This window comes from Perna viridis, chromosome 8 (assembly GCF_037379345.1).
Source record: "Perna viridis isolate PV_CMFRI_1.1 ecotype Kerala chromosome 8, ASM3737934v1, whole genome shotgun sequence".
NCBI lineage: Eukaryota > Metazoa > Mollusca > Bivalvia > Mytilida > Mytilidae > Perna > Perna viridis.
The window spans coordinates 26,468,941-26,541,029 of NC_142452.1; the positions used below are offsets into that span (position 1 = coordinate 26,468,941).

Below are 72,089 nucleotides of genomic sequence, written 5' to 3' on the forward strand. Positions count from 1 at the left end.
GAATGTTCAATGACGTGTACAAAGTAAGAACTATTCTGTTTTGTTATTTGATTTTGCATTTTTTTTTAATATGTTTTGTTACACTATTTTCTTTTTAGAGTCGTTTCATTTACAGTTGCTACTTTCCTATAAATACGACATATACACGTTTGTTAGTCTAAATTCCCAACTGCCTACACTACATGTTTGTCCGAAAATAATTCAAAACAGAAATCTTGTTTTCAAACCGCATACGAGTAACTAAATAAAAAATGCGCTTTTTAGCACGCTAATCTCCTTTTGAATACTAGTAATAATAACGTTATGAATATCATATCTGAATATATTAAAGATTCTAAACACATAACGTGTTAGGTAATGCATTCCGGCGCGGATCAAAAGACAGTCGTACCGGGCGAAGGCACATTCCCCAAAAATTGGGAAGAATAATTTTATTGGCATAAAATCTTGATTTTCTTGAATTCTATATCCAAATTTATGCAGCTAATTATGACACTTTCGTTCTGTTGATTTATTTATTTTTGTTCGTTGTTGGTTATGTAGTTTACGCTCATCACAGCCGAAGATTGTACTTTTTGTTCCTTTTTTAATGTTATTGTTATTTTTAAAGGTTTCCGGTAACTATAAGATCTTAAGTTATTTACCGTGGGTGACACCAATAAAGAAGATAGAGAGAAAGAAAATATAATTTTCGGCAATACATCCTGACAAATTCTTGAGAATTTGTCCGAACATGAACTTGATAATATTCAGTATACATGAAACATAATACCTATTGATTGCAGTTAAAAGGTGGTATACATGCACTAGATCACCATACTCAAACTTTGTCTCAAGTCATATTCTTCCTTTGTGAAATAATTCAGTACCAAATAAGTCATTCGCCGAGTCTACTCTACAAAGGTATGCATATCTACAAAACTTCACAAAATATCCGTGTCAAAAACACTAGTTTTAAACGCTTTTACATTGCGCAATGCATCCTGAAAGGGAATGACTGTAACATGCTCAAATCCATGAATTTATAGACAGGTAACATTAATCGAGATATGAACTATATGTCAACGTCATAAATTCAGATAAGCTATAGCCAATGGCTGTCGGACATCAGTAACTGTAATAACTCGGACAGGGCTGCTATGTTGACGCTCTGGCCTATAATGCCAGTCCACTCACGTGGATTAAGGATGGTTTCTTATTCAAAAGTACAGTGAATGAAGACCTAAAAAGCATTATTTGTTCGGTGGGTTTTTCTACACTATGAATCACCTCTTCATTAGGCAGTGTCTAAATTTTATGTGGACTTAAATATATAGTGTCAAAGTCAGTAGGTAGTACCACCTATGCATTTTTTTCTAGTATATATTTTTTATTTCTATTTTAAATAGTCACTTTTTGACACAAGTAGAGTCTTTACATGAAAGTCACTTACCATTGCACTATTTTTCATACAAATAACATTAAACTTAAAATTCCCATACAAGTAATATATAATGAAAGACAGATCGGTTGTAGTAAATGAAACATACTAAATATAAAAATACCAATCATATCAATATTCCAAATTTCGATGTGGTCTGCGCGTGGAGTAACACCTCATCAGCATCATTAGAATCAAATACAAAGGAAGGATTGAATAAAAAAAAATAAAGTACTCAAACCCAACACTTATCGGAAAAAGAATCCTTATCCATCACCAAGAGGTTCAATCATGTGGGATATAAAGAATGTATCCTCAGTGTTTTAAGTGTTTTGAAATTTGTTATACTGCAAATTTTGATAAATAAAGTATAATATGATTCGGTGTCATACAAATCTGACTACTGGGTTAGTGAATAACTTTCACCTAGTATCAATGTCACCCATTCGGGCTACTTTACTAAGTTAAATTTTGCTTCTATTATGCTTTCATCTATGAAACTGGCATCTTTCAGAATTTACTATTGTTTTTTTTAAACAAATTACGTATGTTATCATCATTATCCTCATCTAGACTATGCAACAATGTGCTAATAACATTTTTAATGTTCAAATGAAATGTTCGATTGGAGTTCTTCCGTGTAGTGCTTCATTATTATGTATCATATTGAGCATGAATTCCACTTCAGCGCAAACAAGAACATTCAGGGAAGCCTTTTTGCAATTGAAATGTACTGATACATCGATCTTTCATCAAACATTTCTCTTGATGAAACAATTCCATAAGACTGTTGCCTTCTTCTTCCTGGAAGTTATCAAGCCATTCAAAATTCGAATTACTGTGAGTAACTTCAGCATTCAAAGCGACAAGAAGGTATGATACACATGTGTTTGTTTTTCTTTGTAACTCTTAGTCAAGGTCGTATTATCTGTTGTATCACGTTCTTTCTTCATTTTTTGTCTGGCACACCTCCAAATTGTATTTGTATATATCGTACATACATATTTCTACAATTGAATTTTTAAATTGTTTTTTTTTAGCACAATGTTTGAATTTGCCGCGAATCCTTTGGGGTTTTTCGCTGGGCCTCCACACGATCCCGCATTCTCGTTTTGATGAGCCACGCTGCTAGTGCAAAAATTTGATAATGGTGACAGGCTGTTTTTGTCAGCTTTGAAAGTTAAATGACGACTGGAGTCGATACTCCGGGTAAACTCAAGGACCTGATAGAAGGGTTAAGACGAGGAAAGGGCAGAAGACCCGATTAGACGACGGTGCAAATGCGGCTGACGAATCAGCCGAGGAAAATGATGTCGACGTACAACCCGGAAGCCCCAAATCAGACGGTGCACACGATGCTGATGAAGAACTGCAGGATCTAGAAAAACAGTTGAGGGATCTCAGACTTGAAAGGAAAGGAAGAAAGCACATTTACCACAGCAAATTGAACAACAAAAAGACAGTTTGCGGACTTTGCAAGTCTCGGCGCTGAATTCCGGAATGCATTCGCTGAAGACTGGACCAACGATGTCACCTTCACAGTTTCCTTCAAATACAGATGAGCCTATTAGCTTAGTAGATACTTCCAAAGAACAAAAAGTGCTTCAGATTTTGTCATTCATCCGTTGAGCAATTTCAAACGTTTGCTTTGGACGGTGAAGTTGAGTTTCGCATAGACAAAAAGAAAACTTTGGATAAGGTTACAATAGAGGAGTGGGGCTACGCGAACATTAAAATCATGCAGGAATTGGTGAAACAAAAGCGGCTAACGGACATTAATGGTTACCTCAACTATACCGCCGATATCTATCGCTTAGCCGCCCGGAATGTATGGTATTCAGTTTTGCTGTACGACAAAGAATATCGTCAAAAGCAGGCCGATGAGTTATTCGAATGGGGAACATATAGACAAGAATTGCGTGACTTTCAGTAAGTGTCAAAACGGGATAACCCAACATCTAGAGCATTCGCAGAAGCTTCCAAAGTCGCCATTAAGAGTAGAAATCCGAACCAGATTACTGATGATCGGTGGAAAGGTCCGTTTCTGCTCAATGGACGCGAGAATCTGCCAAAGCTTCAATTACAATTCATGTTATCGTGTAGATTGCAAAATGGTACATAATTGTGCAGTTTGTTTTTCTAGAGCTCACTCTGCGTTAAATGGTCACAATCAACTAATGAAAGCCAGGAAGTCCCTCAGATCGGGACTAGTTGTGGAGCCGAAGGCGACATCCGCGATTAACACACATCATTTCGAGGCTTGGTGTCGCCTATTACCAATGGAAACAGAGGACCGAGAATTTATTTTAGATGGAGTAAAAAATGCTTTCGTTTATGTACAAAATTTGGCCTGCATTATCCAACCAATCGTGAAAATTATGCATCAGCATTCAAAGTGCGCGAAAAAGTAGAAATTCAGCTACGAAATGAGCTTGCTTTAGGAAATTATGTGATTACTAAAAAGATTCCAACAATTGTGAGCTCACTCGGGGCTGTCCCAAAACGAAATGGTGAAATACGTTTAATTCATGACGCTAGTCTAGCCGTAGGAATTTCCCTCAATTCTTATACAAGTGATACAAATTGTTCATATATGGATATGCGACACGCTATTAAACCAAATAGTTTTCTTGCAAAAGTTGACCTTAAAAGTGCGTATAGATCCGTTAAATGTCACAAGTTAGATCTTCACAGGTGTTGATGTTCCTACTTACATGTATGATTCTAAACTTCCATTTGGCCATTCGCGAAGCCAAAATATTTTTCAAATGTTGAGTGGGTCAGTTTGTAAAATTATGAAATGTGTATACAATGTAACATGTATCGCTTATCTAGACGATTTTTTTAATTATTTCAAAAACAATGTATGATTGTAGTAGGGATTTGCTTTTATTGGTTCGCACATTGAGACAATTAGGTTTTAACATACACTATTCGAAGGTAGAAGGTCCAGCACAGCAAATAACTTTTTTAGGCATAATAATCGATACCCGTGATTTGACACTTACCATGCCAGAGCAGAAGCAACCTGAATTTTATAGCCTTCTGTTGTCCTTTGAAAAACGCAAACGTGCAAGTGTTAAACAACTTCAGTCACTTCGCGGCAAGTTAAACTGGGCTTGTCAAATGGTGAAAGGTGGTAGAACGTTCTTCAGACGTTTAATTGACGCTATTTCTAATGTAGAAAACCGCAGTGACAAAGTGTTATTATCTGCCGATTTTCATGCTGACATTTCTTTGTGGATTAAATTTATGAAGGTTTTCAATGGCGCAGTAAAATTTATGGACTCGAACAAAATCACTTCATTACAAACTGACGCGTCTTCATTAGGAGGCGCTGGCTATTACAACGGAGATTTCTTTTATGTTAATTGGTCTGTTGACTTGCCAGTTATTCAAAATGAACATATCAATATTAAAGAAACTGCTGCTGTCATCTTATCTGTACTTCGCTGGGCACATTTATGGACAAATAAAACTGTTATAAAGTTTACGGACAATATGACGACCAAATGTATTTTGAATAAGGGGCCGTCAAAGAACAAGTGGCTGATGAGTTTACTGAGAACTTTGTTTTGATTGTCCGGTATGTATAATTTTGACATTCCTGCAAAATTTTTGAGAGGGCGTTACAACGTTATTGCCGATGCCGCCTCACGTCTTCAGGAAGAAGGTCAATTTTCGAGACTTTATGATATATTGACTAGTTACAGTTGCATTCCATTTACGGTACATGAACTATTAAGACATGTTTTGTTTGCCTTTTATCTTTTTAGATGGTGCAAATATGATAGCGGACTTGGAGATCGCCGTTGGACGATTGACAGGAAAGGGGTGGGCTGAATCAACAGCTGGAACGTACGCCACGCACTTGAAGACGTATCTTCAGTTTGGCGATGAGTACAAACTGCAGCCGGTACCATGTGACCAGAAGACTATTGAGATTTATATCGCATATTTAGTGAACAAGAAACATTTCGCATGTAGTCCTATTCGCTCCTACTTGAACATTATTTCTGTTTTACATACGAAAGCACGATATACAGGATCCTATTTCTAACTCTTGGAATATACAGCACTTACTAACGGGTGTGAAAAGAGAATTAGGAACAAGTCAATTCTGCAAAGCGCAAGTTACGCCGGAACTGTTATTGAATTTAAGGAACATTCCTGATTTGTCAAACCACAACAATATTGTTTTTGGGCAGCTTGTTTGACAGGGTTCTTTGGCTTTTTAAGACCAAATAATTTCCTTGTAAAGGGAACGTTTAATCCCTACCTTCATCTTCGCAGGGTTGGTGTATTACCATGTAGCTGGGGTATGCTTTTACGTCTAAAAGTAGTTAAAACGCTTCAATTTCGTTCAAAACCAATAGAAATGGTATTGCCTTGTTTAAGTAATCATCCGTTATGTCCAGCTACAGCCATGTCTCATATATTAGCTTGAGCCGGAGATCCTCTGGACCCACCTTTTCTCTGGTCAGATAAGTCATGTTTAACATGAACTGTTTTTTTAAAAATGCCTTCCGTTTTGCTTTGCAAAATTTAAATGTAGATACGCAAGCTATGGTGGTCATTCCTTTCGCCGTGGTGCCGCTACCTGGGGCTTAAAGGCAGGTCTCTCTGACAACGAGATTAAGTTACTAGGATATTGGTCAAGTGATTGCTTCACAAGATATATAGATAGTGATGTTGATAAACGTTTATAAGCTATTTCCTCCTTCTGTACCCTCTTACCCCGTTAAAATCGTTCTTTGGGTTTGGACTTTTTTTTATTGTATCTGTTTATCAATGCAGGGGCATGTTTGTAATTGGGGGGTTTGTTTGCTTGGGGGTACCAAGGTATTAAATTTGCCATACTTATTGCTGTGTATGTATATATATGCCTATCATAGTAGTAATCATACAAAGGTAAATGTATAAAATCGTCAGGTTTTCCTTGAAAACATTAATTGTTTTATGATTTTTGTTTGAGAATAAGTATTCCTAGTCCGTCGTACTGTAATCTGACAGTTAAAGTTAAACAGTATTAACAGAAATTGATCAAACGTTAAAGATTAGGAAATTTCATAAATATTCCAATCCTTGCGATATCCTTTGCATATTTCTGTTTCGTTTTCTTCGCTTCTTCCATTATCTTCATATAAGATTTATATTCCTCTTCAGAGATGTATTAATCATTGTAAGCGACGATAACACTTGTGTATACTGTAAACGTACTAATTTTCGTGGTGTACTAATTTTTTGCTATTTCCGCGGTGGACAGAAAACCGCGAAAAATAGTACACGCGAAATTGATTTTTAATACAATACAATGCGAATCATTTGTTTTGAAACCGCGAAAATTGATACCCGCGAATATGTTCACTTGACAGAATCCGCGAAATTTAGCAACCACGAAAATTAATACGTTTACAGTACTTTGTGAAGCTTGTTATTGCATTTGTTTAATTTCTATAACCAAGACATTGCCTGGTTTGTAGGATCTCTGAAAGTGCTAAACTAATAACTGGAAAGTTAATTGACATAATTAAATTGTGGTAACACGAAATAAGATAAAGCTAACTAACTTCCATAGAAGAAAGAGCAATCAAGGAACCAAGATTCTAGCGGAAATCAAAAGAATGTAGTCCAAGTACAAAGACCAGATATGGAAAACTGACATTCATAACTAAGAACGTAAAATAACCAAAATAATACATACAAGGTGATAAAAGTAAATGAGCAACTCGGACTCCACTAAAACGTGGAGCATGGACCAACTGCACTGGTAAGGAAAACGTCTTCTGCTTTTCTAGAAACACCAGCAGAGTTGGTAAAAAGTGAAGTAAAAAAAACACAACAAAACAAAAACATCTTCTATTCATCACAGAAACCACAATATTACGAATTGATCTACGTAATGCTGATGGTAAATCATTGGTTGGTAATTAAACAAATGTAAAGGCGACAGTAAAACACAACAAATGTGTCAATATTTAATTTGTAGTCATAACTAGACCAAAGGTAGTCGCCATTGGCTTTACAGAAATAATTCGTTAATCTTTTAACGTTAGATATTCAATTATGTATTGGGTTTTGTCATAATAAAGAAATAAAGGAAACACTTTCAGTTTAAGTTTACATTGGGTTTTTGTATTACATAACACTGTGACACGCATTACAAAAGTACATATACGTCATTAAATACCAATTATGTTGTTACATAAAGGATATATATATATATATATGTAATAACATATTAAATGGGTTGTTAAACCGTAAATGTCCCATTGATTAAGTTCATACCAGATCAAAAGATTATCATGAGGGAAATTCCAATAATAATTTTTATATTTCTTTAATTCAGCCAAATTGACATGTCTGGCGTGATTGATAGTGTATTCTGCAGTAATTTGACAAAGTGCTAGATCCATTTTGAGTGGACATAAAACAGAAATAAAAAAAACCATGTAGACTTGCAATGATTTTTTCTTTACAAAACAGTTGGCTCTTTTCACAAAATCTCGCTATTGTAAAATTAGTCGAACTTGTACGTCTGTCGTCACAATACAATTTCTGTGAAGTCGATTGCTCATGTTTTAACAATACTAGATGTTTATCTGTTACCTAGCTAATTTTATAAGCAACAAAATAGGGGTTTAATGGAACCATGGTAACTGACACACATGGATTTGTATTCATATTTCTGAGGAAATTTAGATCATTATACTCCTGCACATTTGGGGATAAACAGGTATCATTTTGTCTTTTTCAGTCTGTCTCTTCGTTTTTTTGTCTGTCTTCATGCTATGGGATTCGATAGAGTATCATAGAAAGGTTTAGTATCATTTCCAGCTGAAGAAGTCGTGTCAGAGGATTTCTACTGGATATATAAATTGAGTATTCTGTTCTGTTCTAAGGGTACTATATGCAAAATATGCAAAAATAATTTAAATATTTTCGGATAGTCCTAAAGCATTATACTTCAACTTAAGAACGGATCTATGTTTTTGTTTAAGCTGAAATAACAACAACTAATTGCATCTATCATTTTCTTATATAAAAACTTGGAGTTCAGCACGTAACTGGCATAAAACAAAGGTTATAAATCAACGTCATGGTTTAGGACTTAATATTTCAATAAACAAAAAGGTATTACTGAATGACATGAAGATAGCATTCTACCACTGTCTTCATTAGGGACTAGAAATACGATGAAAATGAATCTTTTACGCCCACATTTTTTTGTAAACAACAAAATCATGCATTGATCACAAGTAACGTTATTTTGAAAGGTTCCGTTTAACACTATGTTGTTTTTTTAACACCTCAAGACATCCCCATTCAAAGCATCTTAATTCCTTTCGTCATTATACTAATTTAATTGATAAAAATTGAATACGAGAACGTCAATGATCACAACAGTAAGCCTTGGACCAATGAATAGACCAATACGGAAATTTTGATGTACTAATATCATATTATTACCTAAACAATTTGATTAATTTTAATTTCTGTAAGGTATATTTGTTTCTCATGGACAGCTATTTTTGTCATATTTTCGAACTCCTCTGCTTTATCTATTTCATACATTACTATTGTTTGCCCTGTGAGCCCAACTTTCTTTTCATAATTCATTAGACACTTATTGTTATTTGAGAAGGATTATTTTTATATTCTTGTCATTTCTTCGGATATCAATAAGTAATATCTATTAACACAAAACTTTTGGAGCATCAAGAGAAATTCCCGCCCAAATTTAAAATGCTTATATCTCATAATATATATATATTAAGAGATATAAGCATATATATAAGTGTTTGATATCTAGACATTTACTTGATTATTCAACCAACGATGGTTTTCACAAATAAAACTTCTTGCAGGGAACTATTTTATTCAGAATCTATGTAGAATTTGTATCGCAAATACACTTACTGAGGCTTAACTCTTATGTTATGGTAAACATAGCTAAGTTCAGATGGTCCAATATAAAGTTTCCTATAGAAACGGGGAAATGGAACGCGATTTCAGAGGAGGTGAGAATTTATAATCTCTATGGGGTAGGGTTAGGAGATGACATCCATTGTCTGCTTATATTTCAAAAGGAAGAAGTGAACACTTTTCGTAAAAAATCATACCTTAATATTATATTTTAAATCCGACAGAATACAAATTGAAAGAAATTCTAATGTTCTGTCATGTAAAATTATAAAGAAACTTGTCAAAGTTTCTAAAAACTATGATCCGGTTTTTATAATATGCAAGATCTTGTATATGTATGTGTAATGTATGTATGCATATCTGTTGTGTCCTCTTGTACATCTGTTTGTCGGGGGTTTATAAATAAAATCTTGTCTTGTCTTCATAAAGAAGCACACTAACCCATCATTTTTTACTTTGGACATATTGTTTTGTCTGAAACATTTTCAAAGATATTAAAACTCTTCGAAATCATTGTTATTCTTAATTAGAGCAGCAAACGTCCTTAATATTTGAATTATTTATAGTTAATTGAAATAAGCTACGAAAGAGTAATCAAGATTATATCGGTAACAAACAGAATGTAATCCAGGGACAAAGACCAGACATGGAAAACAGACATGCATAACAAAGAACACAAAGTAACGAAAGCAAATGAGCAACTCGGACTCCTCTACAAACTGGGAGTATGGACCCGGTGCACCGGTAGGGTAAGCGTCCTCTGCTTTTCTAGAAATACCCGCCGAGTTGCTCATAAAAAGTCAAGCCCAGGGTAGACGGAAGAGGAATGGAAAACTATGAATATATACGAAATCCCCAGAGAAGCACTACATGACATACCGTTTGTTCTGTTTTCAAATTAAAAAAAGTAATCGTTCGAGATTTAATTGTGAAGCATTTGGAACTGACTCAGATTAAATCACGTTTATAGTCTATACGAGACCATGTAAAATCTTGTTTAATTTAACTGCCAATAGATACAAACAGTGCTCGTTTTTTTCTACTTTAATTGGTCACGTTTTGGCTTAAATTCAATTCTTAAATGAAGTCACCTACTATTGCTCTACTTTCAATACAGTTTATTTTAATGGAAAATTTCCATTAAAATATGACAATATTCTATTTAAAGATTGTTTAGTAAACAATACTCCTCATAAATCTAGTACTAATTACAAACTTTTTACCTCCCCAAAAAATACTAATTAGATACATCTAAAAGAATGAAGTGAAGGTAAAAATTAAAGTTGAAGCAAAGAGACGATGAAGCAGTGTTGGTCGTACTATAATAATTTAAGTAAAATCAACTTTTGAACCCTTTCACCATCGTATAAGTATTGAAATACTAAGACACCATCGAAAAAGTTTATAAACACCCTTATACATGTACCATCGCGTAAAAAAGGAACAATACATTGACACTATTGAGTAAAGGTGTAAATATAAAATATTATATATACTGGACGTTCTAAAAGATAAGTTCTTAGCGTTAGATTAGTTAATTTTCATATAATTTATTAATGTGAAAATACGTAGTTCAAGATCTAAAGTTAAGCGATTAAAGGTTAAATTATCAAATGAATGAGTATTCACAAAGATTAAATCTTGAGCATGTGATTTGTACATTTTAAATGATATTAACAATTTCAGGATTATGTACGGCGTGAAACATTTGTTATATTGACTTAAATCACATAGTTGGCACGCGCATTTAGACGTTTTCTGTTGCTTTTGTTGGGATCTAATTGTGCCTCGTTTTAGGTTGTACTGTACAGTTAGTTAAATTATGAAAATTCGGTCTCAATATGATGAAATAAAGCTGATTTGGGGCAATCAAAATAGAACCTTCAAAATTTTTTTTTTATTTTATATAAAAGGTACATAAATTTCTAAATCTCCGGGTAAAGTAATTTATATGAGCATTTGTGAATATTGTCATAAAAACAAGTAGCCATAGTACCATATAGCAAAAACACATTACTGAGTTTTGGAACAAATCATGGATGCATTTCAAAAACTTACAGCCAAGTGCCTATGTTTAATAAAATATCAAGCACGTTTAATGTATGGAGCTACGTAAGAGTATCTGGACTCTTACAGAATTTTACTCAAATGTAATGTGGTGGGTGCCATTGACGAAACTGGATATTATCACAGTGGAGCACCGGCATTGTCACTGCTGTCACTCCAATATTTTGTTGGAGATCATATTACAAATGCATGCGCTTTTTGTGTCTTGTTTTTTATCAGTAATTATTTGTAATTTTCTCTGTGATTCGGTCGTTTTGTCCACTTCTTGGACGGCTATATATTTTTTCAATTTCACAGCACAGAACCAAGTGATACAAACAAGTGACAAAAAATATCTTAAATGTGATTGGTTGTTCCATGATTGTGTTGAATTGCCTATAAAGTCAGATTAGGTTGCTATAAAGTCTGATTGGCTGAAAACAACGTGTGACGTTATGTTTGTTTTTCTCACGTACCAACTGGGGACGGCATAAATGGATGATGGACAGGATTCCCGAACATGACAGATATTCCAATGGAATTATAGAGAAAAAGTTTAAAGAAATCAAGGCACCATTATATGAAAAGATGAAACAAAAACGACCTACATACGCAGTGCAGCTAACAGAATAAAAAAAACCCATATAGTTTTGATACTGAGTGGAATTCAAACGTTTCAAAAAAACAATTCACTCAATTTTATTTCAACATCCGAACAAAATCGCCGAGGCCAAACTTGATATTTTCGATACTCAAATACTCAAAACTCATTATGAAAACTAAAAGTATTTTACTCTGCATCGTGTATGTAGGTTGCCACGAATCTGGATCTCTGTATTGTCCTTCAACTGTGATGCTATGATTTCATTTGTCCATATTTAAGACTTTTCCATCAAAAGATTATCTAAGAAAAGAAACATGAAGTTACGTTTTAAGCCGGTATGGCGAATCCTTCAACTACGAAATTTTCTTAACATACTAATATTTATGTTGCATAATTTAATTGTTTACACCCGAATAAACATTTTTACCATGCATTACAAATATCGAAATATGCGTCACATCGTGAAATTAAATAAAGATATTTTAAAGAATTTACAGGAATAACAGTAAATTTCAATCAATCGTATTTTTGTGAAATTACTTTTTTTTCGTATTTAAGGAGTTCTCCTTCAAAAACTAATTTTGTCAATTTAAGATCATTGTAACGATATCTTAGCAAGTGATTACAAATTTTCTCTTAAATATGTAGCCTAATACTGAATCATACATATCTGATTTTAAGATTTTACATTCTTCATAATTTCAGATTCAAGATTTACAATGATGAATAAAAAAAATAAAATAAAATGAAAAAATAAAGAAAATAATCAGCAAATTTTATTCACATACATAAAGACAATCGCTTCACATGAACTGCTGGACTCAAAATTGCACAAGCTTACAAGAAACTACAGTCCTTTGAATTGGCTACCCTTAAATATATACTGTAGTTAATTGTCAAATCCAAAAACATTAAAATAATGACAGTACATCAATTATAAGTGGGATTAAAGCCCTACATTTATAAACAAATACCTCAGTGACTAACTCAAGACAACATTGAAAAGTTGTTTTGCAAACATGAATCCTCAATGTACGCTTTTTTTGCAAAGTTTCATCTTCACTCCATGTTAGGATTGTGTGATTTTCTTTGTTCTGTCTTTCTTTTTTGCATTGCAGACCTCGCAAATATGTACGCAAAGTATTTGTTTCTCCAAAACAGTTATTTCGTCACATGCAATGCCCTTCTCAACATAAACTATGGCACAATCAAACGTTTCCTCAAGTTCTTCTATTCTTGCTTTTGCTGCATAAAAGAACATCTTTCTCCTAGCCTCCATGTCACCCATTCGTGTTATTTCTGCTAAGATCATTTTTGCCTCTGTAATATATCCGTCTGTGACATTAAAACCCCTCAGAATTTCAATATTGTTCTTCAAGCCAAGCAACAAAAAGACATATCGAAGCATGATCATACGTCTCCAGAAATTACGTACATTATCATCATTTTCCTCATCTAGACTATGTAGCGACTTGTTAACTACCTTTTTAAAAAGTTCACATGAAATGTTGGACTGAATTTTTTCCATTTGAAACATCATTACCATGACGAACATATAAAGCATGAATTCAAGTTCAGCACATACAGGGATATTTACAGAAGCCGTATATGCCTTGGAGATATATTGGTCAGCTTTTGTTAGTTGCTTTGACATTGCATAAGCAATTGCTACCCTAGGATATAGCCCTGTTGCTACTACTTCCGCATTTGAAACATCATTCGTCAAACATTTAACTTGATGAAACAATTCGGAGAGAATGTTGCCCTTTTCTGGTCGGGATTCCTCGTTCCATTCAAAATGCGATTTCCAGCGGGTAATTTCGGCATCTAACGTAGCAAAAATGCATGATACGCATTTATTTGCCATTTCCTGTAATTCCAATTGAAGATCATATCTTCTGTTGGCATTTACTTCTCTTTCCAAAGTTTGTCTGCATACTTCTAACTTTTGTTTGTATATGTCGAACATATCTTGCAGTGAACTCACCGGGCTTCCCTTGAAAACATTGTTTTGTGTATATTGCTTAAGGTTAAGATATAATTGTTGAGCCTTCGAAAATCCAGGATAAGTGTTTCCAGTCCTTCCTACTACAATTTGACAGTCCAAAGCTTCAGTGTGATATGTAAGGTGAAATACTACCGAGAGAAATTGGTCAAAAGTTAAAAGATTTGGGAATGTCCTAAATATTTCAATCCTAGCATTCTCCTCTGCATCTTTTTGTTCCGCTTTCTCTGCTTTTTGCAATAGCATCATGAAATTTTTATATTCATTTTCAGATATGTATTTGTGACTGTATAGACTAATGACAATATCTCCTGTGTCGATATTTTGAAATTTGCCGTAGCATTTTTTCAATTTCTTTAGCCAAGGCGTGACTAATTGTGAAGGCATTATGAAACTTCTATAAAGTTAAATGAAAAAGAGCTTGATTAAATAAAGCATGAAATAAAAAGAAGTTATAATATAATTATTACGTATGGACACTATGATTTTGCCCAGAACACATCATGTAATATATCCTTTAATCTACACTAAAACAAATATACGAAATAATAGCAAAAATATCATGACAAGAAATTAAAAAGTGTAAGTTCTCTGCTCGTATAATTGTTACTTCTCTTTCAAAGAAAACACCATTTGTACTTACTTTCATGGGAAAAAATGTCTCTAACATAAGAATTGATCATTTTTAAATATTAGTCCATAGTTTGGTTATTTATACCAGAGCGTAAAAAAATCAAAACAAAACAAAACAAAACGTCAGACACGTGAGTTAAAAAAAAGACAAAGTAATGTGCTCAAGGTTGCCATTCTTAATCATATACAAGTAGTCGACATTGTCATTTAAGTTATATTTTTGTCATATTCAAAGCAGTTAGAACATTCAATTAGTTAATTTGTATTTGGTTCAATTGATCGTGTCATCATCAAATTATCGGGTCAGAAATCGTCTTTCACAACTAAACAGATGTCTATTGATTATTAAAATTATAGTACAATGAGAATATTTTATTACTATGCATGTTTCGATGACACTTGTGTTAATTCACTGCAAATGAGTTTTTGTGATAAGTATAAGAAAAACAAGTATCGCTAGGTTTAAGATTTGTATGAACATTTTCTCAATATGTCTGTTTTCCATGTCTGGTCTTTGTCCCTGGATTGCATTCTTTTGATTACCGTTATAACCTTGGTTCCCTTGATTACTCTCTCAATAATAATACGTCTTCAGTAGCTGTATTTGTAAGAATAATGCAAAACCGGAAAAATATGATACACCCCCCAAAAAGGCAACATATTTTTATTTCTGTAATTAAGTTGTTATATGGGTTTATATTATGGAATGTGTAATTATTCATTCAAATCTGCCTGCTCTTAGGAAATAATCAACATTGAAAATCCAATAGATTTTATAGTATTTGAACGTCATTTACAGAGTTATCTCCCTTAATTTTGAAATCTACTGTGCATTCTATATAATTTTAATCTCCTAAGGACACGGGTTACTTAATTAATTTATTATGTATACTTAAACAAAACAAGGACAATTCTAATTTAATTTAATTAATGTAATACATAAAGGGTTGCTTGCGAAATATAAGCTCACTTGAATCTACAATGAGAACCGCAAAAAACGAGCTCTGTTTCCAGCCATTTAATTTAAAAAATTAAAACCTTTTTTGCGATAGTGTTAAAATTAAATATTTGAAAGAGAAATAAAGGGAACCAAAATTCTAACGAAAATTAAAAGACTGCAATCCAATGATAAAGACTAGACAGGGTGAACAGAAACAAACAACAAAACATACAAAACCAACATAATAAGTACAGAGAAACGCGAGTAAATGAGCAATTCGGGCTCTACGTAAAACTGGGAGAATGGACCAGGTGCACTGGTGGCGTAAACGTCCTCTGCTTTTATACAAACACCCGCCGAATTTCTCATAAAAAGTCAAGTACAGGATAGACGAAAGGGTAAAAAAAACTATATGACGCGTTGAACAAATCTGATGCAGATGGACACAACTTAACGATCTGCAGTAGTGATGTCGTCAATCTCGTAGCAACATAACGTTGTTCCAGAAGCCTAATTGGAAGAAATCTAGCGCGGTACAAAACTATATTCTTCTACATGACCACATTTATTCATTGCACGAGATCAATATATATATATATTGGCCGAGTGGTCTAGGGCGCTGGACTTAGCGCAGGCGGTGTTGCCACATATGCCACAGCGGTACGAGTTCGAGTCCTGCGGATGGAACGACAAAAATTTGCTATGCAAATCTAACATCGTTGGGAATTTTTCAGACCCTTCTATACTTATATTATCTTCCCTGTATCACATAGAGTCGTCACATTCTGAGACGTTGTATATATATATATATATATATATATATATATATATATATATCGTCTAACAATGTGACGTCTCTATTCGCTACACTGCTCTATCGGATCAATGTGATACAGGGAAGATAACTTATAGAAGGGTCTGAAAAATTCCCAACGATGTTAGAACTGTCAAATTTGCGATGCAAATTTTTGGTCGTTCCCTCCGCGGGACTCGAACTCGTACCGCTGTGACATCTATGGCAAAACCGCCTGCACTAAATCCAGCGCCCTAGACCACTCGGCCAGCTATAAAAATATAGCTTTCGCTGGCCGGGTCATTCCTTCTCGTAGGATTAATCCAGGGCTGTAACTTAGTACACGATGTATGGTAGTGAGGGACAGTTCATCTAGGTGTTATTATGTAGGATAGAGGATCAAATTAATGATGCATGTCCTACGCGTATTTTAAATAACGATTTATGAAAACAGTCAGATTTAGCATGGCATAGTCGTCCAAAAAATAGCAATTTCATTTTGTCTATATATTCATTTATTGACCAAAGTCCCAAATTACTAACACAGGAATCGGAGGGACTTCTTTTATAAAACCTGAATCTTGAGAAGTATATCTGTGCTGTTTCAAGAATATTAATATCTCGGTTTGTAAGTGGTCCCCACGTTTCACAAGTAAAAAATCCAGTAGGAGGGATTACCCGTTTCCATAGAATACTACTTGTAAGATAATTCATACCGCGTGGATTTAAACCAACAAGTTAGTGAAGTTTTTGCTTGAGTTTGTTGGTATGTTTTCAGTTCTTTGAAGTGTGTTATTTTCCATATCAATTACTGTCCCTGCATAAGTTATTTGTTTCTCCTATTCAATTACAGAATCACCCAGGTTTTATGATAATTGTTGTTTGAATTACGGTTATTTTTTGGTAGGAAACGTAAAGCACTACTTTTTGATGCATTATATTTAAGGTTTTCTTTGTATTCCGTGTACAGTCTATTCGATATTCCCTTTGGTCTCCCAGCGTCGACCCACTAACAAAGGGTCTCTCGTTGTTTGTAATGGTAATTACCTAAATCGTGTTGCTTCCAGTAAGATTTCAAAAAGGAACGAAAATGTCCATACGGAATACTCGAGTCTGCTGCTATGTGTAGAACATTTGTTATGATAGACGCATACTGCAATATCTTGTTTGTATTACGGCACGAAATATCAGGACTATGAAAGTATAAAAGTTTATTGATTTCAGTTTGAAACATTTTAAGTTCAAAATTATCTGCTTTTAACCAAACCAGCTTATGAACATAAGGTCGGCATGATATGTCACACAGCAAATAAGTATCTACTGACATATGTGGAAAATGATCAGAGTATTCACAATGACAATCATCATGAACCTTAACTAGCGGTACACAATTTGCTAAAAACTCTGGTATACATATATAATCTATCAGTGTTCTCTGTGATCGATTTTTATTTCTATATGCATAGCAAGGACCAATTCCTTTATGTAGCAAAACAGCAACCTTCATATTCCTTGTTTCAAACAAATACCTTAAAGAACTACTCTTGGTAAAGTACAAAGTATTATTCATATCAACATTACAATATCTCCCAATGATTGTGACATAATCTTCACTCAAAATATCATAGTAACATGTTAGTATATCAAGATGTTTCATGTACTCTGATTGTGGAAGATTAGTTGATGGCAAAAAAAAACTACAAATTACACAGATATCTTTGAAATTTTCAGAACTTAATACAGCTCCACATAATCTATCAGTATCAAAATCTAGCGGTTTGGTTGTTGTACCTGGCAGTTTACGTATGAATAAAGCAGTACCACTTGAACCTCTATTTGAATCACTACAATTTTTACTTATACTATAGACAACAAGAAAATCTTTATCAAAGTCTTGGAAAAAAGATCCATTGTTGTCATTTAACCAATGCTCAGTGAAAAAACAAATATCTGAACATCGCAATAAAGTTTCTTAGTAACTTGTGCCACACAAGGAACCCCTCATATTCCAACATAAAAAGTTAATCATGATAGAAAATGAAAAAAACTACTTATGAAATACGTGTATCTTAACCCCAAATTTGATTTGAATTGTTGTTGTTGTATGGTATGTATTCCCGCGAATAGAATCCTACAGGCCAAAATGACTCATCATTCACAACTTTTTCAGTCATTTTCATCAATGTTCACACGCATTGTATACGTGGATCTTCAACGCAAATCATGCTGCTTTAAAAGTTTCGTGTAAGTTACTTTAACACCATTTTTCTCAGCATAGGTAACAACAGCCTTGATCACCATATCATACGGGTTGTCACCCTTCACATTATAAAGGACAATTCGTTTTGTTTTTTTTTCTCACAACACCGATGAATATGTCTGTGTCAGTTTCTTTTGAATAATACTATTTTTCTAAACATGACCATGAGTTTTCTGTACCATCACCGATAAGCGAGATGCCATGACAATTAAATTAGAGTTTCTACACGATTGATTGTTTACAACGCGGGCATGTACTCCGGTATTGTCCCTTCATCTGAAAATCTAGTTTCTATATTAGAGAGTGTTGTGGTATATTCTAGTGAATTCTGTTTATCAACTGGCATGTGTTTATTTGGAATGGGTAGAACAGTAGAATTATCAGGGTTAACTTCCCTACTTTCTCTTACTTTTACTATATCAGAATACTGTTTCTTTTTGCAACAAACAAATTCCTTACAGAAATTACTACAGAAGATTAATTTGTAGACAATATGAAAATCCATAATTTATATTATGTTTGTAAGAAACAGAATATATTTCGATAAAATATGAATATCGGAAACAACACTTTTTGGGCTGCGTATGAAAGGAATTGTCTTAGAACCTTGGTACAAATACCTGTCTCTAAGGCAACGGTGGCGTCTTTAGATGTCTGATTTGTCGCTTCTAGACCAGACATAAATGTTAGATTAAATTTCATTATTATTTTTTTTCATTTCATCTGCCACTGTTATTTTACATTCAATTTTATTCAATTACGAACTATTTTGGCATAAATTAATCGACGCTGAATGTAAAAAGTGAAAAAAAAACAAAACAAAACAAAACTGGTCTGTCGTGTACTAGGATTTCTTTGGTGCCTCTCCCCTCGTCCGTTTCGTTGCAGGCCGTTAGGTAAACGGGAGATAGTTTATACATAAATATTTGGAATTTTTGTAATAGTGGTATAAACGGGATATTGCAACTACCATTCAAAACCTATTAGCTATGAAATATGCAACGCAAACCCCAACTGTATAAAAGTGTTCCCCTCTTGTCACCGCATTTTACACACTATCGTTAAATGTTTCTCTTTTAGTTTATGGCGAAAAGAAACACATAATAGCATATACTCCATTTACTAATTGCCTTTAGAAAGAGGCAGTTCTGAGTTACACGCGTTTTAAATAAATCTATTTTTTTTTTCGTTTGTTTATAAATTCCAAGGCTCGGTTGTGCTTTTTGTTATTTTTTGGTGTACAAATCGAAATAATATTTCTGCTGATAAACGCGTTATGGTGATGAAAGATCTAGTTTATTTTATATATCTATTGAATAATCGTCATTTTGATAAAAAAGATGTGTCATTTTAATAATTAAAAAAGACTTTTTTTACAACTAAAAAACGCCAAAAGTCTATCACAAAATCTCCTTAACGTCGACAATATCTAATTAAAAGTTATTTAAGTGAGAAAGTAATATACAACAGATCAGTATAATTATCATTTATAATGTACAATAATAGTATACACTGAAATTCTTCTTCATTAAATGTTTTAAATTTTAAATATGGACTTAAAATGTGCAGTAATATACCAGCTTCCCGCGCATGTGGTGCAGTTGTTAAAGTATACCAGAGCTAGTTGCCACAATTCTGACTTCCTAATGCGCAATTGTTTTATAAGAGACATGTATTTAGACCAAGAAAAAAAACCAAATATGTCTGATATGCTGTCTGAAGTTTTGTTTCCGGTACCCAGAAGTATTCTGTTTCAATATATCATCTGTATTGTCTGGACTACAGATTTTACCAATTCGTCTGATGGCAAATGTATCCTGTCTGTTTGTAATTCATTAAACCGTTATGGAATACTTTCCGGTTTTCCGCCTAGATATTGCCATTCAATATACCGACTTTCCTTCTTTTGACTATAATCCGTTAGAGTTTGCTTATCAGTTTAATAATTTCGTTAATATAAATTTTTCATAGTTCTTATGTGAAAGGGGAAAGGGAGACAACATCAATCAATTAATTTGATGGTACGCATGTTTAGAAATCTTTCGCCAGAAAACAATATTCTTTGTCAGCAAATACACCAAATTTGAGTCATTTACATGCAGTAGACCTGGGGTACCCCCAAAATATTCCCAGAATTCATTTTTATAAAAATTAGTACATGATATACACTAACTGTGGCGCATCAATCGTCAAATTTTAAAGAAAAATCATTGTACAGATTTTGAACAATGAAGACTAAAATATTGCTGTTTTTAGAAACCAATCATTGGCCAAACTGAACCTTATCTGGTATTGTAGGGTCATTTTGACAAAATATTTAAATAAATAACTGAATATTAAGTCAAATTCACTTTAAAAGGATTAATAAATCAGATTAAGTATGAAATTTTATTCTATCGATTTTATAGAGGAGATACTAGGCTTTAAATTTACCAAAATAACAAAAAGGGGGGCAATTGTCAGGTATTTGCTCATATAGAAACCTCTATTTTGCCCCCAAAAAAATCATAATTCAATTTTCATACAAAACGGATATTATATGGAGAATTAATATGCAAATCAATCAACAAAAATTTCTGAAAACTTCACCGTGTAGTTTATTTTAATGTTTTAATGATTGTATGGTAAGACATTAGAATATTTTTTAACAATTTATCATTATGGCTAAAATCATTTTAATATTCGATAAGGTTACCAAATATCAAATTATGATGACTTTAATCGATGAAAGAGCATTGCCGGGCACAGCTTGAGCCAACGACTGTTGCAAATTAATGTCACACAAATATTCATACTTCTACACCAAGGGACAAACTTTAATACTAAACATAGTTCAATGCTGGGTAGGGTCATATGCTGAACAACAAAATGAAAACAGAAAGCTTGAAGTCTTATAAGGAATTATAATTAAAAAGTATAGTTTTTTTTACCCTAACAGGTTAAGGAGTTATAAAACTGGCTATGTTATTGGTTAGCCATACTGTCTCATGATGAGATTATTTTCATATTTCAATTTTAATATTTTATCTAAAGGAATTTTTGACTTGCAGTAGAAGGCATCATTTCAAACGTTTTCCCATCTTATAAAAATATATTCCTCAATGTACCCATTTGAAACATTTAATCAACACTTCAAAAGAGCAAAGTTACTGGTTCTAGAAGTTGAATCCTTTCTTTGAGTTATTTCCCTTTAATATCAGTATCATTTTGAAGCTTACATATAAGGGGTCATTCAAATGCTCTGGTGACTAAAATCCTTTCAATTTGGATAACCTCCCTTACCCCAGGTCTACTACCTCAAAATAGAGATAATTGAAAATAATAATACATAATTTGGCTGTTATTTTTCTTGAACTTAACAATTTAAATCCCTTAATTAAGAAATCCGCAATCTTGAGTTTTACCACTTATTTCTTTCAATCTTTTAAAAACAATTTTGCATTTAACTGTGGAAACTGCCCCAATAAACACACACACACTTAAGAAACACATTGACAAATGGATAAATATCACAACACTTAACCTGCATGAAGGTTGCAATTATTCAAACCATTTTTGGATGAGTTACAAAAATAAATAAACTACTTCGCGACTAAAAAAGCATACAATTCCGTAAAGTTACTTTATTGAATGACTTGATCAAGAATTGAAAAAAAACCTATAATTACTAACTGTCCATCTACTTATGCGAATACAAAAAATGTGATGATCATTATGTCGAATAAAACATGTATACAGTTGGGTTAAAGTTACTTTGTAATTTCTGTCCAAGGGCAATTTATTTTGAAAGGTTCTCCGAAACAGGGATCTGTTGCTACAAGATCGAAGTCATCACTACAGAATTTTATGGTCGTCATCATGAACTCGTGGTAGAGTAATCAAGGGAACCAAAGTTATGGTGTATCCATCTGCACCACGAAAACTTATTTATTAAACGTGTCATAGTTTTCATTTCCTCTTTCGTCTACCTCGGACTTTACTTTTATGAGAAACTCGGCGGGTGTTTCTAGAAAAGCAGAGGACCCTTACCCTACTGGTGCACCTGGTCCACGCTCCCAGTTTTTAGTGGGGTCCCAGTTGCCCATTTGCTTTTTTTACTTTGAATGTATTATTTTGGTTACTTTATGTTCTTTATTGTGTTTGTTTGTCTTGCATGTCTGATCTTAACCCCTGGATTACATTCTTTTGATTTCCGCTAGAATCTTGGTTTTCTTGATTACCCTTTCCCGACTTTACCCCTGGACTTAACTTTTATGAGCAACTCAGCGGGTGTTTCTAGAAAAGCAGAGGGCGCTTGCCCTACCGGTGGTTGCTCATTTGCTTTTGGTACTTTGTATGTATGATTTTAGTTACTTTATGTTCTTTGTTGTGTTTGTCTGTTTTCCATGTCTGGTCTTTGTCCCTGGATTACATTCTTTTGATTATTGCTATAACCTTGGTTCCCCTGATTACTCTTCCAAACAATTGTTTGCATGTCTTATCTTACAGAAGATTCACAAATAGTCACAGATTTAAAGATGACTGGTATACAATATTGTTCAACAATTGTTTTTTTTAACTTTTTACAACCATACTTCTCCCGGAAATATTTGTTAACAATTTGTTAAACAAACTGCAGATTACTAGTACTTTGCTTGAAATCAGTATGTTCAATGTAGTACAATATTAAAGGTAAAATTTATGCAAACGTGCCATGATTTAGACCAATTGCATGTGCGTGAACGTAATGCACCTTATTAAAGTTGCACGTTCAATATATCACACCATGCCTGGATTTCAAAACTAGTGTTTAAAATCAATATTTTAAAGTTTAGCTGACAGAAATCAACACGAAAGATACGCCATAATTCGAACAGTAATACATGTATCAGGACCGATCAAGGGCCAATGAGGAAGTGTAAAACGTCTCAACTATGCTGAATCAAATAAGACTGAGAATGAAGAAAACCTTCAAAACACTTTATGTGTTATTTCTGTAATGTAACTAAAGATACGCAAGTGTTTACATATTTATTAGAAAGATAAAATCTCTTTCTTTAGAATATGAGATCTAAATGTATTCATGGTGTGGAATGGTAACGGACTGTTCGGGATTTTTTAAATGTTTACGTTTATTCGTGATGATATATAGCATATCAAATGAAAATGAAGTGGTTTAGATGTCCCACAACATGGAATGAGTCATATTTGTTTCTTTAATAAGCTTCAAATACCATTCATAAATACCCTTAGACAATCCAGTAATACTGCAAAAATAATTGAGTCGAGTTTACTTAAAGTCCTTGCCTTCAAAAGTCCACAAAAGGTTTTAATGGGGCACATTTGGCATATAATTCCCGTAGTTTAAAGAAATGACGGGCTTACTTTCATGCATTATAAAAAAGTTTTCATTCTAGAACGACTCTTTCTTGTTGTCAAACGTCAACATTGCTAAAATTCTTTCGGAAAATAACCATTAAGTTATCAGTATTTGGCCAATCGAGAAACAGAATTGCGATCAGGTGACTTGCGTTTCCACGAAAGAGCGTCTTTAAGGTCAAAGGGTAAAAAGCGAAACTATACCGACTGAGTCGCAAACAGAGATTATAAATGATGAAGTCGAACTACGGACCGCGCCAGTATTGTTTTTCGGTTTCTGAATGTGTACAATAGTTCCAAACGATGACGTACGTGAAAACCGTTGCATACAAGTGTAGTTCAATATACTCTCTAACGTGAGACATACGCGCCACGTGATACTTTAATATAGTAGCACGGTAAACACATAAAACGTTTTGATTGTAAAACCCTTCTTTAATACGTGTCATAATGTAATAAAAAAGTGGTACTGAATGATAGCGTATGGCAAGCCGTTATGGAATTTATTACCTATTTATTAATATCAATGAATTAATTATTGATATCAATAAATTGTCATTTATTGACATCAAGAAATTTAACATGTTTTTTCACATGTTAACGAATAAATATTAATATCAATAAATTGTACGATTTATCAACACGTTAATCATATTTATTAACATGTTATTAAATCATTTATTGATATCAATACACAGATGAATCATTAACGTGCTGATAAAGTGAGTGCCACTACAGTGGTTTAATTGTTTGAAATTGGTTATTGTATTGCATGGATACTGCCCGGCATGCATAATCCGGATTAAAATTTAATGACAAATTAATTAATACTTATTAATAAATGATTTATCAACATGTTACTAATTCATCTATTTCTTGATATCAATAAATCATTTATGCACATGTTAGATTAGATTAGATTAGATTTTATTTAGGCAATATCAGTACATTAAAAAATCTTACAATACAAATAAAACCATGACAATAGATACAGAATCATATAAATCCCTGTAGTATATTTTAAACACATGACTTGATAGCCTGGGGTAACCCATAAAGTTTTAAATAGCTTATTTCCAATGGGGTCCCAAGTTCAAAAATACAAAAAAAGGACTCATATATTTAGTAAATATATGTTATATAATAAATAGACAACAAAACATGGAATACATATAGAGTAACTAATACATAACAATTCATTATGCTCTCGATTTCTCTTGTAAATATTTTTTGACAAATGATTTAAAAGCATATTTGTTGATTATAGTTTTGATATTAGCAGGTAACCTGTTCCAATCTTGAATCGCCGAATAACAAAAAGTGTTGGTTGGAGTGTTTGGAATAAAATAATTAAAATTTGAGGAACTTCTTGTACTATTGGTATTTAAATTAAAAATTGCACATAAATATTCAGGAGCCTTTCCATGAAATATATTAAAAACATGATTTATTCCTAACTGAGACACTCTATCTGCCACAAACAACATATTCACCTTTTCTAATAATTCACAATTTACTCTTCTTCTTGGTCGAGAATGAACCTCACCACCTTATTTTGTAAAACATGTAACCTTTTAACAACCCCTTTCCTAAACTACTATGCCACGACAAACATGAGTAATCAAAATAGCATTGTATTAATGCCGTGGTGAGGGTCAATTTCGATCTCGTGTCCAAGCACTTGCTGTTTCCATATAAAAATCTCAGTCCAACATTGACTTGGTTTATAATATTAGATACAATCTGTTCACAATTTAAGTATTTATCTATATATACACCAAGACATTTGACATAATATGTAGAATCAATAACATGATTGTAACATTTCAGTCTGAAATTTGAAAAATTATTAACCTTTCTAGGAGGACCAAAAAGCATACATTCATAGATGTAAAGAAAGTTTTATCCGAAATAACATCAGAGTTTTTGTGCGTAAATAATATGGCACTACCGTCTGCATATAAAATCAATTTACAGTCATCATCTATGCTTGTAGACATATCATTAATAATGTTAAAAACAATAAAGGTCCCAATATACTGCTTTAGGACACTCCATATGTAACACCCTTTGGATCTGACATAACATTATTTATAGAAACAAATTGTACACGTTCAGTAAGATATGATCTAAACCAATCAATAGATTGTACACCAATAATTTTCGATTTAGAACATAGGATATTGTGGTCAACCGTATCAAAGACTTTTTGAAGATCTAACATAATCAAGCCTATAAAATTACCATTTTCATTGTGGCCTCTTATATAATCAACTAAATGAATAAGACAAGTATCTGTTGAATATTTACCTCTATAACCTGATTGATAGTTCAAACAAAATATTGTTTTCTTATAAAAAATTTGACAGTAGATTATTTTTTACAAGAAAACAACATTTTGTTTGAATTTCAATCATGTTTTAGAGGTAAATAAAGAGACAAATATAGAGAGAAATATTTTATAACATTTTATTAAATATTTATTAATATCAATGAAAAGGGGAATAAATTCCAAAACGGCTTGCCATAATAGTGTGGCTTGTGACTAGATAGTGATTTGAAAGAAATACCATGAGCTATAGATAATCAGAACATTTAGGCAAATTTACTGCTGTCTGTCCATCTGTCAACATCTTTTGTGTGCTCAATATCTCTTTAAAACTATACATGATTTTCAACTTGGAGACACATGTATGCTAATTAAATGTGTGCATATATAAGGTTTTATCATATATTCAGATTAAAATATAACTTTTTTGTATGTGCATTGTAAGTGTTTTTTTTTACCCTTTATCGTCAACCCTATATGGCATACCCAATATCACACCTCTAGACCTATATCGCATACTCTGTATCACACCCCTAGACCTATATCGCATGTCTTATATCACACCCCTTCACAGACAATACTTGAAGTATGGTTAAAATATATGATATATGAATATGACATGTTAAAATCTGTATGACATGCTTTATCAACCTTCGACCTATATCATCCCGCGGGCCGGTGGCCCTTTGGTGATATCTCCTATATCACAGGTTGATACAGCATGTGATACAGATTTTGACATGTAATATTCAGTATTTATCAAATACAATCTTTAGAATTGTCAAAATTTATCTTCGGTAGTTATGGTAGTACATATATGTTGTATATATATTTTTTTCTCAATATGTTAAAACTATTTTGTAATGTAGTATTGATTTACGTAAAACAAATCTGATTTCGCGAACGCAAAGCCAATAAGTATTTGTTAATTTTATTGTCTGTATGACCGATAGTCATGAAAAAGGAGCAATATATCAGTAGTCATTGAAGAATAGCAATTTTAACCAATACTTCTGCTATACACCAATATCTGTATGTATAGTACATATTTTTAACTACACGGTGAAAAAAAGTTACCACGTCTTATTGTTTGTTTACTTATATATCTTACTAGTTTCACATTTACTTCGGGTCGGGATTATTTTTTGTTAAAAAGAAAATACAATACGAAATTATATGTTATAACAGCAATATTGCACTTATACTATCCATATAAAGTTTTCTGATATATGGTATATAAGACGTAGAAGATTCGCAACTCCGTCATCCAACACATCACCACATCGATGGGGAATCCCATCATTTATTTAAGAAATAATTCATGGAGGGGGTATATTCGTACTCATTTTAACATGGATATGGCATTTATATTCGCTTATTTAACACCGAGCCACAGCAAGGTGTTAAATGAGAATATAAATGCCAAACCGATGTTAAAATGAGTACAAATCTACCCCCGGAAGGAATTATTTCTTTTCTAACATGACAAATACGGTAATTTTTGTGACTAAAATTTCCCTAGGCGTAGCAAAAAAATCGACTGTTCCGTTTAACCGCCCTAGTATGGAAGTTAATTAAGAAATAAACCACATATTCAAGTAACCCATCTATTGAAAAAGTATCAGTGTAGTATTAGATAACCTCGTCAAATCATCGCGTAAACGTTTTTAATTGAGTGTTTAGTCTCGAAGCGACAGCGAAAGAAAGAGACAGTGCGCAGGTGCTGAAGGTGGGGTTGTACCGACATATACCGTTTAACGATATGAAGACGTCATGTTAGAAATATTATTAAATCATTTGCCTGGTCAAACTATCACATGAAAACCCTGAAAAAAATCCTTTTGAATTGAATACAACCCCATTTCAGTGCCAATGATCACGTCATTTTATTATTTTCAATTGCAACCACCGAGCAGTCGTTCCAAACCTCAACGAAGGGAAGTGGTCAGAGTTTTATTTTTGGAATTGGAAAAATCGCGAAGAAGACTAGACTGTTTAACTCTATACGGTAACTCTAGAGAATTATTATTGTGGACGAGGACCGAAAAAGTGCTCTGAATTTAGCTTTATTTAGCCATTATTTAATAATTTCCGGACAAGCCGGCTGTGGAAAAAACTCAACTTGTCAAAAAATGTCAATGATTTGAGATCAACAAGTAATCACAATCACAATATTTTAATATGCCAAGCATTTTTGTGGACCCAAAAAAAAGTGGGGTGATTACTCCTTAATTTTTGGAAAATTTTGTTAATTTCATGCAGAACTTCCCTTTTTTCAAACTTCGCGGATGGGGGATTTAAAAACATTAAGTTGCTCCCAAAGGACTTAAGAAATCATTGTAATTAACCCATTTGAGGATCTCAAACTTTACACTACAACATGAATAATTTCATTTATTTTAAATCTTGCCCCTCCCCTCCTTACCCTCTCATGGGATATAATTGCAAGTTTGGCAAGCATCCAAGTCAGGCTGAAGCATTTTTGAATACCAGAAATACCAAATATACCAAGATAAAAAGACAAAATAAAACTAAGACATTGTTTCAAATATAAATACTGGAAGGGGTCTGTGGTTTTTGCTGAATATCATATTTTTTGCCATATAACTTACATGGAAGATGTTCATTTTATATGGGAAGTATTCATTTTATGGTTCAGTATTCTATTTTATCATTTCTATCTTCACTATCTTACTACAGGGATTTAACTTTCATTTTGTACAATTTTGTGAATAAACATCTTTTTTTTCTTTTCTTTTTTTTTTTAAATTGAAATCAGAATATTTATGACAGAAAATTGAACCATCTCTACTTCAAACTCCAAGGTGACATTAGGTTTGGCATTTTGTTTGTTTAAATTAATGATTTTATCCATTTATGACCTCAGCACTTTATCCATTCATATACATTGTGCATGTAGTAGATGTGTGAAAAAATATTGAGGAGGGGTTAGAAGCAGACCAAGTAAAATTGGTTTAAGGCCCTCTTTTATACACATGTATGAGATGTATGGGATGTTATGGACAATATAAATAGAAATATCAGCCTTTAAAAATAGCCACAGACATTCAAAACTAATGTTAAATTTGAATTATTGTGTTTGCCCAAAATGAACATGGCCAATGTGTAGATTAGACAATCTCAGATCTTCAACCAAAATCTTGGCATGTTTTTTTATTTAGAGAAACAATGGATTTTAAAATGTATGATATGATGAGAAGGCATGAAACTCAGAAGGAATGGACGGTTTGTAATGCTCATGCGTATCTATTTCTTGTAACCAAAGGATCAATCACATGCAACATCTTTATTTCTGAGGTAAATTTGACAATGGAAGCAGTTTTTTTTTTATAATTTCATATTCTGAAGAGAAAGTGAATTACCTGAAACTCATTCTGTTACAGAAATAAATTTGAAAACAATATTAACTTTTAGTACGCATGGTTTGCACTACATAAATATTCTGATCAAAAGCTGAATAGAAAGTTAATTACCTGAAATTCATTCTGTTACAGAAATAAATTTAAAAACAATATTATCTTTTAGTATGCATGGTGTGCAGTACATAAATATTCTTATCAAAATCTATAATTTTAATGCAGCCAATGAATGAATTTTATGTTCAAAATATCATGACGCAATGAGATACCTGAATGAAATATCAGTCCTATTCTGTACTTGAGAGGTTACTTCTTGAAACACGTGTACAGCATATTGAAATTTACAATATATAAAATTGTTATTTTTTGTATTTGAAAACGTTATCATGACGTCACCAACAGGTTTAAAATAACGTTCTGACGTAAACCTAACTATCTCTATTTTCCTTGGATAATGAGAATGGCGCATGGTAAGTTTTATTTTCGAGTTAAAGACAAAACATTCAAGCATCTATTTGACATGGGCTGAATGATGAGCACTAACAATTTAATTTTACATATGACACCATATAGTATTATCAATAGACCTTTTTCCAAGCTCCATGCAGAGGCAGACGTTCATTTCCTCTCTTACTAACTGCTACAGACAGAACTTTCGAAATTTTCGTACATTATTCAAATAAAACTCGTTTGATTGATTGATTGATTGATTGTTGGGGTTTAACGTCCAAGCAGCAATATTTCAGCTATATTCAGAGAATGAACATGAAATGGATGATAAAATGAACATGAAATGAAAAAAAGGAATGGGACATAAGGATAATAGGGTCGAAAAATTTTGATTGCCAATAGAAAAAGGGAGGGATGGGTAAGGTTGGGCAATTTAGCCTCCTGTGGCGGAGCGCAAAGGTTTCTACTCCTATCGAATGTATCGAATACCACAGCAGGGTTCTTTAACGTGCGAGGAACGTGACATCTTTCCCAACACGGTGCACCACTATGGTTTGCGGTAAGGTTTTCCGTTATAGCCTGACAATCCCAGCATGTAATACGCCAGAGGTACCCCATTACACCAGCTGGGGCACACATCCCAGTTGCTCTGTGAACAGAGCGCCTAACCCCCGGCTAGGTTTCTGGGCACTATTTAGTCAGAAAATCATATACCCCGACTTTGCAAGATTTTCGCACTTCTAAGCGGACTGGCTGCAGTGTCTAGCGCGAGTCCGGCATGTCAGAAGCATTTCCGGAGCTTGACTATTTTCATATTTTACTTTGAATTTCGAGCAAAGGTAAGTAATTCTCCTACCCTACAGACAGGTTAACTGTCTGATTGGAACAAGGGACAGCAGTATACTTCAAATTCAAATATTTGACCTGTTTGAACTGCGGTAACTACTTGGATAATTTATTTGAAACCGTTTAGCTACTTACTGAAATGAAAAAAAAGTTTCCAAGACAATTATCTACTGTTCTTCCTTTTCCTAATGAGACCGTTGACTAGATTGTAGTGTGTTTGTTTACAGCTACGCCCCTTTGAAAACAAAACAAAACACTTGCTAAATTGGCATTCCGTTAAATAGGAAAAAGGAATACTGGTAGTCAGAAATTAATGCGATGCTTATGTTATTTTAAGAAATGCAACTCAGTATCGTGATAGTTTAACTTTATATTTTAATTTTTTTTATCATATTAATGAATGTGGCATTCTCCTCATGAGTAGGGCAAGTGTCATCTGCCTTTGGTAAGTTACCAGAAAAATCAAACGACCTTCTATTACATGTATATGGTGTTAAAAATCTGTTGTCCTTTTCATAAAAAATCGTAAGTGTAAAATTAGTCATAAGTTATGACATCACAATACTTTGATTTACTATGACGTCATAACTTGCGACTAATTCTAAACTTACGATTTTTTGTGAAAAGGACCACAGGGTTTTAACGCCGTGCGCCGTGTTTAGTCATCAACAAGAAAACAAAGTTGTGAAATGTCGTGTGCTCTTAGTAATCGCCGTTTACATGTTCGCATTAAAATTCTATTTGGCGAAGGGCCCATTCAGAATTTTTATTTCACTATTGAAGTAAGGGCAGGCAATTATATTTATCAGAGGGGTGGGACTGGTACGAAATAATTTACCAATGTAAAAACATTACATGTCCCATAGTTTGAAAAAAAAACATATTTCCCATGTAAAATATCATTCAAAGCAGATATCGATATCATTTTATAATTAAGGTCTTTCCCTGTCAGGGAAAACCTTACCACTATTCGTATCACCATTATTATCATTATTTAATTCCGCTACATTTTGAATTTGTCGCTTCAAGAGAAATCAAGTTGAGTTGTACACCAAATAAATCTGTGTAGTTTCAGAGGGTACAGAATTACCCTGCTGAGAAAATTGTTTGTTTGTTGGGGTTTAACATCCGAGCAGCAATATTTCAGCTATATTCAGACGATGAACATGAAATTGATAATAAAATGAACATGAAATGATGATAAAATGAAAAAAGGGATGGGACACAAGGATAATTGGGTCGACACATTTTGATTGCCACTGGAAATAGGGAGAGGTGGCTAGGGTCGGGTAATTTAGCCTCCTGTGGCGGAGCCCTATGGTTCCTACTCCGGGAGAATACCACAGTAGGGTTCTTTAACGTGCGAGGAACGTGGCATCTTTCCCAACACGGTGCACCACTATGGTTTGCGGTCAGGTTTTCCGTATTATAGCCTGACAACCCCAGCATGTAACACGCCAGGGGTACCCCATTCCACTAACTGGGGCACACATCCCAGTTGCTCTGTGGGCAGAGCGCCCTAGCCCCCGGCTAGAGTTCTAAGCATTATTTAGTCGGCTTTTACGACAAGCTTAGCGCTGCCGCAGGCCTATTCTTTTAACATCCGGACCTACACGTGGCCCCTGCTAAGAAAACACATGTGTGGTTACAGAGTTATTTCCCTTTCTTAAAAAAATAAAACTTCGCTCTTCTCCTCCTAGGTTTTAATAAATAGATCAAAACATTTTTGTTATCATTATTTGTAACACTTTTGTGGTTTGAGTGCTAGAATTTTAGAAAAGTATGATTTGTGTAAAAAGAGTTGTAGACCTTTGAAATTTAACTTGAAACAGGAAGTTGATAACCGGAAGTGTTTTTAAGATTAAACTAACACCAAATGAAAGTACATACAAAAATAAGTCAGAATATATTAACTTTACAGGTGAAAAATTAAAGTAAATGGTCTTAACTTGAGTTTGAAAAATCACCCTTTTTTCCTTCTGCATATATCTTGAAAACGATAGGAGATAAAGAAAAACAATCATTACTAAAATGTTCAAACTGCAATGCTCTAAAACTTAAGACCACAAAAGAAAGTCAAAGGTCAAGGTCATTTGAAAAATTCACAAAAACTGTATATCGGAATAGCGGAAAGGTTTTACCTCATTTTCTGTAATATGGTACAAGATAGACAACTCTAATTTATTCTAGTCTCTTTCTTAGCTCACTCCGTACTTATACACTTGGAAAATAACGATTTTCCTGAAACCGCTGAAAAAAAACCGATTCGCAACATTTTTCGAAAATTCGAAAATCATATGTTCGGTAAACATAACAACACCAAAATATCGTATGAAAATCCAATTTGAGTTTTATTTGGCTTTAAATTATCAAGGTCTTTCCCTGTCAAGGGAAAACCTTACTAGTGTTCGTATAACTATTATTATCATTTTTTTTATTCCGTCACATTTTGCCTTTGTCGTTTCAAGAGAAATCAAGTTGAGTTGTACACCAAAGGAACCTGCGTAGCTTCAGAAGGTACAGAATTACCCTGCTAAGAAAACAAATGTGTCGTTAGAGAGTTATTTCCCTTTCTTCAAAAATAACACTTCGCTCTTCTCCTCCTAGGTTTTAATAAATAGAGGTAAAAAATTGTCAAGTCCAAAAAGGTATGAACATTCTGTCATGAGTTATGGCCACTATCCACTTCCTGGAGTTTGTCTCAGATTTGGATATCAAATTAGAACTCGTGAACAAAACTGTAATGAAATAAGGTGTTGTATTTGCGTAATTTCTTTTAGAAATTTTATGGCATATTTGTTGAAATTGCTTATCAATAACTGAGCTTTTTTTAAATTTTAACTTATATAGAAAACCTGTCAATCGATATTAGGTTTTGTATTAATTTGAAATTGCTGTGGTGCGTTTATTATTTCTGGTAAATGTTATACACCTCGATCCATCTTAGTTTTCTATATAAACGTAAAACATTAGAATTTTAGTATGCAACTAATTACTAATACTTTCCATTTTATGACGGTTTGGCTTCGTGGAATGTTTGTCATTCTTTTATTCATTATTTCTTTCCCTTGAAAATAATTCCGCGTATCGACATTAATGATTTGGTTTATATTTGACACAAGAATACATATTACGAATTCACCAATTTACTAATATGCTGCGAATTTCATTTTTTATGATATCATTATAATTGAACGGTTAATTTGTTAAGATCTGGTTTTTCCATTAATTTTCCTTTCATTAGAAAAGCGGCAGAAGAGTTAAATAAGTTTTTTTTCATAATGTGGAAAGTTACAATAGGAAACTATTGGTTATTGGGGTTTAACGCCCGGGCAGCAATATTTCAACTATATTCAGGCGATGAACATGAAGTGGATGATAAAATGAACATAAAATGAGGATGATGATGATGAAATGAAAAATGGGATGGGACACAAGGATAATATGGTTGACAAATTTTGATTGCCACAAGATAAAAGGCAGGATGGTCAGGATCGGGCAATTTAGCCTCCTATGGCGGAGAGCAAACGTTCCTACTCATATCGAGCACCACAGCAGGATTCTTTAACGTGCGAGGAACGTGGCATCTTTCCCAACACGGTGCACCACAATGGTTTGCGGTCAGGTATTCCATATTATAGCCTGACAACCCCAGCATGTCACCCCAAGGGCACACCATTCCACCACCTCGGGCACACAATCCAATTGCTCTGTGGACAGAGCGCCCTAGCCCCTGGCTAGGATTCTGAGCACTATTTAGCACAATGGGGTCGACACATTTTGATTGCCACTGGAAATAGGGAGAGGTGGGTATGGTCGGGCAATTTAGCCTCCTGTGGCGGAGCCCTATGGTTCCTACTCCGGGAGAATACCACAGTAGGGTTCTTTAAAGTGCGAGGAACGTGGCATCTTTCCCAACACGGTGCACCACTATGGTTTGCGGTCAGGTGTTCCGTATTATAGCCTGACAACCCCAGCATGTAACACGCCAGGGGTACCCCATTCCACCAACTGGGGCACACATCCCAGTTGCTCTGTGGGCAGAGCGCCCTAGCCCCCGGCTAAGGTTCTGAGCACTATGTAGTCGGTTTTTACGACAAGCTTAGCGCTGCTGCAGGCCTATTCTTTTGACACCCGGACCTGCACGGGGCAATAATAATAATAATAATAATAATTAATAACATTTACGTTTTATTGTTGATCTTGAACTTCATAAGTGGTACTGAAAATTTTCCTGTTTAAAGTTCTACATATAGAATTGTCTTGAACTTGATAATCGGAAATGCAAATTCTACTGTCATTAAAATAGTACGTAAAACAGGCGATCCTGTACTTTTTTTTTTTTTTTTAGTTTGATTTTTTGGTTTTGTTTTGTTTTTTATCATGATAAATCTCCACATTCATGTTCACTAAATGGAACTTAAAGCAATTTTAGTAAGAACAACATGTGTACACGTAAAAGATGTACTCTTCATATTTTGATTGAAGTTTTACACAGCTGGACGTGTCAGTTACGACGTCAAAAAGAAGGAATACTTGGTTCAGAGTTTCAAATAGAAAATGTGTTTTTCTTTCTTTCTTATTATTCTATCTTATTTTACATTTCACTCTAAAGTTGGATACTTCTTACTCTGAAAAACACTGGGATTTAGTTTTATTCATGAGAAAGACCTTAGCAATTGTTTTGCAACAAGTTGTTTTGAACTTTTTGGCAAACACGTTCTCGACCATGCAATCAAAAACGGCTGTAAGCATGAAGAATCTTATGATTAGAATTCTACATTTATATACAGAGGAAATAGCATGACGTGTACGCAAATACAATTAAAAAGTGTTGTCCAATACTTATTTCATCTAAAAGAAATACTTGTCCCATATTTTCCATGAAGAGAAAAAATCTTCGCCCGTGCCTGGCCTAAATCATTAATAATAACATGGATATTTTTACAGAAATATCATGACATTTTAATAATATTTCTTAATGGTGGGCAACCTGCCTCTCGCTATGTCTTGTTGGAAAAATAACGAGATTTGTATAATAACAAGTAACAGATAAATCACGTGACATCGATCAATTGATGCGACCTATAATAATCCCAACACCTACTTAACTGGCTATGAACTCATTAAATCGTTTTAAAAGTATTATATATACTGAATATAAATATAGAGATTAAATCTAGGAATGTCCATTTCCTCACCGCTCGTGCTAGAATGTACTGAAACTTTATATTAAATAAAATATTTCGCAATAAAGACCCTGTGAATCATCTGAAAAGTTGTGTATACCATCTGCTACGTATACACACTAAAGATATAGTTCACGGTTACATATAAAAAATCGCAGCAGCGTTCATTAACTTGGAGTTTTTTGCGCTTGTGCCAAATTTATATAGGAAAACCCGAATACATAGCAGAAGTTGCACCGTCTATGATAACTATAATATCTTAAGTGCGGATTATTAAGACACAATGTCGGATAAAAGTCAAGGTAAGGCATTGCGAACGGTAAACTTGAAGGAAAAGAGGGGTAAAAATAAACGATTGAAAGGGGATATCTAACAATATCATTTTTAAAGATTTCAAGACTTCTTTCCGCGCATGTTTTGTAAACACTCTACATTCTAAAGTTCTATTCTCCATTTTGCAGTATCATCAGTTATGTATAATTTATAAAGATAATTAAAGAATGTAAATTATACTAGGCTTGGCGTTCAAACTAGATTTTATTTATATGTATAAAAGTACACCAGGCTTGTTATATTATGATAATATGCAGGTGTAAGGTAAAGGCTCCATGTACATGTACCCCGAACTAAGCTACATAAGTACACATGTACTTAACTAACCGAAATAAATGTTTTATTGACGTTGTTTAGGTTCAAGGTTCATGTGAAACAGAAATCTATGAAATTTTAAAGAATTTTTATATCCTTTGATACAGTGAAACCTGTCATACCCGACCTTCTGTTGAACAGAAGAATTTGTCCGCTTAATACAGTGGTTCATGAATCGATTTATGCAAGTTTCAAAAACATGTAAACTGGTCCGAAAATACTTCAAAGAAGTGCCTGGTGTAGACAGGTCATTTGTTTATTCAGGGTCCGGTTTATGTAAGTGTCAGTGAAATATATGATGAATCGGTGTCACGTGTGTAATGTGTATTGATAGTATCGATCGTTTTTATAAGAGTAATCAAGGGAACCAAGGTTATAGCGGTAATCAAAAGAATGTAATCCAGGGACAAAGACTAGACATGGAAAACAGACACACACAACAAAGAACATAAAGTAACTAAAATCATACATACAAAGTAACAAAAGTAAATGAGCAACTCGGACTCCACTAAAACTGGGAGCATAGACCAGGACCCCCGGTAGTGTAAGCGTCCTCTGCTTTTCTAGAAACACCCGCCGAGTTGTTCATAAAAAGTCAAGTCCGGGGTAGACATACGAGGAAAGGAAAACTATGACCCGTTGAATAAATCAGTTTTCATGGTGCTGATGGATACACCATAACGATCCACGAGTTCATGATGACGACCATAAAACTTCTGTAGTGATGACATATCCTCAACAACAAATCAATTGAACACAAAATAGAGAAAAAAACTGGTTAATTATTACACGACGTCAGATATGAAATGGCTGTATTAACAGATTCAGATGCGTATTACATTAATTCATTCATTTTTTTATGTAAGGATAAGTTTGATAAGATGTTATACGAATATGTTAAAAAGTCATGTTAAGAATAAGTAAACACGGTACAGTCTTTTTATAACCTTCAAATGTCGACTAAGAACGATTTAATTAAGTGCATTAAATGTCAGGATTTGAAATAAAAGTGTCAATTACAGCATTATTGATAATTATTAGATGATATTATTAGCACATTTTGTATTCGATGTCGACTTCTTTATAAAACTGAGTCCAAGGATAAAGGGTCATGAGCACAAACAAAAAACGAAAGAATAAAAATAAAATGTGAAGAAATGAATAATGTGTGAAAACTATGTGTTTAAAATTTGATCTTTGTGTCCATAAATATTGATACTTAAAACAAGTCTTTATGTTTTTTTTATTTCTCTATTCTCTGGCAACCATTTTTAAATACCATCATGATATTCATGTTGGTTGATATGTCCAGCTATCTAGACTCTAAATGCTGTTGTTGTTTGTTTGTTTGTTTGTTTGTTGTTGTTTTTTTAGAAAAGGTATTTGTTTGCAAGATTCTGAATTAATTACAATCTTTACATGAGGGAAAAGGTCAAACAATAAGAATAAACAAGAAAACTCTATAAATTGAATATTTATATGCCACTACATTTACATATTGATTAACAGTTGAAAATCTTGAAATTGGTTTCTAACACCCCCAGCAGCACATTCCTCTGGAACAAAGATTCTAAAACTTGTGTTTTGTTGTATGCGTTAGATCAAGATGAAGGACAAATATTTCGTTTGTTTTTTTGCGTTTTCTGTTAGTTGATATTTCCATAGAAAACTCAAATATGTATATAAAGGGCGCTGACCTATATATTGCATGTAGAATTCAATGTTCAGGGAAGGGTATGAAAAAAAATATATATGTAATCGGTTTGTCTATCGAACTGCGAATATGTTTATGGTACATGTATAACTTTATTTTGAAAATCAGGAAGTGATGCTTAATACGTTTTTGTCCACGGCACAAGGCAAACATGGTCGTAGATTTACTAGGTGTCTGTGTGTCCGTCCATCACAACTTGTATGTTCTTTTCACGCTTACATTCCTCTACGGATTGTGATGAAGTTTATTTCAACAGGCAGAAAAAAACATCCTCGGTTTTGTTTTCTTTGATTTTAATTGGCAATGGGCACGTCTTAACTAATCAAATCAATCGTTACCAAAGGAAGATTTCTACACTTAATTAAAAGCGACTAGATTATCCCAAATTCGTAACAATTTAAAAATAATGCCAACGGAAACGTTGCTTCTACGTCGCCTCATGTTGGCTCTCTTTGTGGAGATATAATTTGACTAATATCGGGGATAAATTTATTACATAACGTTCATATCCGTAGGGCCCCGTGCAGGTCCGGGTGTTAAAAGAATAGGCCTGCAGCAGCGCTAAGCTTGTCGTATAAGGCGACTAAATAGTGCTCAGAAACCTAGCCGGGGGCTAGGCGTTCTGCCCACAGAGTAACTGGGATGTGTGCCCCAGGTGGTGGAATGGGGTACCCCTGGCGTGTTGCATGCTGGGGTTGTCAGGCTATAATACGGAAAACCTGACCGCAAACCATAGTGGTGCACCGTGTTTGGGAAAGATGCCACGTTCCTCGCACGTTAAAGAACCCTGCTGTGGTATTCGATAGGAGTAGGAACCTTTGCGCTCCGCCACAGGAGGCTAAATTGCCCAACCTTACCCACCCCCTCTTTTTCCAGTGGCAATCAAAATTTGTCGACCCTATTATCCTTGTGGCCCATCCTTTTTTTTTTCATTTCATGTTCATTTTATCATCCACTTCATGTTCATCGTCTGAATATAGCTGAAATATTGCTGCTCGGACGTTAAACCCCAACAAACAAACAAACATCATATCCGTAGGTATTGAGATTTGTTACCCACTCAGTTCCTAGTATGTACCATTTTGTTTGGCTATGGCCCAGGTCGTACTATGGTACCTCAAGTATAACAAATATCTCAATATCTATACAAATATGAATGTAAGTAACTTATAGTATTCACGGTTAGTATTATGAGTTTAATCACTCTTGGGAATTGAAATTTCTTTTAAAATTGGAACACTTTCATACCAAATTATACTTTTTCATCAATATATGTTGGGGATTGGCGGAGAAACATATCAATTTTGCACGGGAGAATAATATATACTCAAATACGATACCTTCATATATATTATTTTTACTTAGAATTAACTGTTTTAACGAATTTCAGAAGCAAACCAGCCTCCATCGTATGACCATATTACACAACCTTACCAACAGGGAGGGTCCTACCCTCCACAGGAATATGGGCCACCACCACAGGGATATGGACCCCCACCACAAGGCAATTTTCCTCAACAAGGTTATGGTTCGCCACCTCATGGATACGCTCAGCCGTATGGTTATCAACCATCCCATCAAGTCACAGATCAATATGGAAAACAGGTTCCTTATGGTGGAAACCAAGTCGTTGTAAATATATCCATTTATTTACGTATTTAAATTTATCTTTTACTTTAATTGTTCGGTACATTGTACCAGTTAAAGAGCATTTAAATGTTAAAAGTTCTATTGATTAATTTATTTAATGTGGGGTTTAACGCCCGAGCAGCAATATTTCAGCTATAAATAGGCGATGAACATAAAATGGGTGATATAATGAACATGAAAATAAATGAAAAATGGGATGGGATACAAGGATAATGGGGTCGACAAGTTTCGATTGCCACTGGAAATAGGTTTCTACTCTAGGAGAATACCATAGTAGGATTATTTAACGTGCGAGGAACGTGGCATCTTTCCCAACACGATGCACCACAATGGTTTGCGGTCAGGTTTTTCGTATTACAGCCTGACAACCCCAGCATGTAACACGCCCGGGGTACCCCATTCCACCAACTGGGGCACACAACCCAGTTGCTCTGTGTACAGAGCGCTCTAGCCCCCGGCTAGGGTTCTGATCACTAATTAGTCGCCTTTTACGACAAGCTTAGCGCTGCTGCAGGCCTATTCTTTTGACACCCGGACCTGCACGGGGCTTAAAATCTAAGATAACCTTTAATTTTAAATTTGTCCACTGACCCTAGATGTACAAAATGCTAAATGATCCATCAAAAGCAATCAGAAAATGTGGTATGTCATATAATTATGATTAATCCCCATGATACTACAGGCTATTAGTTCGTTTTGGGAAATACAGATCGTTTTATGGCTTTTCAATATATTGATTATTATCAGTAACTCTTTATTTTCCCTTACTGGAGTGGCTTCATATTGACCCGGTGACCTTTTCCTACACAAAGTATTACATTCGTCCGTTTTATTCCCATTTGTATCTAGTTATTGGAATTCAATAATGTATTCCATCGTTTCTTAGAACATTCACTAACGAAATAGCTATAAACAATAAAAATACCAATTACGACTGGTGTTCTGGGATCACTGATTAGCATACATGCAACTAGTTCGATGACTAGAAGTTCAAACGGCCTGTCATGGTATCCAAACAAAACAAAAGTTAGATACATATATATAATGTTTTACAAAAATGTTACACCAATTTTGGCTCATGCAGTTTGATAAAATTCAATATGACATAATTTCAAGTCTGATCGTAGAAAATCTGTAACAACCTTAGATAACATAGAAAGGTAAAGAGGATTCTGTCGTGTTATGAAAATAAATGCGGACCAATGCTCCTCACGTCCTCCCGCTTTCTGAAAAAAAAATGTTGAATGGAAAGTGACGGTTTGCGCCACCCATTGGTCAGTCAGTGCACTTTTCTGCTCTTATGTCGTCGCCAAGGAAGATTTGACGGTGGCAAATATCCGTTTATGTCTCCGTTAACGAGTCGACTGTAATATCAATCTGCCACCATCAAATACACAGTTGACGCGTCCAAATACAATGATATCCTAAATCAGCGGAAACGAGATTGGCCAGTAAGTTGGAATATTCAACTGACCCAGAGATCGGCTGCGCTGTTTTATTCTTCTGTTTATTTTCACATTTGGCCTTGCAAATCTCATTTACGGTTAAAGCTTTTCATTTTAAAGTTTTTTTTTCTTCTTTTACTGCTGATGTAAAAAGACGTTGAACATTTGACTAGTTTTCGTATAATAACTTTTAGCCCATCCCTGTCCCAATGTACTAATTTTATAGGTAATTTGATTACTAGTTACAGTGTTATTCGTACTTTATTTTGTACTAAAAATCTGATATTATCCAGGTTCTTTTATTTGATCTATGTGCTTTTGTAGTTTGGCTTTTGTCTTGCAAAAAAGAAAATCATCTGTATCGTGTTTCACACATATACATGTATGTGGCTTTCACACGCGTTTCCATATCTATCGCGTTTCACATATGCAGCTTTCAGCACCCGTTTTCATTTGTATCGCGTTTCACATATGCAGCCTTAGCACCTGATTTCATTTGTATCATGTTTCACATATGCAGCCTCAGCACCCGTTTCCATTTGTATCGCGTTTCACACTAATCGGAACTGCTCAACTTAAATTCTCGTCACACGGAAGAAAAAATTCTGATGTACTATACATGCTATAGGCGTATTAAAAGTTGTCAAAATTTTAGATTGGTTGATTTATTTACCATTACTTTTATCTTAACTCCTTTCTTCACACCAAATTCGTATAATAAGTAGTATTCTTTTTCTATTGATATCTAACTAAAATCCTTAGCGCCACCTCTTTGATCTATGTAACACTATAATTAATATTCCAGCGAATACTCTTTTCTGCATCCGATATTTATTTTTTAGTTTAAAAGCAAATGTGGCCGTGTTCACACGAGCAACCCCTGCCAAGTTGTTTTTTGCACGGTATTTCCGTTCTTATTTCAGTCGGGTCTATTTTGCTGTATTTATGAGTCATTCCCTTCAATCATCCAGTTTACTTTTCATGCAGATGACTTCTTATGCCAGTACATCCGATTTGGTGTTTCATGGTTGTGAAAAAGCACGATTTAATTGAAAAAGCTCGAGTGTTCCGCAAAGATAATCCGAAATTAAAGTATTGTCAGATCCTACATGTGGTGACTGAGGACACATGTGTGTCAAAGTTAAAATTGAATGATTTTTAGTCATATAATCTTATTATTAATTTCTCAATGTAAAATGTATTACAATTCGACCTTGCACGAGATGCGACCTCAAATTAACAAAAATGAGCAAATAATAGTCAGGATCTTTCCTTTTTATAATTTTTGGATCCGCCACTACTAGACTTTATTTAGCCGCAGTGATTTCTAGGCTACTATAGGTTACATGTTTTAGGTTGACACACATTGAATATTACTGAATAAAAAATGTGTGCCTTATAATTCTAGGTCCAGCAACAGCCAGTAGCGACAAATATGGTAGTCATGACACCACAGGAAAGGCATACAAATTGGATTGTGCCAGCTGTACTGGTTTGCTTGTGTTGCTTTTGGCCAACTGGGATTTTTGCAATTATCTTTGCAAATAACGTATGTATATCTATCAACGCAAGTAAGGGTACATGTTAACTTACAATATCGGACAATTTGCCCAATTATTTTCTCACACTGTTTAACGGAAAACATCGATGGTATCATTAACACTCGGTGGATATAGCCAAGCTAGTCGGAAAGGACACATTTTGCTCTTCTTATTCGCTTGTTTCTATTGTTGAATTTTGATTATTAAACGTACATGTACATTGTTTGATTTATCTCTAACAAACGGTATTAAATAAATACGTACCGAAGACATTTTTTTTTATAATTTCATTGTACGCGTATTTTTTGAATATTTCTTTGAAATCTTTGTTGAATGTTATGCGATTTGAAAGCGGAGAAAAGGAGCTTTCTGGCGAATTTAATTGCTCTCTAGGTTTGCAGATAAGAAATACTAAAATATGACAACAACAATTCAACGCTTTGTGTTAACGGAGACATAGAAGTTCGGCTCAAAATAAAATTGAAACCGAAAAACGGAAGTTTTTGAGAAAAAGTGGAAATTGCATTTCAGATTCCTTTCCATTAAATAGTAATCGAACGATCCGTTCTTAACTTAATAGAGAATTATGAAAACCAACTATTTATTTTGCTTTTTAATTGACTTTTCTGACAACACACGTCTTTTTTAAAGTTATGTATTATACTTTATGAATCCGCATATTCTCTCATTATGAGATTAAAGAGCTATTTTCGGTGTTTCATGCATGTATGAACGGATCTCGGAGCTCTAAAACTCAATCAACGGCCGAAGGCCGTTCATGTACTGTTTTGGAGTGGAGAAATCCGTTCATACATGCATGAACGACCGAAAATAGCTGTTTAATCCTTATAATTCTACCTCGACATTTGGGAATTATTTTTTTAAATGTGTTGAACCGGTAAATGTATTTATAGAATCTAGTCCTAGTACAATTTAATTATAGGGCGAATTTACTTGTAGTTAGATTTTATGCATTAATAATTTTCTTTCCCCGAGCAAAAATTACTCTCTGTAAACAAACTGTACCGGTTAAATCATGTGGATATAATAAACTATTCTTATATTTTGCCGTTAAAAGTCGTTGCCACATTCCTTCGAACTACACGACCGCCATATTGGTTTCAAGTTAACTTGCGTTCATGTATGTATGAACGATCTGGTGAAGTTCATGCAAGTATGAACTTCATGGCAAAGACGTTCTCGACCAATCAAAAACGGCCATTTCCTACTTGCGGAGCTCGGGATACAGCCATATTTTATTCTGTTTTTGCAGAGTTACCTCTCGTAAGAGCAGGTATAATTTCGAAGTCTCTCTAATCGATGTTCGGATTCGGGTGCAGAAAAAAGAGGTAACTCGAATGAAAATGGAATCCCCAGCAGACAAACACAACGGTGTTTCTAAAATTTACAGGGTGTTTCATTTTGTTGGTAGGTTACATAAGGATGATTTTCATTTGTATCCCGGGTCAAGAAAATTTATGGCAGGGTCAGTAGAACGAGAAATTCCCTTTTGACTTCCGAGATTTTCTAAAGTATCGTCGATATCGAATGGAAAACCTTACGTGTTCCGAATAGATACCTGTTCCAAAGGGAGATAAATATTGACAAAATGTTGGTTCGCAAGTCGGGAATAAGCATGAAGAATCTTATGATTAGAATTATCTATGAATAAAGAATAACCGTATGTGATAACGTCATTTTGTAAAAAAGTATTGTGAATCGAGCATGCACTTTTATGTCATCCAACGTTAACCCTGCTATATGGTCTTAAACATTGAAGGTTGGCCAGTGTGACTTTGACTTTTAATTTAATTTATTAATGATATATTGTAGGCAAATACCGCAGCAGCTTCTGGTAACATGCGATTGGCAGAGGACAAATCAAGGACGGCCAGAAACCTTGTGATTGTGTCTGTAGTATTAGGTGTAATATGTATTGCTATATTCACGGCCTACAAACTTACTGCTAAATCTAGCAATTACTATTACTGAATATATATTTTTAGGGAACAATCATTTGAACTTTAGTAGAATGCAAATATAATATTTCAGGTAAAATGCCGGAATAGAATACATGTTTTTTGTAACGCGAGCTATAAGTCAAACTAACCGTGATAAAGTTAAAATCAGGAGAGAAAGTTGACGACTGAAAAGAAATTTCCTGCATAATAAATTTGATCGTAGCCATGTCTTCTGTTTTCTAATAAAATAATGTTATACTTAATACACAATCTTAAATCTGATTGGGTAATGGGTAATGGGTAATGAGTTATTTAATCTAATCCCTGAACATCCTTACTTGCCCCGTCCCCACTGAACATTGATTGGTTGATCGATATATCACACCAACGTCAACGATATATCACATGATATATCACCCTCCTGTAGGATATATCACCCCGACGACACGATATATTGCACTCTCGTATTCAGTATAATATAACACATACTGCCTGTAGTAGATGGTGTTACGCTTCGTATCAACCTCTACTATAGGCTGTATGTGTATAGTAACAAATGGTTGTTCTCTACTTAGTGTAAAAAAATGCAATTGTCGTACATTCATATAGAAGCATTATATTTCCATCTATCCATATCTTTATAAATGTACATATACTTTTGACTTTCGTACACAAGAAAGGGGTTTGTGTGCTGTTGGTGTGATATGTTTTATATACAGCCAGACACTATGCAGTGAGTAACAACAGAGGGTGTGCAGATAACTATATACAACACTGTTGTGACGTGCTATTGTCATTTCGTTGTCATAAATTTAGTTACATATTTACTTTTGTAATATCATTTATCTTATTTATAAGATACTTGCTCTACTTATTAAATAGTTTTCTTTTTTTGATTTTTTTGCAATTAGACAAAAAGCAGACATAAATACACCTCAAAGTAAACAAATACGGTAATAGTCTGTCTACATCGATAGGGTCTGTGGACTCGGACAATTTGTTTACATCGGTTTGGTCAGAGGATTTAGACTTGGATTTGGTTATATCGAAAGGGTAAGTGAACTCGGACTTTGGTTATATCGAAAGGGTCTGAGGTCTCAAGACTGGTTATATCGATAGGGTAAGTGAACTCGGACTTTGGTTATATCGTTAGGGTAAGTGAACTCAGACTTTGGTTATATCGATAGGGTAAGTGAACTCGGACTTTGGTTATATCGTTAGGGTAAGTGAACTCAGACTTTGGTTATATCGATAGGGTAAGTGAACTCGGACTTTGGTTATATCGTTAGGGTAAGTGAGCTCGGACTTTGTTTATATTAATAGCGTCAGTGAACTCGGACTTTACTATTCACTTGAGTGTTATTGACAGTCATACACCATCAGAGCCCGGAAGCATTTTTTGGAACGCTTTAATGACCATCTCTTCTCAACATATTTGTATCCACCCCTGGACTTTGTAACTTCATGACCGTGAAACAATTGCAGTCGTATTAACACCGTTAATGTGCTACACAACAAAATGAATGCTGAGGAAAATTTGGAAGGTTATGGCTTGACAAGTTTAGAAATAAGAGCAAAAATGGCACTCCGATTCTTGTCAAATTATTATTTTGTGTCATACGTTTAATTGCAATTTAAATTCAGAGCAGTATATGTATCAAGCTTGAGAAGTTTGTCCATTCTTAGTCCAATTATTCAGTGATCGACATTTATGGCCATATCAAGCTGCACCCTGCGAGGCATTCCTGTCAATCTTTCCGTCTGTATGTATCATCACTTAAATAGACTTTTGTATGGCAAGAAACAATTTGCAGTTGCATAAATTTATCGTGGTGGCATCGTTCTCGGTTGTACATATCTGATTTCTGGACAATGAGTACATGGATCTACATGTATGTTTTTGTACCACAAGACCCATTTCACATAATTTATGACTGCGTTGACTGTAGGTGTTATAACCCTGACCGTTCAGGAGTAACTATGGTTAAAACGGTACCAGACATTATTATAAGTACTTAAGAATTGTATTCAACAATGCATACTACCTGGTGCACTTATAGCATGACGAATTTAATCTTTTCTTTAAAAAAAAATGTTTTTAGTGGATTCATTCAGTCATTGACTGACCACAATTACACCGTTAGCATGCAATGGTTAATTGCGACCTAGTCCAAAACAGACGAAGAAGTGTTACACTAAAGGTACGAGGACACAATTAATTTCGTAGTGCATTTCAACAGACCCATCTTGTCATATAAAAAAAATTCCACCGCTTCAAACTCATTCAAACTTCACCAATATGTAAACATGTGTAAAAGCAGATTTGTATAAGAGTGCCGGAAAAATTCACCATCATTTTTTATTTTTAGCAACTTTGCTTCGGGGACCCCGTAGATATGAAAAGTGACCACTGCCAAATGTCCTAAATTTTGACCTTCATTCATAGGACCAAATCACAACTACCACATAAAATAACAGATTGAAAAAAAATCCCTTGTAAATTTGATCCTTGCTCTACATTTCTGCAGTTAATACTAAGCAATAAAGTTTATGACAGGCAAAGAAAAGATATCAGGAAGAAACACATTAAAAAAAGGAACTACATTCGTCAAGGGGAATTAATTGTGATCTCGTACCTAAATTGTTGACTCAGCTTGATGAACAGATCGTTAACCTAAAACAAAACTCAGCGTATGATGCTTTCCTCGGAAACAATTAACATAATGGCGTACAACAAGAAAAATTACTCCACATCAAATAATGACAAGTATAATTTATGATATACTCGTACCGCTGTGACATCTATGGCAACACCTACACAAAGTACAGCGCCCTAGACACTCGGCCAGCTAGGCTATATAAAAATATAGTTTTCGCTGGCCGGGTCATTCCTCCTCGTAGGATTAATCTAGGGCTGTGACTTAGTACACGATGTATGGTAGTACAGGACAGTTCATTTTAGATGAATACGTTTTTTTTTCTGGAGTTCAAAGAAAGATAACTTTTAATGATTAAATAGTTGGTTACAGCAACAACAATATTGTCGTTGTTTCTAGTTAAGTAAAATAAATACTTGTTTCAATTATAAAAGACTACACAGTGACGTATAAAGTTTAAAATTTGATATCCAAATAAAATGATTTTAGGATTTACCTACGAGGGTCGGAACTATTTGTACTCAATTGACTTAAACTTTATTCATAAAGCCCCGTTCTGCTGTTATATGTCGCTGATGTCTCGACCTTTAACACATGACGTGCGTTAACACATGCAAAAAAAAAAGCCAGTGGAAGTTTGGAACTAAGTACTACTGGATCTATTTTGGTATGTAAATCCTCACCATATGAACCGAATTGTTTATCTTGTCATATTTTTTTCCCTTTCCTCTTTCGTATACTCTGGACGCGACATTTTATATATAAGCAATTTGGTGGGATTTCCAGAAAAGCAGAGGACGCATACCCTATTGGTCACTTGTCCATGATACCAGTTTTCAGGGAAGTCCAGGTTTCTCATTGATTTTTGTTTCTTTGTTCGTGTTCGGGTTATTTTGTGTGTTCGTCCATATCCCATGTCTGGTCTTTATCCTAGGAATATATTTGTTTGATTTCTGATTGGTTCGCCTGATTACTACATTGAACTGTCTAAAGACTAAAATAACAAAATTGTGTTATTTTACACATTATATTTTCACCCATTAATACGGGCTAAAATATGTATGAAAACCATGGCCTATTATTCATTTATTTAGTGTGTCTTACTAGAGAGTAAACAAAACATACAATACAACCTTCATAAAACAAACCCAATTGTCTAGACAAATGCAAAGTTATAAAAAAGGCTAATAAATCAAGTTAGTTTATTACATCAGATTACAAAACGTGTTTAAAAGGTGACATGCTCAGCCTTTAAAAATATATAACGTACGGTAAGCAAAAGCGACAATATAGACAAAAGGAACAAAGCCACACTTAGCCAAATTGATTGTTTCTTTATTTCTAAGTTATTTCGAATAATTGGGCAGTGGTGTTTAAGAAACGTCTGTATCAATACTTTCAGTGGGTGATATTATAATCTGGTTCCCTGTTCAATATCATAAGCGACCCTAGGATCGCTAGAATAGGTTACAATAGTGCAATTATGCTTCATCGGTATTCAGCCAGATCTTTACCCCAACATGCAGCCCAGTGGAAAATACAGAAACGTTCACGATTGGTGGATAATAAAAAAGATATTTTCATGAAAAAATTGTACGAACAGTAAGGAACCAAAAGTATCGAATTTGAAAGCTAGCAGCCCATATATATGTATTTTATGGAGCACTTAAGGCTTAGGGTGACTACTAAAAACATACGCCGCATGACATGGTGGTTTTTATTTTAAAATTTAAAAGCTATATGGGTGTATTTTAGTAACATTGCGTTAATTTAGAGAAATTTCACCCGTATCTATTTTTAGATTTAAGCGTAAGTGAGGACCCCCCCCCCTCATTACGGAAATTGCATTGTGAATAATTGCGCTCTTGTATCCAATATAGACTTGTTAACTGATAAGACTATAGACTGATAACAAAATGGACGCCGAAGTAAAGTTCAAGAAATTTAGAAACTTTTGTTAACAACTTACCAATTGAATTGAACGAATTACTTAGTTTTCCAATCACTGAGGACGAAATAGTTAAAATTAAAAATATTTGGAATCTAAAAAATGGCGAAGCATTTGTAGTTGATGATATTCTTAATGAATATCTTAAAAACACTATTTTGGAGCTAATACCTGTATACTTAAAGATTTTTAATTTAGTACTCGATGCAGGTATTGTACCAAAATTTGGGTCACAAGAAATTATTGTACCTATTTATAAGAACAATATAAGAATAAATATTTGGTATCGGATCCAAATAACAATAGAGGAATTACACTAAATTCATGCTTAGGGAAAACCTTCTCATCCATTTTGAATGAAAGACTTACTAAGTTTTCTGATGAGATTGAGCTCTTATATCAATCACAGACTGGATTTCGAAAGGGTTATTCTACTGTTGACAACATTTTTGTGTTACAATCCCTTTTAGCTATATATTATTCAAAAGGTATAACTATTTTGCACATTTGTTGACTTTAAAAAAGCATTTGACACCGTTTGGAGAGATGGTCTGTGGCTAAAACTTCAAGAATCCAATGTAACAGGAAAAATATTTTCAGTTATTTTCAATATGGATCAGAATATTAAGTCTTGAGATGAAGTTCACATATTCTGCCAGTGAATTAATCCAACGGTTATGTATTTACGATCTCGTTACATCCCAGAAGAATACTCAAAGCAACCGTATGCGAGTAAATTTGGTGAGTTATTGTCTATCTGTAATGTTCGATTATTCAAAAGAGTGTGTGCTTCATTACGAAAAATTGCTAATATAAGAGTGAATGTGTTAAAATATAAATGTTATTCTGTATGTATTCATATATTTAATGATATTGTCTGTGTATTTGTCATATTTACATGTATGTACATTTGTTTTTTTTTTGTTGTCCTCTTGTACACCTACTGTGTCTGAGGCTATCAATAAATCTTGTCTTATTAAATCCTGTCTTAAATGGTCATGATGACGGATGATATAGCTACAGAGAGAGAGAATCGGACTGTTTTACTCATTATCGCGTATAAGGAAATCTAAGAAATGTCTCTCATTGTTCAATATCAAATTCATCTGTTTATTTATTACTTATGGATTAGCCTCTGTCCCGCTGATACTTCTTTTAAGCATAGTTCTTTTTGATCATCAGCTAAATCGGGAACTAAATACAGAAGCAAGTACCGGGATAAAGAGGAAAAATATATCAAGTTATACTCTGTCTGTTCCAGACTTCCCAATAAAAACTGAAATTTTCTACTACATAATTGCTGGCGTTGAACCTAATCCTGGACCCTCGTCTACACCCAGTTGTAGCACAGAACCATTAAATACAAGCTCCACCAGCTTAAACCGAAATTATTCGCAAATCCTGAAGAATTCTGTATTTTTTCTTCACTTGAACGTGCAAAGCATAAAACCAAAACTTAAGCAAATATCAATTGAATATAACGACTTCAATATACTCTCATTTACGGAAAGCCGATTAAAACATATTGTACCTAATAATGAAATATCGATAACAGGATACCAACTATTCCGCAAAGATAGACTAGTTCGTTTGGGTGGGGATGTTGTTGTGTATGTAAGATCCAATATCGACGCCCCGTGCAGGTCCGGGTGTCAAAAGAATAGGCCTGCAGCAGCGCTAAGCTTGTCGTAAAAGGCGATTAAATAGTGCTCAGAACCTTAGCCGGACGGGGGCTAGGGCGCTCTGCCCACAGAGCAACTGGGTTGTGTGCCCCAGGAGGTGGAATGGGGTAACCCTGGTGTGTTACATGCTGGGGTTGTCAGGCTATAATACGGAAAACCTGACCGCAAACCATAGTGGTGCACCGTGTTGGGAAAGATGCCACGTTCCTCGCACGTTAAAGAACCCTACTGTGGTATTCTCCCGGAGTAGGGCTAAATTTCCCGACCCTACCTCTCCCTATTTCCAGTGGCAATCAAAATTTGTCGACCCAATTATCCTTGTGTCCCATCCCTTTTTTCATTTCATCATCATTTTATGTTCATTTTATCATCCATTTCATGTTCATCGTCTGAATATAGCTGAAATATTGCTGCCCGGACGTTAAACCCCAACAAATAAACAAACAAATCTAATATCGACAGTATCTGGCGTCCCAACCATTGCGTTGGTCAATTAGAATGCTTATGTTTAGAAATAAAACTTAAAAAGAAAATCGTGTTAAACGGTACATTTTATGTTCCACCAAATAGTAACAATAATACATGGGATGAAGTCTCCGATTCTTTAGAATTAGCCCTGAATATTGATAAAGACATTACTGTAACAGATAATTTTATTTATTAGTCAACTATCTAATTCTCCAAACAGTAAAATTAAAGATCTTCAAATGTTTAGCCTTCAGCAGTTAATCAATGAACCTACCCATTTTACTGAACACTCATCATCCCTTATTGACTTGTCATGCTAAACAATCCAATCAACCTGTTGATCACTGATGTACGTCCACATCTCTTAGATCAAGTTCGCTTCCATTTACCCATTCTTGGACTATTAAATCTCCTGAAATCTAACCCCTAAAAGAAAAATCTATCTATATGAACAAGCAGTTTATAACGTACTGAGAGATCGTTTCGCTATAGTAGACTGGGACTCCCTATTTGTAAATATAAGTGTTTTCAATAATGAGGAGAAGCAGGCCTATGGAGAGTGGTGAAGTTAGTTCTAAATTTAACATTTCATCGAATTAAACTTATTTTCTTGGGTAATATTGCTTGCTCATGCTTAAAAGTTCCCATTGCATTACTGTATTGGAAAGATAGTTAAATAAAAATTCTTGCAATGACCACTGAAATAAATTTTCAATGAATCATGACAATTTTTTATCCCATTTTCAAACATTTTCAAAGAAAAAATGAATTTAAAAATGGTCGAAAATCAGGTAAAAATTTTAGTTTGTATCTAATTGTCTTCTTAGCAATACTTGATATTATAATGATAGAGTTCGTACTTGCCTCCTAGTTCAATCACAGAAATAAATACTTAATAATTACTTAATAATCATCTTATTCCATATTTTCCACTGATCTTGTTAGGATTGATGGAAACCGTTTTTTCATTTTGTGGTTTTGCCTTAAGTGAAGTTATATAGTGCATAATCATATATGTGATGTTTGAATTGAACAAAGCAGAAGTAAAAAAGTTTAAAACACATATTTATTATTCTATAAAGATTATTGTAGTGTTGTAGAATTTATAAATAGAAATATGATGGTCTTGAATTAATGATAAAATCAAATAAATATACAAATTTAAACTTCTTGTTTTGTTAAAAAAAAATTGCATTTTCAAACTCATTTTTCAAAGCTCAAGTTTGAGATCAAATAGAGAACGTTGTGTTTATTTTTTATTTATTTTTTTTTTGCTATTTAGTACTTTTAACATTTAGATACACATTGTAATATTTACGGTGTTTTATTATATCCATAGACCTGCGATTAAATTTTTTATGGAAATAAACTAAAATACTGCCGTTTTAAGGACAATTTTGTTCTGTGATTAAATAGTGAACTATTGTAAGAAAAAGTTCGTTATAATATTTTTTAAAAATTCTATTAATGTGATTTTTATATGTTATCTGTTTTTAGATACCTACAACGCACGATTTCCCTTAAATAACTTGCAACTGGGTATTAGGGTATAATAGATTGATCTTTGACCACTCTTTAATTACTGCAAAATAGTAGAAAAAATTACAATATTTCAGTTAGAAAAAGATGTTATTCAAAAAATAAATTTATCTTTCCACTGACATATAATATATACTGAATATCGTCAAAAGCGGTATCACATGCTGTATCAACCCGAGATTCCTATATCAGGTCGAGCGTTGACACAGCGTGTGATATAGATTTTATTCTGTTTTGTTCATTATATCATATATTTTAACCATACTTACAAGTTTGGTCTGTGAAGGGTTGCGATATTGGTCTGGAGGTGTGATATAAGGTATGCAATAAAGGGTAGATGGTATAGTGTTAAAACAAAGCCGTATACCATATGGGCCCTTTAAGTTCTAAAAATCCATTGCACTAATATATATGTAGATATCCCATATGTACGAAGACCAGACAATAATACAATCCACCTGCGCGAAAGTATACGTTATAAGTAAGTATATTCAAAAAACGATCACACGGTAATATCACGGTAAGCAATCGCAGAGTCTTCATCGATCCCCGTACGTGGGAGAATAGTTAAGGAAATTAGTTCATCAGTTCCGTTTATCGATCCATGCGGTGAAAATCTCTACACCTGTCCAGGAAACACGAAGCTGAAACATTAACTTAAAAAAATAAATGAAATAGAAAAAGACTGGTTGGGATGAAAAAAGGTGGGTTTACTAACACAAGTATTCATTTTCTAAATGTTATTATAGTATCCCTTCTCCGGCAAAATTAAAATTAAATTATTAAAGAAATAAATTAAAATAGAAATATTTCTATAGCAGCAAAATTAAACAATATAAAATAAAATGTATGGTATTAATGTAGTGTATAATAAAATAGTAATTTATGGAGCCAAAATTGTAGCGGAATCAAAACAATGTAATCAAGGTACCAAGACCGGACATGCGTAATAGATAAACACAAAAAGAACATATATATATAATAAAAATAAATAAAATAATACATAAAAAGTAACATAAGTAAATGAAAGAGTATATAGAAGGTGGTATACCCGCAAAGGTTAGAAAGTTCAGCTGATTATTAAGTGTAAAACGAAAAATCTCTGAATTGTAAAGTTTTTGGTTGATTTATTGATAAATAAGGTGTTGATCTAGAGCATTTTTTTAAAATTAATAATGGACAAAGGTGGTGTAAGAGCTAATTTAGCGTGTTCCCTTTACAAATCTCGAAATATGCACTGAAATATCTAAGAAACGAGATTGTCTCATTCCGGAATCGGACGACCTGAATCGGAATATCGTGGAATCTCGCGTAATTCCGATTCAGGACGCGTCCCATTCCGGAATGGGCCATATTCCAATTTCGGGCGTAACAAACTCAAGTCACCAGCGACGGATATTCACAATAAACGAGTAAATTGCCGCGTATGAAATAAAATAAAAACAAAGATGAGATTATCTTAATTAATTATATAATTGTGCATTGATATCGAAAGATGATATAAATAATTTTGAAAAATATTTTAACGTATTTTACTTTAAATTTGAATGTTGGAACGTATAAAAGTAAATAAAATAAGTCATATTCGCTCATCCAATCAAAAGACAGAAGACGTCACTGGTGACCCGGGGTTATATTTGAGAGAAACTTGTGAAATGAAAATATTACCCGGGATGTCAGGTTAGGTGATATCACAGTTTAAGAAAAAAAATATCTAAAATAGCGATACCTTCGAAAGAGGATTCAGGTAAGAATTCAAATAACAATGCCAGTATAAATGGAACATATAGATTGTCAAGAATTCTACTACATGTGTATATGAAAGGCTTATAACGACGTATCATCAGATATATACATCGAAAAATATATAAGTGTGTTTAATGTCACCGTTGAATTGAGGACACTCATGATTGAGTCATTCAGCAATATTTGTAGTTAACCTTTTCATTGCATTGATTTCAATAACATGATAAGAGACTGATTATAATTCCAGTTATAGCACACTTGATTTTTCAAGAAAAATATTTTAACAGTAATGTTGATTTATTGTAAACATTACTACGATTTCAATATACATCTTGTATAACAGATTGCAACAAAACTAGTTATAATGTTAGCTTCGTGAAACATTAACATTTGTTTGTCTAAACAACATTTTTAGAAATACCGTATAGTAAACTATGTTAACTATTTAATATTTAATATTTTACTCTATTTGAAAAGAACTTTAGTTAAATATTGCTTAGACAATTATTTGGCCAAACGTAAAGTCAAACTGATAAAACTAATAAAATAATTACTTCATTGAAATTTCATTTGTGATAACAAGGTTTTTGACATCACACACATGCACGCACACACATTTTCTCTCTCCTACACACACAAAGAGAGAGAGAGAGAGAAAGAGAGCGTGTTGTACAGACATCAAATATAAAATACTTGAAAGTGTTAAGAGAGTGTCCGCGAAAAAAACAGGCAGCAGGTAGTAAATGACAAATTTTGTTTTCAAAATAAATTCATTTATTTCATATCGCAAATGCATCCTTTGTCAAAATTGGATGTTGGCTTTTGATTAACTGCAATGATTAAAGAGAAATAAATTACAAAGAAACCATTGAAATTCATTGAAAAAAAGAAGATAACTTTTTCATTTTGTGCAAAATTCGGTTTCTTTCTAAGGGAAATGCAAATCATTTTCTGAGCAATCCATTGTCGATTTAAAAACAATGTTTGTACTATTTGAAATATATATGATACAAACATTACATTGGAACACATTTCGTGGGATACAATTTACCATTAGCCATCCATGTCAAAGGAACTGCCTAATTTCTAAATGGAGAGTCTCTTAAAAGAAAAAAAATGAATACTTGTAGTTGAGAATCAGGTGTATGAGTTTTTTCGTCTCTTGACAGTTTTCACACATAGTGCTTTTAGATGTACCATTTGAGTCTTAGTCGGAAATACACTTAGTAATCGCGGAAATGTAATTAGCATACATGATTTTATCATTACAATTTCTTTGAACTTATCGAAATCTTTTTTATTTTGAATGTCTTTATAAATCTTAATAGATACTATGACAAAAGTGAAAACATCGACTGCATCCTAAGTAAATAATGTACGATGAAACTAAATAACTCATAATTATAGTTTTAATTAGATAGTAATTTTTCAAATCTTCTTGTAATCAAGTTATTTTATAGGTAAAATAAGCAGAATCCGAGTAGTGCTACTTCCTTTTTTAAAGTATAAGGTAATTAAATGGAGTATGTGGTAATAATGAATGGGGTAAAGACAGTCATAAATGAGTAAAATGGGAATGGACCATGAAAAATTGTAAAAAGATAAATTGGAAAGTGTAATTATTTTTGACATAGTTTTAAACAGTGTTACATACTGGGTAAAAGTCAAAATTGCTCTGAATACATTATTCCGTAACATTCGGTATTTTCAACAATAAGGAATTAACGAATGGAAAATGGAGAATTGGCGCATGGCCAATAATGATTGTTGTTTGTTGGGGTTTAACGTCCGAGCAGCAATATTTCAGCTATATTCAGACGATGAACATGAAATGGATGATGAAATGAACATGAAATGAAAAAAAAAGGATGGGACACAAGGACAATAGGGTCGACAAATTTTGATTGCCACTGGAAAAAGGGGGGATGGGTAAGGTCGGGCAATTTAGCCTCCTGTGGCGGAGCGCAAAGGTTCCTACTCCTATCGAATACCACAGCAGGGTTCTTTAACGTGCGAGGAACGTGGCATCTTTCCCAACACGGTGCACCACTATGGTTTGCGGTCAGGTTTTCCGTATTATAGCCTGACAACCCCAGCATGTAACACGCCAGGGGTACCCCATTCCACCACCTGGGGCACACATCCCAGTTGCTCTATGGGCAGAGCGCCTAGCCCCCTGAGCACTATTTAGTCGCCTTATACGACAAGCTTAGCGCTGCTGCAGGCCTATTCTTTTAACACCCGGACCTGCACGAGGCTAGGCCAATAATGAAAAAGGTGTAGGGATTGAGGCAGTGCACATATGGTAAAATACCCAATTTAATCAAAATTAGGGGAGATAACTCTGTAAATGATACTAAAGTACAATAATTCTGTTGGATTTTCAGTAGTAAGCATCGATCTATCGACAACAAATAAAAAGTTTGACTGTGGTTTGGTTAAAGGAGAAGTGACACACAAAAAAAATGTCAATTTATAAACGTTTGTATTTACAAAACTATCAAAGTATGTTTAGATACTAGTGCAACAAACGTTTTCTCACCAGGTTAGTGCCAAATAAATTTATAATGATTTATTTGTGTTTTCACGACGACCTAAATTATTATGCATAAATGAAAACCAGAAGTAATGCTCAATTACCATGCTATGTCATTGGTTCTCAAATCTCCATTTGGGTACATAGAAAATGTATACACTTGCCGGAAAAAAATTATGCATTTTCGAAAATAGCTTTAAGAATGATGCAGAGTGGTCCACTGATCCGTGTATGACCAAGAGAGGGGCGGACCCAGGATTTGAGTTTAGGGGGGACGCGTTAATTGAATTAAATGCCATGCAAAGCAATGCAAAAAATATTATGAGGTGAAACTCGTGGTGAAAAAAAATTTCTTACCGATTGGGGGGTGGTGGGGGGCGTACGGCAGACGGCAGGCACGCCAGTTCTTTGATCCGCGACTCAAGAAATAGTGTGGGTGGCTTCTTTTATCTTAACATGGTTCGGCGACCCATGACACAGGTGTCGACGTAGGTGTATGACTTCGATAATAATAGAAATATAATTGAATTTCTTTTGTCTTACGGATTTTGAAATAAAACAATTTACACGGATAATTTGACACAATACACAGTATGTAGTATGTGAACTTAGGTGGGTTTAATGGAGCTTCTATGTTACGGACAGTAGTTTTTATAGGTCAGTTAAAATATTTCATTTTAGAAAAAAAAAAGATTTGCAACACGAAGAAGCTTCAGCATTAAACCCTTATCGGTTATCAAATAAAATTATCAAACACCAATAAAAAAAAGAAACAGATTCGTAATATCATCTGTACTGGTTGGGACTTCATGTAGGAGAGTTCGCCAATCTCATTAGTGATGTCATATTCACTAATTTTCATATCAGTAAGTGTCAAACTGGTTGGCAAATAAACAACGAAATAAACAATTAGCAAATTCGTGATTAGAATCCCAATTTTCAAAACTTTATAACTTAGTTATTTTATATCCAATTTTGGTTCAGTAAAATGTTTCATTTAGATAAAATAATTCATATTTTGTATTGGATGTTTTTACTCTTTTACTTACAAAATAAATTTGAAATGATATTTATATGTAAACCTCTATTATCATTAAAAATATTTTAAAATTTTTATGCTCAAATAGTCTAAGAGTAATCAAGGGAACCAAGGTTATAGCTGTAATCAAAAGACTACAATCGAGGGACAAAGACCTGACATGGAAAACAAACATACACAACAAAGAACATAAAGTAACTAAAATCATACATACAAAGTAACAAAAACAAATGAGCAACTCGGACTCAACCTAAAACTGGGAGCATGGACCAGGTGCACCGGTAGGATAAGCGTCCTCTGCTTTTCTAGAAACACCCGCCGATTTGCTCATAAAAAGTCAAGTCCGGGGTAGACAAACGAGGAAAGGAATACTGTGACCCGTTGAATAAATCAGTTTTCATGGTGCAGATGGATACATCATAACTATCCACGAGTTCATGATGACGACCATAAAAATTCTGTAGTGATGACTTCAATCTTGTAGCAACGTAACCCTGTTCCAGAAACCTATTTGTTAGAGTTCTAGTGCGATACAAAGTCTGCGTAGTTTCGGCAAGCTCTGGCATAACGTATGAGTTGTGATATGAATTACTGAATATTTATTTTAAATAATTTCGTGGATAAAAAGAGCATTATTGGTAAGTGACTACAAGGGGCCTTTTTGATTATATATTTTAGGTGTAATAAATCAAATGAACCAAAAATTTAAAAAAAATGTGTCACGTCTCCTTCAAGTGTGTATCATTATCATGCATATGATGCGATGAATTATAAATCACAACCGATCCATTTATGTATGATGATTGTTTTTTTTACGGTCTTGACTATCCTTACGGATCTCGCACGACTGCCCCTTACGGGGATTTTGTTAGTAATGCCAGTTAATAGTACTGTAGAAGCCTTCGGGATACCTAACTGAAGAAATGTCAGAGTATGTCCTACTAGCGGCTGGGCTGCTTTGTTGACGCTCTGGCCTACTCCCAGACCCCACGTGGGTCCGAGAGCGTTTCCCCACTCTAACTATTTGGGAGTACGCCAACGTATAGAGTGAAATTATGTATATTCATTAAATCATTTAATTGGCATTTATTGATATCAATAAATCTTTCATATTTATTAACCTGTTAATAAATATATATTAATATCAATAAACATGTTAATAATTAATTATTGATATCAATAAATTGTTCAATTTATTAACATGTTGATAAATATTTATTAACATGTTATTAAATCATTTATTGATATCAATAAATAGCTGAATTAATAACGTGTTGATAAAGAGGGCGCCACATAGCTCTTTAATCGTGATCAGAAAAGTGTTTGTAACTCTTATTATCATTTACATTGTAAGCAAGCGCACGGCAGATTACGTTGAAAGCGCGAAGTTTTCCTAGTCGTTATTGTTTACAATTTTTGTCAGAAGCAGAAGGCTGCAATCAAATCAAAGTTTGGCAGAGAGTTTCAAAGCTGATCGACCTAATACAGGTATGTTGGATCTTGTTCACGCTGAACGAAGGTTAAAAATGTTCAGTACTCTTAGTGTTCTAGCTATAGGTAGGTCTCAAGTCAAGGGCGGAGGGAAGCAATTTTAAGCACAGGCATTTGTTTCATATAAAAGGAATTGTGGTAAGGAAGACAAGGTATTAAAGCCAAACTGGTTGCCATAAAATGTTTTTTTCTATTTTTTTTTAAACATGTCTGTGTTAAGTCCAGTGATGAGTTAACCGTGACTGTAATTCATGACATACATGTACATGTATCAAGGAGACGGACTTTGTTTAAGCTATGCTTGTTTCCGAATCCTTGTCTTATTACTATTACGTTTTGTAATTTATTGTAATCAAACTATTTCTGAATAAAATATGTTTAAAAAAATTAAAACACATCTTTCCAAAATGGATTGTTAAAATTCTTTGATACTTCTAATAACTTCACCTTTTGTAAAGAAAAGGCTCACAACAGTGATTTTACCCAGCTTACATATATAATAATATCATAGAGCTTAACTCTAATGAAAACTTTTTACTACCTACCCATAGCACTTTAGTCTTCGAGGTGTTCATTCTTAGCCAAGATATCAAATCAAAATAATTAGAACATTTTAATGATTCTCTTAAAGATGAAACATCTAGAAATAAAAATGTGTCAACTGCATATTGGCTTAGTGTAGTTTTACTGTCAGCCACATGTACAAATGTACTCCTTATGTTAATTTCAGCTTCATAGCTAACAGTTCAACTCCAATTATAAACAAACAAAAGTGAGAGAGGGTCACATTGACGACATCCTCTGTCTAATTCAAAGAAATTTGATAAGTGTTCATTATTTACCACACAACTTTTTGCCCCTTGATAAAATATTAAACCAGTTGCAATGAGATTCACTAGAATTAAAATGTTGATGTGCTTTTTTAATGAAATCCCATTCAGTTGAATCAAGCCTTCTCAAAATCGATGAGTAACAATAACCTTCCTCCTTATTTTATTCTGAATAATGCATCAGGTCATTAAGTAATCAGGTATTCCCTCAAGACATTTGATGGGGGCAAAAAAACTCAATACCTCATTGTACTACTGTAAAACATTAATATCATATTTTTGATTTTATCAACATTACATTGTCAATGTTTTGTGTTTCATTCTTTTTGTTCTATGCATGTATGTACATGTATTTGTATTGATTGTTGTACACTATCTGCATATGTGTAATTATATTCAGATTGTACTTCTCAGTCAAACACAAGCCCAAGTATTTTACATGAAAGAACTGTTAAATCCTTGTTTAACTTTCGGGATGAAGGCTGTGAAGTGTAGAATAAGTTCAGGGAGATGATTTAGTGACATAAGCCAGAAAGAGCACACACGTACAATAGTCAGCAATGAAGTTAGTACAGTTTTCAACGTTTTTCCCTTCTTCTAAGTATAAAACCGTAAGAATTTCAAAAAGTTTTGGTAAATATACACCATTTTCTTTCATACAGCTTTTTGGAATAATATGGAATACATTTACCACCTATTTCCTCTTCTAAATTAAATGGTAGAGAAAATAATAGACGAGAATTAGAAAATCATATAAGACATTTGAAGTGACTAAGCAGTCAAAAAACACGACTCGGCTTCTCCAAGTAGTGTGGATGTACATGCAAACAACTGTTTGGGTGTGAAACAAGCAACCATACCCACAAATATTGAGCATACAATGATACTGTATATTGTCTAGTACATGTACATGTATTACCTTTCCAGAATGAATTTTGAATTTTGGAAATATGCTCCAGTGCGTGTACTGAATTACAATGAACATTATATTTATATATATTAATGAAAATGATCATTTTAATTATGTTTTACATTTTTAGGCTTTTAGTCTTTGCAGTTGAAATCCAGCCTACAAGAAGTCATTGTGATTGGGGGATATACCAAATTAGGACTAGTGTACACTGACTCTGAATGGCAATTTCAACACATGATAAAAAACTATGGAATGTTAATGTATATCGAAATATGAACAAAATTGGTGTTTCCTTGAGTTAATTTTTGTCATTAATATTCTAAAAAAGGGCAGAAGCAGTGTTTTCATTGCGAACAGGCTGGAGGCCAATTTGCACGCTTCAAAAACCTGTCTGGTTGGTTCAAGTGGACACTATTACATATCGTTCAATTAAAAAAAGAGTCCTGAGATAATCCCATTTTCTTTTCAAAGTACAGGTTAATGTTATAAATGGTTAATACTGAACTTTTTGTTTTATTTTTAAATTCACCATTCTGATAACGAAGGACATTTAACAAAAATCAATTTAAGCCACACTTATTGAAGCAAATATCCTAAGATACACGATAGTCTCAACTAACTGCATTTCTCAGTTACTCAAGTGTTACACGTTATTCCATAGATATCTACATGTATGTGTCACGTAAAAATCGCTTAGTTTCTGGATACATAGTTCCACAGACGGGTACATTAACATATCCATAAACGATAAAGCCTTAGAATATAATTTCAACAGTGGTGTGTAGAACAGGAACATTAGCCATGCATTATACAAACACACAAATGGCCAAAATAGACAATCATTATTGACCATTTGTTTATCTTTAATCAACCTACTAAACAATAAGCCAACTCTGTTTGGGGCAATTGTACTTTACAAGATCCCAACTTACTAGAAAGTGTTCAAATAGAGGCGACACATATTACATGTATATCTATTCTAAGACTAACTACACCACTCCGAAAATTACACCTAGAACTTGATCTTTAAAAGCTCAGTGAAAGAAGAAGTGGCAAAAAAACTTGCGATTTTCTTTTTTACAAAAATGTGTATAATTACGTCCCTTGTCTTGCCATATTATCCTTGGACCTTTTTTACTTATTTGTAGAATTAAACAAACTGATAAACTCAACTTCAGCATTTGAGAAACCGGTAAAAATCCAAAACTGGTATTGTTGGCTTGATATATATTTCAATATTTGTTCATAACACAAATAATAGAAACAAAGTATGGAAAACCTGACAAAAACAACAAAGAAAAAAGAAAGATATAAATGCATATGATATACATCAAGTTTGATTAACATAGAAACTTACAGCGGTGGTGATTCAATTGTGACAAAAAAAGCGTATTAAGAATATGCGAGAGGTGTCAAAGTAAAGTGCAAATAGACATCATAGAAAGAGTGGTAGTAAATAATTACAGTACAATTTGGGGTTTAATATTAAATATTTTGAAAACAAAGTGTCTTAACATCTCATTATTTCAACAATTTAAAGTTGACATTTATTGCCATATTTCAGGTACAAAAACCAGTTGTTAGGCTACAATTCAACATGAATAATACTTTTAAGTGATCAACTGATGCCATTTTCTGATCGGTAGTGTATTTTATTTATTTTAGTTAAGAAAAATAGCCAATTTCATGACGTACATGCATACAGCTAAGTGTAAGGTAGCAATGCACTGAATCTGATGGAGGTGGGCAAGTATTAGATTGCCTGTAGAATCAATATCTATTCTTCAATATCAATAAATTTGGTATTTTTGTATTCCTCATATACAGAGCTTTTCAAAAGGTACAAAATATTTCTATGTAAAAACAAATCCTTCTCCTTAAGGTTGCACTATACAAATGGGATTTAGGTGCACTGTTTCGTACACAAAACTGACCCGGTCTAATTTTGTAAAACTTAAAAATAAGGTGTGATACTTGGTGAAAATACTGATTGTGAGTAGTAGAGCAATCGTACATAAATAGATGCAATACTTGTGAAGGTGAAGACGTGTAAAATGCATGCTTAAAGCTATCCGGAAAGATTCATGTCCTCATCCGGATTGGAATGTTGGATTTGCTTGTTTAAGTGTCTCAATATAGCTTTATTTCCACAAATTGTCATAAAGTTATCTACAGTGACCTATCTATATAGTGGAACCTAATTCAAGTACATGTATGGAAAAAAACACTTAAAATTTGCACAAATACGGACATAGACACGGTTAAGAAAAGTGATCTGATTTAATAACAGAATAATTATATAAGAAAATATATTAGATAATAACCACTATTAAAGTAAAGCATGAAGTAAATGAAACAAAATGATAAAAGCTTTCCGACTTTTACGTACGTATCTACTCCACGTGTTTTAAGGTGTAAAATATTTTAGGTTTCACGGGTAGCCAGGTGTATTGTCATGTGCTAGTATGTTAGGTCACATAGCTTTTTTACCTTGGTCATATAAATACTTTCGTGTTTTCAGAAGGGAACCACTTCTGACAAAATATGTACCAAGATATTTCTTATTCATTCTTGTTCATAAAAAAATTCAAGTTTTGTGAAATTCATACACAAGAAAATATTACAACTTTTGTCTTCTTTGTATTTATTTTCAATTGCCAATTTTCACATGCAATAAATAGCGAACCCAACAAACAAACCCAAGCCGTGTCGTGCCCTTAAAGTGGATTACTTTCTCAAGGGAATGGAACTCTTCAACCGTAATTATAAGATTTATTCTAATACTTAAAAATTATTATTATATATACTAATAATAAATCAGATATGGATGATCACCCCTTTGCGTGTCTTGAAGTAAGCTGTTTCAATTTCATACTGAATAATATAGAATAGTACACACTTAGACCCGTTTGGTAACGAAATATAGTGTATATAACGGGTATCTCGTTTACCGTTGTTATGTGCCGAAATCGATAAGTACCGAAATGACAATAACATTGGATATTAACCGGCATGCAAGTCTTCCGGAACAAGATTTAATAACATGTTAATAATTCGTTCTATTTATTGATATAAATAAATGATTTATCAACACGTTAATAATAATTATCAACATGTTAATAATTCGTTCTTTTTATTGATATTAATAAATGATTTATCAACATGTTAATAATTCATCTATTTATTGATATCAATAAATCAGTTATGCACATGTTGATAAATGTTTATTAACATGTTATTAAATACTTATTGATATCAATAAATGGGGAATAAATTCCACAACGACTTGCCATAAGACTCGCAGGAGTAGTCAAGGACGTTAAAAACCCCGTTAGTAATAAAAGTGCAATGTCTATTACCTCACCGCCCGTGTTTGAATGATTAACTAAACATTGCGCAATAATGGCCATGTGTTTTATCTGAAAAGGTGTGTAAAGGCCTGGGATATCTGACAATATCTTTTTTTTTTAAAACTTTCAAAACTTCTTATTGCGCATGTTTTGTAAACACTCTTCATTCTAAAGTTCTATTCTCGGTTTTTACGCAGTATCATCAGTTATGTATAATTTACAAGATAATTAAAGAATGTAAGTTATATCTGAGGCTTGGCGTTCAAACAAAAATAGATTTCATTAATATATAGGTACACATGTACTTAGCTAACTTGGTTTGGTTAATTTCTGGTTTCAAGGCTCACGTGAAACAGAAATCAATGAATTAAGGCAACAACCTTTTGATTTTCGGGGGGGGGGGGGTACGGATTTTTTGGGGAAAAATAGTTCATGCTGTCTATGTGAAAGGTGCTATGCAGTAGTGAGATAACAATTAAAAAGATTTTTTTCATTTGATAAAGAATAGTTTTTTGTGTTTTCGATTGGCCGTGGAAAAAAATACATGTTATTTTGGCTCAAGGAAAAAATGGTTGTCTCAGAAAAATATCCATATACCCCCCCCCCCCCCAACCGAGAATCAAATGGATGTTGCCTAATGAGTAGATCATCATTATATTTATGATACAGTGAAACCTGTCAAACCCGAACTTATATTGGACTGTAGAATGTTTGCTTTATACAGTGGTTCAAACTTCTATTGGACTGAAGAATGTTTGCTTATACAGTGGTTCAAACTTCTGTTGGACTGAAGAATGTTTGCTTTATACAGTGGTTCAAACTTCTATTTGATTGTAGAATGTTTGCTTTATGCAGTGGTTCAAACTTTATTGGACTGTAGAATTTATTCGCTTTATGCAGTCCGTGGATTGTGATTCAATCATTACCAAAGGAAGATTCCTACACTTTAATGTAAGCGCTTCATTACAATTGAAAACTTATAACAGAGAAAACGTTGATTTTATGTCGCCTCATTTTGGCCCTCTGTGTGTCTGACATAATTTGCCTAATATCAGGGCTAAATTTACTACATACGTTCATATACATAATTATTAAAATGTGTTACATCTTCAGTTCCGTGTATGTACCATTTGTCTTTGGCCAAGGTCATACTTTGGTACTTCAAGTGTAACAAAAATCTGTATGTCTAAACGGATTTTATAGTATGAACGGCATGTATTATGAGTGTAATCTGTCTTGGGTATTGAAATTTCTTATAAAATTTGAATTATTTCATACCAAATACTGATGGACAATTAAAAAAAAAAGAACTCTTTTAATATCATTCATACTTTTTTTACTATCGAAAGCTGCTGGTGAGAGGGGAAATATAGCTATTTTGTTCGGGAGAATAATAAATGCTCACATGCGATACTTCAATATTTATTATTTTTACTTAGAATTAAATGTTTTGACGAATTTCAGAAGCAAACCGGCAACCGTCGTATGACCAGATTACACACCCTTACCAAAAAGACGGGTCCTACCCTCAACAGGGATATAAGACTCCTCCACAGGGATATAGGCCCCCACTACAAGGTAATTTTCATCAACAAGGTTATGGTTCGCCACCTCAGGGATATGCACCTCCTCCTCAGGGATACGCACAGTCGTATGGTTACATGCACAAACCACCCCACAAGCCACAGATCAGTATGGAAAATAGGTTCCTTATGGTGGAAACCAAGTCGTTGAAAGTATATCCATTTTAATTACGTTTTAATATTTATCGTTTACTTTAATTTTTCGATACCAGTTAAAGAGCATTTAAATTTTAAACCTTCTGGAAAATGCACTGGAAACAACGAATTAACCAATACATAGGGGCACATCCAGACACTTTGAAAAGGACGGGTGCCAGCCGGGGTTCTTCAGGGGTGGGGTGCTAGGACATTATTTTCCATTTTTGTCAGTTACAAATGAAAATGACGAATTGTCTAACCACCTGCACGCCCCCTCTGGACCCACGATTTACGCCTCCAACTCTTGAAATACAATACATTTATCTCCTAAATCAACGAAAACAAGATTGGTAAGTTGGAATATTCAAATAACCCAGAGGGCAGTTGCGCTTTTCCCCTCTCTTGTTAATTTTCACATTTGACTTTCCAAATCTCTTTAAAGGTTTAAGATTTAAAATTTCTTTGCGCTATCAAGGTGGTAAACGGGCACAGGGGCGTACACCGTCAATTAAATTATCAAGTCATGAAGGCACCTTTCAGGGTGTGGTGCAAACATGGTGTTATATACAAATACGTGTAGTCTAACTATCCATATAAAAAGTTTTTTTTTTCTTGTTTCTGGTTCCGAACAAAGACTCCTAAAATAGAATGTCCCAGAGAGAAGAAAAACAAATATTCTTTGACAGTAGTGCACCTTTATGTTGGAGATTTTGGTTAATTTGGTGCAAAATTTAGGCAAAAAGTGAACAAATAATAGCCTGGAACTTCCCTTTTCAAAATGTCTGGATCCACCACTGTTTAACCTTATTTAGCTGCAGTGATACACGTTACATGGGTACACTTTGTTACTGAATATAAACAACGTGTCTTATATTTCTAGGTCCAACAACAGCCAGTAGCGACAAATATGGTAATTTTGCTACCACAGGAAAGGCCTAAAAATTGGATGGTGCCAGCAGTACTGGCTTGCCTGTGTTGCTATTGGTCAACTGGGAATTTTGCAATAATCTTCGCCAATAGCGTATAACATAGCGTACGTTGTTGGTGTCATTTTTGGTAATGTCGAAATCTGCAAAATTTGACGTCTTTTTTGTATTGCAACGTATATCGTTCTATAATTATTACATGTAAAAATAAGTGTGATTATTTATTTTTTACATAAAATAACACGACATGTTTTATTATTTAATTATCCGATTCGATATAAATTATTCGTACGTTTTTGGTCAATTGAAATGATCAGGTTACATCCTAATATGATGAATAGTTTTGCATCAACCATTTAAAAATGATTTGAAGGAAATTGAGAAAAATGTTAGGAATTATAAAAACAAATTTCATGATGCGCTAAAAAAAGTAAAACACCCTCACTAAAACAGAAAGCCAACAAACCTACAACCAAAAAGTCAGTAGCACCCCCCCCCCAGAAATCACATTGTGAAAACGTATAAAGTGAATCTTTCCTATTTGGTTTTATATCTCTAATGTATATACATGTACTCGTTTCGGAATTTTATAAGGTCTGTTGTTAAATATAAAACATTGCTAAACATTACGAGAAAACAAAACCTTTGCAAATCCCCCTTCTTTGAGAAAATTTGAGATCGAAATCCCCGTTTTTATTATACGACGAAAAAACTTGCAGACGTATAATGCTACGGAGTAGTCGTCGTACGTGTCCTTGTCGTCTTGGTCTGGGGACACTTCTTTTCCGTGCAATAACTTTAGTTGTGGTTGACGAATTGTTCTGAAATGTTGATATGATTTTACCAACAACTAAGAAGATTCTTATTTAATTTGGACTTTGTTGCCCCTGTCGCTTTAGTAAAAGGGACCAAAAAGGGTAAAATACGTATGTTATTAAAACCCATGTAGATTGTTTTTTTTTTCGACTTTAAATATTCTATTTTTAATGTGTTCATTATTTAATTCGGCTAAACAAATGTCCATCAGATGTTATGTGTTTTGGACCGTTTTCAAGTTACAGGGGTCAAAGTTGAGCAACGCCTAAAACATTTTCATAACTTTTTTTTTATTTTGGTCCGATTTCGAAATGTTTTATTTCATTGGATTAGTTTAAACATTTTTTTTTTATTTCAAAGACTACATCAATGTATGCAATGACGATATTATAATACAACACAAAGATTCGGAAACAAGCTGAAGCTTATGCTAATCCGTCTCCGAATAAAAACGAACTATCTTAAGACAATAACAGCATTCTCTTATATAATTATGTATCTTTGATGCAAGTATCTAATGGAAAAGTCAAAGTTGAATAAAGAAAATGTATCTAAATTGAAGGGGAATAGATAGGAAAGTATACAAAAAGGGTATTGAGGAGTAGAAATGCACAGGAAATAACACACACTACAAACAGATATATGTATATACACAATTAAGCATTGACAAATCGTTTATTTTTTAAGTAAGTTTGCATCTTTAAGAATAAATCTGTATTTTGTTCTAAAATTAGAGCATCAGAACCTTTGAGGAGAATGTCAAAATCGATATGGAAATTCAAAGTATGTATGGTGTTACGTCGAATCTCAGAGTAATTGTTACATTCAAGTAGAAAGTGGCTATACAGATGCTCATTGAGAGAGCTGCTGTCCATGCGCAATCTAGCGTGCAAGACCTGACTGGATCTACTACCAATATTATAGTACATAGGTTTTTTACGATCGTTCGAAATATTAATACGCGTTTTGAATATATTCAAGGACCTAGAATCCCGAGTGGTGACTGGAAGATCGTTCCACATTTTGACAGTGGACGGCAGAAAATAATTGGAGTATAATGACGTCCTAGTACGTAACTCGGTTAAGTTATGTGATTGGCAGGTAAAGTGGTCATGGATGTTAGCCCGCGCATTTGGCACCAGGGTACTCAAATACTCGGGGGTATCACCATTCACCATCCTATACGTCATCACAAGTTTATGTTTTTTCCTCCTATCGGAGAGTTTTTCCCAACCGGTTTCGCGATATAGTTCGTTCAGCGATGTTAATTTGGTACCACCTGTAACAATTCGCATGGTTTCTATTTGGACTCCTTCAATCTTGTTAATTAAAATCGTTATCCCACACAATGTCTCCGTATTCTAAGATCGGTCTGATAAACGACATATACATTTTTTCTAATGTAAAACGACCAAGAACCAATCGCACACGTCGTAGGACTTTAATCCTATTGTATGCCTTCTTAATGATATAATCAACATGATCATGCCAGGAACCGTCGTCGGAGAAATAGATACCAAGATGCTTGTGACTGATGACTTCTTGAAGAATAGAATTATTTATCGGTAATAGTGAGTGGTTTTGTCGTGCATTTTTACGTGATATCAACATCGTTTCCGTTTTATGAGGATTAAATCGCACCAACCATGGCATAGCCCATTGGTGTTTTTTTCCATATCACTATTCAATGTTTGAGCTGCAATATCTGGCATCTCTACTATGACATAAAGACTAGTGTCGTCGGCGAATAATTTAATACAAGCATCAATGTCGTTGACGATGTCGTTAATAAAAACAAGAAATAATATAGGTCCGAGTATAGTTCCTTGCGGAACTCCAGCTTTCACTGGTTTCCAATTAGAAAAGCAACCGTTTAAAACAACTCGCTGGTGTCGGTCCGACATATAACTACTAAACCATCGCATAAGACATCCTGTTATACCGTACTGTTGTAACTTGTATAGTAAGCCTTTATGTCAAACACGGTCAAAGACTTCGGAGATATCGCAAAAAACAACGCGAATTTCCTTACCGTCATCCAAAGCATGGCCGACTGAATTTGAAATATCTTTCCATGAAACCATAGAGGAGGATGAATACTTTTTTAAGTATATGAAGAAATCGAATCAACGCCATTTGCCTTTTTGTACAGTTCGTTCGAGTTTCGCATGGTGTACGCGTGAATAAATAAAATATACACAATTTAGATGTTGTGACATTTTGGTTAGACTCAGACAAAATGGCTGCACTTAGATACATGTTCAACCAAATACCATTATTTTTAGAATATACTATATGCAGCATATATACATGTAAAATTCAAAATTTCATAGTTATTAGTTCACTCAAAGTTAACGAAAAAAGCTTTTGATAAAGACTGGGTAGCACGCAACGTGTAGAAAAAGTCGGGAAAAAGACAACGTGACATTACAACATACGTGCGTATTTATCTACTATAAATAAAACAATAAAACTCATTATTTTTTATAATGAACATGATAATCTAAATATTTATATAGTCCTTTAAGCGTGAATAAACTTTAGTAAAAATACTATTATTTTATATATTATTTTATATATTATGTATTTTACAACCGTAAGCAAGAAAATAGCCAATGGCCAACGTCGAAAAAATTAAGATTTGTGACATAATTGAAATACGGACAAAAATGCTTTAACAAAAAGACTGATTGAACGTTTTATATATATGTTCATTGGGGTTATGTAATAAAATGTCAATATAGTTAATAAAAGTCCCGATTAAAAAAAGCTGTCCGCATAACTTTAAAAAAAATGTCTAAAATTTTGTCTTCAAATCGGTTTCTTTCCATTTTTACAATGTCCACATTAATGGGGAGACATTTGTGATATTGTAATACGCTTTGACCTAATCATTACGTCATGAAAAAATATGACATCGTCTACAGCCAAACTGCTCTTTCCAAAAAAGTTGGATTTATCAAAATACGCCAAGAAACAACGTAGATATCTTCGTGAAATGGGAAGCAAGCATTTCTTAATGCTACCCGTCCACATATGAAAATGGACGTTCTTGTGATCGAATAATGCTTCCCTCCACAATTAACTGGATTTTTGAAAGATTTATGCTTGTAATCCTAAAAAAGCAACCATTTTTGAACATTTTAATATTATATTGCCTTTGATAACTCCACATTCTAATAGCAATAATTCAGTTTTCGTAACCAGCCCCGGTTCAATCGAAAGTGACACCAACAACGTACTCAACGTTTATGTACTATATCTAAGAACGCAAAAAGGGCACAAGTCA

The 72,089-nt window shown here is 33.9% G+C and overlaps 3 protein-coding genes and 1 pseudogene across 5 annotated transcripts; 3 read left to right on the top strand and 1 right to left on the bottom strand.

Moving 5' to 3' along the window:
• The first annotated feature begins 2,920 nt into the window (after window positions 1-2,920).
• On the top strand, window positions 2,921-4,999 carry LOC148610021 (uncharacterized). Its single transcript, XM_088543170.1, has 3 exons — window positions 2,921-3,019; window positions 3,885-4,075; window positions 4,297-4,999. The coding sequence occupies exons 1-3, from the start codon at window positions 2,921-2,923 to the stop codon at window positions 4,997-4,999; spliced, it is 993 nt and encodes a 330-aa protein (XP_088399296.1).
• A 208-nt stretch (window positions 5,000-5,207) lies between these two features.
• Window positions 5,208-6,165, top strand: LOC148610022 (uncharacterized; annotated as a pseudogene).
• A 6,247-nt stretch (window positions 6,166-12,412) lies between these two features.
• LOC148610023 (uncharacterized) lies at window positions 12,413-30,071 on the bottom strand. Of its 2 annotated transcripts, none has more exons than XM_088541900.1 (2): window positions 29,964-30,071; window positions 12,413-14,398 (listed from the first exon to the last, which is right to left on the bottom strand). In XM_088541900.1, exon 2 carries the CDS (start codon window positions 14,386-14,388, stop codon window positions 13,066-13,068), a length of 1,323 nt encoding a protein of 440 aa, XP_088398026.1. In that variant the 5' UTR covers window positions 14,389-14,398; window positions 29,964-30,071; the 3' UTR covers window positions 12,413-13,065. The 2 variants fall into 2 exon arrangements, with proteins under 2 accessions (XP_088398026.1, XP_088398025.1); XM_088541899.1 differs by lacking the exon at window positions 29,964-30,071 and adding an exon at window positions 14,645-14,726.
• Window positions 30,072-30,085: 14 nt separating this feature from the next.
• On the top strand, window positions 30,086-46,030 carry LOC148610024 (uncharacterized). Of its 2 annotated transcripts, none has more exons than XM_088541902.1 (4): window positions 30,086-30,164; window positions 39,932-40,173; window positions 43,045-43,185; window positions 45,011-46,030. In XM_088541902.1, exons 1-4 carry the CDS (start codon window positions 30,149-30,151, stop codon window positions 45,167-45,169), a joined length of 558 nt encoding a protein of 185 aa, XP_088398028.1. In that variant the 5' UTR covers window positions 30,086-30,148; the 3' UTR covers window positions 45,170-46,030. The 2 variants fall into 2 exon arrangements, with proteins under 2 accessions (XP_088398028.1, XP_088398027.1); XM_088541901.1 differs by lacking the exon at window positions 30,086-30,164 and adding an exon at window positions 36,241-36,481.
• Window positions 46,031-72,089: the final 26,059 nt, after the last annotated feature.

Bases quoted from the DNA above. Each gene is read 5' to 3' on its own strand.
- LOC148610021 (XM_088543170.1), top strand. From the start codon at position 2,921: ATGCATTCGCTGAAGACTGGACCAACGATGTCACCTTCACAGTTTCCT. The intron at 3,020-3,884 runs GTGCTTCAGATT...ATTACTAAAAAG, and splicing joins ATACTTCCAAAGAACAAAAA to ATTCCAACAATTGTGAGCTC. The intron at 4,076-4,296 runs GTATAGATCCGT...GTATGATTGTAG, and splicing joins AAAGTTGACCTTAAAAGTGC to TAGGGATTTGCTTTTATTGG.
- LOC148610023 (XM_088541900.1), bottom strand. From the start codon at position 14,388: ATGCCTTCACAATTAGTCACGCCTTGGCTAAAGAAATTGAAAAAATGC.
- LOC148610024 (XM_088541901.1), top strand. The intron at 40,174-43,044 runs GTAAATATATCC...TTATAATTCTAG, and splicing joins ATGGTGGAAACCAAGTCGTT to GTCCAGCAACAGCCAGTAGC. The intron at 43,186-45,010 runs GTATGTATATCT...GATATATTGTAG, and splicing joins CAATTATCTTTGCAAATAAC to GCAAATACCGCAGCAGCTTC.